The sequence below is a fragment of the Amphiura filiformis genome, chromosome 4, assembly GCF_039555335.1.
Source record: "Amphiura filiformis chromosome 4, Afil_fr2py, whole genome shotgun sequence".
In the NCBI taxonomy this organism is placed as follows: Eukaryota; Metazoa; Echinodermata; class Ophiuroidea; order Amphilepidida; family Amphiuridae; genus Amphiura; species Amphiura filiformis.
This window is the reverse complement of record NC_092631.1, coordinates 31,370,817-31,436,210: the sequence shown is the minus strand read 5'-3', so window position 1 is coordinate 31,436,210 and position 65,394 is coordinate 31,370,817. Positions and strand designations below refer to the sequence as shown.

Here is a 65,394-nt window from a genome sequence, read left to right as displayed (position 1 = left end):
TCATATATTTTAGACTCCTCATACTCAGGGGGCTGGTCATCAGTCGGATTGCGAATATCACTTTCCCCGGCTCCAACGCATTTCTCAGACGTTGCACCTGTAAATGAGCTCTCATATTCTGCCTTATCACCTTTGCGGTTCTCATCATGCACAACTTGTTCATAAACGTTATCTTGGGCTTTAGGGTTTGACTTTCCATGTTTAAGTTCTTCTAAAATGGAAGCCACGTATTCATGAGAGGTCACGTGGTAGACAGTTCCGGTTAGAACAATAAGTGCAAAGAAGGACAAGATAGATCTGTAAGGCAATAAAAACAATTAATCATGACATATAAAAATAGTTTTCTAGTAACAGCTAAGCAAAAAATTATAAATATACAAGCCGACATACGAAAATGGAATGGCATTGACTTACAATGTTGCAATGGCACCGGCACTCCATGGAATGTCTTCGAAACAGTCGTAGGCAATATTGTCGGCGCCTCTTATTGGTCCAAGGTCTGTATAAATATACATGATGAAGAGATCGCAAGTTAGTGTTTATCCTTTATTGGTCAAGTAATTAGACACCATCCCACCAGGATTTGAACCCAGGATCAGGATCATTTTCTTGCATGGTATCTGAAAAGGCGCTTAAAAATCACATCACTGAAAATACCAAGCTGAATGATCAAAAGTGAGCAAATTTCCGAGTAACATGCAGGAATGACACGTTTCTACTATAATTTTACAGTTTTGATGAGTTTCATCCGCTCCACATTTTCTCAGCCGGTGTACGCATATCTGGTCCCAATAAAGTAGGGCGCCGTGTAAAATTGTGTTATTAACATTGTTTTAAGCAAAAACAGGTCATCATTTGTTGAAATGTTGGTCATTGGGGAACCCAGGCATTAAATTGATAATAATGTCTTTTCACACAGATCCACGTAATATGAGAAAACCGTGCTTGAAAGCACCTATTTCTCTATTGAAAACTGTGTTATAGAGAATTAATGGTATTGAACTATTATAATAGCGCTCTTACCAATTGAGCTATCACGCATAGGTTTATCAACATGATCAAGATTTATTTTAGAGGTCCATGGCTATAAGAATAGGCTTTATGAAGAAAAACAACAACATGTTTTCCTCAGGGGGGCGGGGATAAATGTTTTGGTGTGATTCAAAGTCATCTGGCGCCTTATGGAGGAAGAAACGGTGTGATCTTTCTTTCTTCCGAGTCACTGGGATGACTCGGAAGAAATTGGATTTCGAGCTGTTGATTTCTTCCACCCGGCACATCACTGAATCATTCTCCCTCCACCATTTCCTTATACGATAACCAATTGAACCATTTTGCGACCATTATAAAGCACCTCTCTGCGTTTAAACGGATTTTCAATCACTGGAATACGCATATGATGTCACCACAGTGGACACATTTCATGCTATTAATTAACCTAATCTTAATTATTTCGTGCAAAAACACTGTTAATGTGAATTCGACATTTTAACTTACAAGTTTTGTGAGCCGTTGTTAAATCTTCGGCTGAACAACTTGCCGGCCAACAGCTACCAACAACTGAGTACAAGGGAAGCTATAAAGGATGAAAAATATGTATAGATGCATATGAACCATACACAATAACATAATATCTTTAATGATAAATTATGCTCGTATTAATTGTACCAGTACTCACAAATCATCTTCATCATCACCTCAAGTGTTCCCTTCATCCAATCAGATTTTTTTTTATATTGTGAGAGGTGATTTTGGCCTTGAGTCAGTACGACTCGTAACAATATCAAACGAAAGCTAACACTTCCCCAAAAAACACTTTTCGTCACTAGGTCAACAGATAACGCAATTATATGTTATAGCAATTAGGCGAATGTGGAAAATCTGTTGAAAACTACCTATCTAAGCACATTTTTGACCAAATGTAGTTTTTAAAAGTCAAAACCTCAAGTGTTCCTTACAATATTTTTCAATTTTTATGTCATTAAATCATCATCATCGTCATCATCATCAAACCCATTATCATCATTAAAAATAGTCCTAATAATACATACAAAACTGACTGCAGGTGCCTGCATCATACAATATTGGACATCAAATGGGAGTGCATCGTCTTCTTTGGTAAGTCCAGTACAAAGTTCATAGGCTCCTGGGGATTTAGCATTCCCTGTGAACACCGCCTTAAACCAAGCTGTTACGTCACCCCATGAAGCCCACACTATCGTGCGAAAAAAAGGAAGAATGAAACAAAACAATAAAAGCTAGAACACACAATGAATTCATTCATATTTATTTCCATAAAAATCATTACATTACATTACATCAAAAAATATACAAGCACGATACATATGGATGAAATGGCTGGAAGATCAAAAACACTTGAAAGTTAGCCTTTCCCTAAAATCAAACGAAAATTAGCAAAAAAAGAAAACTTCACCAAACATAACCAAAAGACAAGACAAGGGACGGGGACGTGCTCACGGAAAAGATTAATTATATTGAGAAATAAGTTTAAAAAAAAATCATTGCGGAAATGTTTGACAGATTTTGAAGCTTTCAGATTTTTATCTAAAGAATTCCAAAGAATGGGACCTCTTGTACGTATGGCATGATCAGAAAACACTTTCTTATTTTTGGTTAAATTTAGGTCATTTACATATCTTGTCTTGTAGTCATGTATGTCAGAACGTTTAGTAAAATAATTATCAAATGAACAGGGCAGCTCATTTATGGAGTACCTGTACATGAATGTACCTAATCCAGTGTGTACATATCTTCAACCTTAAAATACGTTATAATTAGCAAACAATGGCGTTGTGTGATCTCTATAGTGACCGTTTGCCACAGTTCTTATAGCCCATTTTTGAATATTTACAATTTTATTTTTAAATTAAGCTTTACATGTATTTCCATAAAAGTATTCCATAATTCAAGAAGGCAATATTAATGTACAATAAAGTGTATATAAAATACGATTTGGAACAAAATGTTTCAATTTATTCATGATACCGACATTTCTTGATATAGTTTTAGATACACAATCAATGTGACATTTCCAAGTGAGACATTCGTCTATTAGTACACCAAGGAATTTTGTTTGATGCACTCTTTCTAAAGTCGAATGATCTAGTGTGATTTGCAGGTCTTGATTTACCGATGTCATTTTGGGGGTGCCAAGTATCATGTAATTTGTTTTGGTGGCATTTATTGACAATTCATTAGCTTTAAACCAATTGCTTACTTCCTTTAATTCTTCATTAACAATGTTTATCTGGCGTTCTACGTTTTTATGGGAGTACAAAATAGTGGTATCTGCAAAAAGGACGAATTCCAGTACTTTGGATGCATTAGTTTTATCATTGACATAGAGTAAAAATAGAAGAGGACCCAGGATTGATCCTTGCGGAACACCACATATAATCGCGTGATTCTGATTTATAAGAATTATAATAAACATATTGTTTTCTGTTGCTTAGATAGTTTCTGAACCATTATAACACAATACCACGAAAGCCATAGTGTTCTAATTTATGTAAGAGTATGTTATGGTCGATTGTATCAAAGGCTTTTGACAAGTCCAGAAATATTACATTAGTCGTTTCGTTTCTTTCAACTGCTGCAGTAACTTTGTCTACCATTTGCTCTATAGCCATAGAGGTCGAATGAAGCTTATATTGTCTTCATACATTTAAGGGCGAGCGGATACCAACGTTTTTTTTGTGGGACATGTGAGCACATCAAACATATCGGATTGCATTATGAATACGAGGTATGTTCTTTTGATATCAAATTGGGAGGAAAAGCCGACCATCATTTGAAAATTCTGCCCTTTCGTATTGAAGATACACTTTCTTCTCTCAAAAGACCAAAAATGTGTATGTATTTTTGGGAAAAGATGAGCATCGTCAATACGACTTAAACTGTGTTTGCATTGTTTCTATTTTCTTTGATTTCTATTTTGTTAAAGACGAGTCCATTGCCAAGACACGTTTTGCATAATGCTGCCAAAACATCAGTTTTACAGTGTATAAATGGGAACATGTTAATTCTACGCTATTTAAGGGGATATTTTCGAAAATGGTTAGACCTAGGTCTATGCAATGTTTGTTTTTGATTAAAAAACACATTTTGAGGAAGAAAAGTTACAAATTATCATTTTACATGCCATACAATATCATTTTATACCTTTTCATTATATAGATATGTCTTGGATTTTATAATCTTTCATAAATGTTTACAATTCTTTCAAAGAATGAAATTACATACAAATGGCAGTTTTTTCAGCATGCCACATGCAAATTACCATAATGATTGGGGGTCTTTTTTAATGCATTTTTTTATATTTATATTTGACAGTAGATATGCTAAAAATATGAAAGTGATGACTCCCGGTCCCATTCCAAAGGAGTCTAAAACGCAAACCTGTCGTTTTTGTTCTTAGCACGGGTTTATCCTTGTCCACGATTTTGCTTCACCGATTTTATGTGTTACTATTTTATCTGGCCATCATCATAGTCATGTGCTACACATATTATCTGTTTAATTTCGTTAGATTAATATAAGTTTAAACATTATTACGAAGTAGCCACGTTATCTAGGGCTATTATTTGTTTAATTTCAATAAATCTGAAACACTTATATGCTTTAATCGGTAATCCTCTTATGTGTCCAAACAACGATTTTATTAAAGTTAAAAAGGTAAAAGATAGCGATGATATAAGACTTTTACGCCCAAATGATCTAAGCTAATCGTAGATCCATGTCCATCCTTTGCGCTCATTTTACCCCAGCTCCTAACCGGGGGCCAGGACTAGCTATCAAAGATAACCATAGATTGGGGGGGGGTTGAGGCCCACCATTGGTTTCTACAGTAAAATCTATGATTTTCATTTCGCTCTCGTAAAATAATTCCAAGAGCTACTGACTTTTTACTTGTTAGATATAGGTTGAAATAGTCATTTCCTTATTAGGAGAAAATTCCGGGGAGAAAATTCGGCGAAAATCCCATGTTCCTAGAATTTGTAGCCGAAAAATTTTGTACAAAGCCAGAATTTCCCAAATTTGTATTATGACGTCATAGCGACATTTTGGTATCACTGGATAGAGAAGACCAATACTATACCTTGGTACCAAATATAATGATATAATGACGTTTTAAAAATGAGGGGGTTGCAACAATCCCTGTTTACGAAGCGGAAAGACTCTCTCTCTAAACAAAACCACCGTATACTCGTATGGATATATTTCACCGATAATTTTTTTCTTCTTTCCCCCCGAAATTTTTATTTTGCCACCCCTCCCGACCAAGAAGGATGGGCTGGCTACGCGCCTGGTGTAAGATTAGTCTGATATTTGTTATCCACTGAATGCATCTTCAGCAAAATTTAGAGAGGGGATAATTGCTAGCCGATTCTTGCCTCCATCGAGAGTCGAACCCAGGACCTCATGCACCAAAGTCAAATGCTTTTGTATACCGAATTCATTAATTTTGATACATGAATACATTTCACAAAATAAAACTTACTTTTCAGAGCGTACACTTGAGCCGCTTCAAAATCAGCAAAAAATTTCGTGACGTCATTATAACATTGCAGTGAAATATTCCCCAAAGGTGTTTCGGCCATTCCATCTACCCGTCCATTTACGACTTTGCCTTCTGTGTATTCCCTGGATTTGACGAGCAACCAATCACGGATATCATTTTGCCGTTTGCCGTCTATTTCTGCTTGAATACCTCCCTGATTCACAAGCTCTTTGAGCAATTTGTTATCAATTTTATCAATATCAAAACTAGTCAAAATATCAGCTTGGTTAACATACTGCCCGATTGCAAAGCCTGGCATACGGTGTCGGGGTATTTCTACTTCATGGCCATTATTTTGGTTTTCAGCGCCAACTGCGGCTATCATCACCATGAGTAAAATTTTCAGTGCCATCACGACTGCCTTCTTGATGAAACTAGTCGTGAACTAATTGGAAAAGGAAGCGTATGTTATATATATATATGTACAATTACTTAGTTACTTGGATACCGTATCTATTCAACATTTGCGCAAGTTCTATTTACGTTGATACCTTATCAATCATGGATATTAATGATCTAAGACTGCTTCGTCATATTCATGGACGTTTTTAATATTTCCCAATACAGCTTACACCCTGCGCATGCGGCTTGGTCCAATCACAACACCATACCCACTTTCCTCCACCAAAAGGAACACGCCTAATGGTACCAGTGGAAAGCTTACATTTTTCTCATAATTTTAGGGGTTATAAACCCTAAAAACGGTTTCATTGCAATTTCATAAGCCATCCTTTCTGTGTTCGTGTACAGAATCAGTAGATATGCAAATAGCTTGCAGTCAGTTTCGTATAGACTGGGCCTAATGGTGGGTTTGTTTGGATGTTACCCAATTAATGCCTTTTAAAAATATTATTGCACTGATTTTAGCCGCCAAATGTATATTTTAACACTGTTTTTGACCCCAACCTGTCTGCGTCTCACTGAATTTATAGACAATATTGAGTATGTAATGTGCCCTGAGTAATTTAATTTGATCATTTAACACTTTATGAGAGAGATTACAGATGGAAATCCCCAAGTAATCATACAAGAGTTTGATAATAAAGACATTTTAGGGAAATCTTGTTTTGATCAGAAAAACAAATCCAATCATATCTAGCTTTGGATCATGGAAATCCCATGTGTCTCAATGTGACCATTGTTTTGCTTCATGTAGGGAAAATCATAGCTGGGAATTTCCAGTTTTACCACTTTGGTATATAAGACAGGATGGAAAGGTTCGCTTGGCAGATCTGAGTTAGAAAGTGAAAGTAGGCTTTCTAAGGGGTTTTTATGTGTGCTTTCAAAAGGAGGTACCTGTGAGCCAGTCAATCTTCATAGCCAATAATGTGCTATTATTCCAGCAATAACCATGGATCACAACATCAACAAGCTTCGATAAAGTCAGTGGCTCACGAAACTGTCAGCAAGAAAATTGTAAATTTCCTCTACTGCTTTTGACAAATTTAAAACTTGTTTATTCTGGATATTACCAAACCTGATGAACCTGTTTCAAAGTCATATACAGGGTGTCAGAAAACACCCAGAAAATCACTGATTTTGTACTCGTCATACAGTTTTCAAGAAACTTTGTTGTTCAAACATGCATTAAACTTGAGACTGGAGCACTGACTTTTGTGGATAAAGAGGAATTGGCAAATCGTATTGAAAACGGCCATGAACATGATGAAGTAATCATTTTGATAACCTCCCGATTGATAAGATATCACTGAAAATAGAACTTACGCAAATTGTCTATAGAAGCTTATAGATAATGTAACCAAACATCTGAGTAATAATATATACATGTATCTAATATAGGGCCCATTTTCAATTATTTCTCTTTCGCAACCAGTTTTCATCAATACAATGGCGGCGGCGCTGGCATTTAAAATATTACTCGTGGTGATGTTAGCCACAAATGTGTTCGCTGCGTACCAAAAGCATGGCCATCAAGCATGTCAAGTACCAATACCCCCAAAGCGTACACCAGGCTTTGCGAATGGGAAACATCTTAACCAAGCTGATATTTTCACCAGTTTAGATTATGATATAGTCGGTATAAACAAATTGCTCGAAGATCCTACGAATATTGGAGGTATTCAAGCAGAAATAGATGGGAAACGGCAAAATGATATCCGCGATTGGTTGCTCGTCAAATCCAGGGACTACAAAGAAGGCAAAGTCGTAAATGGACGGGTAGATGGAATGGCCGAAATACCTTTGGGGAATATTTCACTGCAATGTTATAATGACGTCACGAGATTTTTTGCTGATTTTGAAGCGGCTCAAGTGTACGCTCTGAAAAGTAAGTACTATTTTGTGAAATATATTTTGGTATAAAAATTAACGAATTAGTTATGCAAAAGCATTTGACTCTGGTGCATGAGGTGCCTGGTTCGACCCTCGATGGAGGGAAGAATCGGCTAGCAATTATCCACTCTCCGCATTCGGCGGCCCAATCATTACCTGGCGCTGTGAGTTATGATAACTCATCGCTTGCCCTCTCCAGTAACCTGTACTTTATCATGTTTATGTTTGCCCCTATCAGAGCCCTTAGGGTCTTACTTTTACTGTTTTGTTTCACTCTTTTTTTCGAACGATAGTGTGGGCTTCATGGGGTGACACAACAGCTTGGTTTAAGGCCTTGTTTACTGGGAATGCTAAATCACCAGGAGCCTATGAACTTTGTACTGGACTTACCAAAGAAGACGATGCACTCCCATTTGATGTCCAATATTGTATGATGGAGGCACCTGCCATCAATTTTGTATGTATTATTAGCATCGTTTTAATGATGATGATAATGGTAATGATGTTGATGATGACGATGGTGCCGATGACGATGAATGTGATGATGAAGACGATGATGGTGTTGGCAGCACGATGATGCTGATGGTGGAAGCTGATGATGGATGATGATGATGGTGAAGGAGAAAATGATGATGTTGCAAAATTATATCTATGTTGCTGATGATGATGATTTCATTAATATGATCAAACCATATCAATTTGTAAGCGCTCTTTAGCAAAGTCATAGTTCATTAAAGTTATAACCGTATGACAAAACGTTTTTGCATAAGATTTGCAATTTAAAGATAATTGGCCATTGCTTATTGAAATGAGGCTAGTATATGGACAATATAAGTGTGCTCTTTCATTTAATGACGTAAAATTTGAAAAATATTGTAAAGAACACTTGAGATTTTGACTTTTAAAACCTACATTTTGCTTGGATAGGTAGTTTTCAACAGATTTACCACATTCGCCTTGCTATAACATTGAATTGCGTTATCTGTTGACCTAATGGGGGAAAAGTATTTTTAGGGGGAGGTGTTAACGAATTTCTGATTAGATGAAGGGAACACTTGAGGTTTTGACAAAAACAATCACACAATCCTATTTTGCACTAGATCTCACACAACTCTTATGATGCTATGCACTCAACTGTGTAGTATAACACAGACTACGTAACTATGCTAGACTCGCTATGCTGGAAATATCTGTGTGCTCGGGTGTATCGAAGTGGAAACTGTGCGTAGATGCATTTATAAGAGAATCGTTTTTGTAGTCAAACCTTTTCATATGTTGCAGTGCCAAAAAGGGTTTGCATGTACTGGTACAAATACCAACATATCAGTAAAAACATATTGGTTGAGTACTGGTTTACATGAATCTTTTCATATTTTCCATCCTGTACAGATTCCCATAAACGCAGCTGTTGGTAGCTGTTGGCCGGCAAGTTGTTCAGCTGAAGATTTGTCAACAGCTCATAAAACTTGTAAGTTTTAACTTTGTAAATTTCTATCACATTTCTATTCAATTGATTCAAATCAATTGAATAGAATTGTGATAGAAATTTATAGAAAACAATTATTATTCCGACAAAAAATGTCAATCTGTCATCAATATGTTTACAAAAACTAATCATTAATAAACATTATGTGTGCATGTTTGAACCGCTTGCATACTGGACTATAAATTGTGCTTTAAGGCCAAATAAGAAAAACAAGTTTGTTTTCCGTAGCGCGCGCATTTCGTTTTTGATGGTTATTTTGTGCATTAGAATTTTTTTCATTCTTTCAAAGAAAAGAAAAAGAAAAAACCGGAAAAATCGCAATAAATAATGTAAAACACCACTGGGTAAACATTAAATGTTACACAATACAACAAATGAGTGTAGTGAAAAAACAAAACGGATGGTGTTGCTTATATATATGCAAACCCAAGCCCATGCATGTGTGTGAATTGTGCATCATTTCTGTCAGTACTGCATTGATCTGAATCCGCCCAATACTTCTTTGCCGGTTAAAAAACAAAAACAAAAACACACACACAAAGTCTCAAGTTTAGAGATATGTATTTTTATTTGCCAGGCAATGAAGACTTGTTTTTATATACGTTAAACTTTCAAGACTTGGCGCCTTCAACACTGAAGCAAAATATCTAGTTTCAGTGAGCAAATAGATACTAAGAGAAGAAAAGAACAGTACTGTTTCTATGTTTTCTTTACAAATCTATTGTGATTTTTTAAAATACTTTTTTACTCTGCTGGTTGAAAGGGGGTCATAAATATTCTTGAATATGAAGAAACAGTGCCTATGATTTGTGTGGGGGGAGAGGTGTGGGGTGTGTGGGTGGGGTGGGTGGGTAGGGGTGTGTGTGTGTATGTCGGAGAAACCCACTGTAAATTACGATTGCATGATTTTCATTTCAAGACATGGCTAAAAAAATAAAAATAAAAAACCGCATTTCGCATTTGACTTTTTAGACCTGCTACAGGAAACAAACATGTTATTTTTTTGTCTTCAACTCGGAATGTTGCGCCTGACGTCATAGCAGAGCCATGGTTGGTTGCTGACCTCAGGTTGCGCAGCGCTGCATATTTCGTCGGATGGTTTAAACGTCATGTATATCCAACATTCTGAAGCTAGTATAAGTTTGGCTGCGAAGTTCGTTGTGTTGCACAATTAGTGAAGTATTGACTCGTCTGGAGGACAATGCATTATGTAAAGTGGGTTATAAATGCTGGCAATGTAACCTGTTGGTCTTGTATTTATTTATTATCAATTATAGTTTTTCATTATTTGGCCAACTCGATGCATTAGCAAGTTACTGTAAAGTACTAATTCACCCTGGGCATTTTAAACCTCTAGCCCGCCTCTAGTGATATTAAGTAGCCGAATTATTAATTATCATCACCACATTTTCAGGTACTAATACGCAAGAACTAATGTTTTTCTTCATAAAGTCATAAAGTTATAGTCTTGGACGTCTACAATACGCTTGGATCAATCATCATTCTTGATATGCATAATAGCTAATTTGGTAAGAGCGCTAGTTTAGATTACTTACAGGTCCTGGGTTCAAATCACGGGCAAGGATAATATCTAATTATTTGGTCAATAATAAGTAAACACTTACTTGTGATCTGTTCATCCTGCATGTTTATACAGACCTTGGACCAATAAGAGGCGCCGACAATATTTCCTACGACTGTTTCGAGGACATTCCATGGAGTGGCGGTGCCATTGCAACTTTGTAAGTCAATGTGATTTCATGTTTCGTATGTCGGCTATACATGATTATTGTTTTCGCATACCCGTTTGAGGTTTTTTTTTATGTCATGATAATTGATTATTATTTATTGCCTTATAGATGTATCTTGTCCTTCTTTGCACTTATTGTTCTAACCGGAACTGTCTACCACGTGACCTCTCATGACTACGTGACTTCCATTTTAGAAGAACTTAAACATGGAAAGTCAAACCGTAAAACCCAAGAGAACGTTTATGAACAAGTTGTACATGATGAGAACCGCAAAGGTGAGGAGACAGAATACGAGAGCACATTTTCTACAAGTGCCGGAGAAAGTGATATTCGCAATCCCCCTGAGTATAAGGAGCCTAGAACATATGACGATGAGAAAAAGAAGGCGATATCTGCGGTGGAATCTAAGTCTAATGGAACTACCCAACTGGTGATTGAAGAAGAAAGCTACGGAAGCAGGAATTTAGATGGTCTTAAACTAGGTGAGCATCTGTCATGTACGTTCACCCCCACCTCCACACACACCCCACCCACCACCCACCTACCCACCTACCTACCACCTACCCACCCACCCACCTACCCACCCACCCACCTACCTACCTACCCACCTACCTACCTACCTACCTACCTACCTACCTACCTACCTACCTACCTACCTACCTACCTACCTACCTACCTACCTACACCCTCACATACCCACATCCACATACATACATATTTTGATTTGTATAATCACTTTTTACCTAGTGTCTGCTGTTTATGGTGGATATCAGAATCAGTTTAATTCCTCCGCTAATTGGAAGGCTCAGGCAAGGATAACGGCGTACTTTCATGTCTACTTAGATCGTTAATATCCAAACAGCACCAGAACGGTATGGGTCAGTCAGGGATTTTCACCCTACTCTTTTCGAAACTGACTGCGAGATACATGTAAAGACATGGCTCTCTGTACACGAGACCGACGACTTAACGTCCCCTCCGGAGGACGGAGTACTCTCAAGGCTCATTTATCCAATTCCAAATACACAATGGGAAGAAACCACGGGATGTCCGATTTTAATCTACAGATGTTGCCAATTAAATTTAGTCTTTTTCCAAGGCAATGCCCCAGCATATCTCCACCACCGGGAGTTAAACCCGGGACTTCATGCGTCAACGGCAAGTGCCCTAACTATTAGGCCACTCTCTTCCACATATCGATGGACGTAGAGCATCACATCGTTATGACTTTAATGCATGCAGAAAAATATTATTTTATAATTTTGATTTTGTATTAACATTGGAATTGGATACTACCTTGATAAGCACTACCAGAATGGCTTCAACTAGCGGGTAAGGGTGGTCTTAACCCTGGAATTATGGATATATTTGGGCCTCATAAATGCTAATTAATTGTTTGTCTAAAGTATATAAAAGTTACATAATTTAGAATGGCAAAGACTTGATGAATTCATCTGTGAGGTCAAATTTTGTTGGCCCAAATGTTTTTCGGACACCATAACAAAAACAAAAAATCCTTTATATATTATTTTTGCAAAGTTGATCAAAATTAGAAAGAAGAAGAAAAAAAAAAAAAAAAAAAAAAGAAAAAAAAAAGAAGAAATAAATAGAAAAATATATTTACACCTAGTTTTTAAAAATTAATGAAAATAATTTTTTTTATTTATTAACTGATTTTGGGGATTTTTTTCGAAAAATGAGCAGTTTTGCCCAAATTTAAGCTGACAAATGAATGCATTAAGTCTTTGCCATTCTGAATATGTGTACTTTTATATACTTTAAACCAAGAGTGTACTTCGGTTATATCTATAAATGCGCTTTTATAAATTCACACGTGACCACCTCCGCGCTGCCATAACAGCTTATGGGCGCATTACACCAAATCACTGTGCGAAAGGTGCAATGGTGATGAGTTCCGGTTAAAAGTGTATGGCTACTGGAGACAATGTGGTGTCCTTAGCGACCATGTTCTTCATGAGGCTGGCATGTTCTGATTTAAAAGGTTAACATGCTGCTTAAAATTAATTGTATTTCAGTGCTTCTAAAATTTTATGGTTGCCAAAAACCCCAAATATTTTGGTAGATTAAGGACCACTACTTCCATGTACCTTAAAAACGCGATAGTTAGCATATGTGGTTTATCATAAAACTATAGTTTTATAATTATTGCTTATGGCTATTTGTCAGCCGTAGTATGCGAATTCGACATCCTCCCATGCGCAAGAATAGAAGCGTATGAGAATTAAAAAAAACACCAGAACTTTCATCAAACGGGTGTAAGTTTTTCAAAGCTTTCGTCGTCCTTGATTTTATCCTCATTCATAATACGTATCGATTTTTCCCGTATAAGATAACTTATTTCACATCAACACTACATGGCCTTATTAATACACAGTATTCTAAAAATACCAAAATGACAATTTTGATTTAGAGTGGTATGGTCCTCTTTCTGGTTAATGGAATTACCGATTGTTCCTTTAGGGGCTGTGCAATAATTATGAGCCCCCCTCTCGGCCCGCCAAAAAATCTTTGCCACCCCCTTTACACATGCCAAATTTTTGGGATCCCAATTTTCAAACCTTAAATGGTCTAGATATATGTTGCGAGCGCAGCGAGCAGGAAAATTTGCATATTAAAGCGTTTCCGTACTGTTTTCCTAAGCCTTTTTAGAGCGTTTTATTTAAAAGGCGCCTCATGAACGTGTGCCAAAAATCGCTTGCCCCCCTCCTCTCGGCTGGCCAAAAATTGCTTTCCCCCCCTTTCCTCGCCAAAAATTTCTTACCCCCCAATTTTACCCTCCCCCAGGGCTCATAATTATTGCACAGCCCCTTTGTAACTATGTAAAGCGTGACTTTATTTTATGAGAATGATTTTGTACGCACTCTTTATTACTTTCAAGTTAATGTTTCATTATTTAATTCTCACAGCTATCACGGACCGACTTTTAATGTCATTCTCCATCTTTCACAACACCGAAAAGATATTCTCCACGGGATCGCCATCTTCGATGTTAGGTTCTCTAAATGGTATCAGAGTGCTTAGTATGTGGTGGGTGATACTGGGTCATTCCATGTATTTTCCGTATGGACTACGTTATGGTAAGAAATTAAGTACATGTAGGCCTATATCGAGTGGTTTTGATTATTATATATAAACACAGCCACATTAAAAAGTCTCCACTAGTTCCATCCCCATTTAATCAGAGTCTGATGAGTTTATGGCAACACAATTTATATAATAACTTTCTACACATTTTCCTTCGAAGGTTGATACCAAATTTGATATCAAAAGTTTAATCATCGTTAGCATCCCAGCAAACACAAAACGTTTTCGACGTCATTCGGAAAAGGTTATAAAATGTTGTCAGAAAACGTTTAAATGTCGGGTTATATAAAGGGTATATTAAGGGTATAAAACGTTTTCATAACATTGAAAAACATTGTTTGATAATCTACTGCCCAACAAACACAAAATGTTTTACAGAAAACGTTTAAATGTCGGGTTATATAAAGGGTATAAAAACGTTTTAATAACATTCCAAAAACATTTTTGAAAACATGATACAAAACATTCTAAACAGAATGTTATTTTGGGGTTGAAAAAAATATTTTGCGAAAAATGTTTGCCCAAAATATTTGCAATAACGTTTTAAAAACGTTTTTATGACCTTTATATAACCCGACATTTAAATGTTATTAAAACGTTTGGAAGAAAACATTTTAAGAACATTTCTGTGTTTGCTGGGAGCAAATATTTTAACATAATATTATTTACGTGTTGGCAAAATATTTGGCAAAAATGTTTGCAAAAATAGTTTACAATAACATTTTTGAAAACATTTTAGAAATATTGCTGTAGTGTGTTTACATACAAAACGTTTTAAAACGTTTTCATGACCTTTATATAACCCGACATTTTAATGTTATTAAAACGTTTTTACCTAAACCAAAAGCCAAAATATAACTTATTTAAAACGTTTTAAAAACGTTTTTGTGTTTGCTGGGATAGGAGCCGTTGTTTGGCAATTTTAAAAATGACAAAAGCCAATGCATGGTATCAGCTTATTATGTGGCGGGGTATTTGATTTGCAATTTGACATGCATGGGTAAACCTTGAACCTGCCGGCCTATTCAGGCGACGTAATTCTTGGCACTCACGCTAGCTCCGCTACGTGATACAATTCCCTATGTCATTTTTAAAATTGGACGAATTTCAAAACAATGGTTCCTATGCTCACGATGATTAAACTTTTGATATCAAATTTGGTATCAACCTTCGAAGGAAAGAGTATAGAAAATTATTATATGAATTAGTTTGCCATAAACTCATCAGAAAATGGGGATGGAACTAGTGGAGACTAGTTTTAATTTGGCTGTGTTTGGCTTTAGTTGATGGGCTCTTGGCCGTGGATCAATGCTTTAAAAAAAAATTTTGGTTCAAGTTTTTGTTCTCTTAGAATTTTCATGATTGTGAGGTAAATCTGTGTACACATTGTGAAATCGCAACATGTGTCGTGACACGGTAAAATTGGACGTGACTGGATGAATGGGTAGATGACATTATGCTTTCATATCAAAACTGAAAGCGGCACTTACAATTTGCATGTGACCTATTCTTAATTAAAATTAGACATGTTTGTGCTGAGTTGAAGTTCAATTGATTAAGTTTCTAGTTTTTGTGTGTGCGCACATTTTTTAACCCCTTTTTTCAGATAATCCGGTATATATTGTTGATCAGTTCGATAAGACGGCACTTTTTCCGGTACTCAATGGCACCTTCTCTGTGGATACTTTCTTCGTATTGAGGTTCGTACATGACGTATGTGAATGTCTGCGTGTCTCCTGCTCTTTTCTTCCCCCCTCTCTCTCTCTCTAACCGCTAAAACCCACTAACCGCTCCACCCGAAACTGGGGAATTAGCAGTCAGGGGTTTAACAGTTCTCTAGATATAGCCAGGTTTTATGATATAGCAAAGTTTTGGATCACCACAGTCAAAAGGCCCTATACTAGTAGGGCTAACACGTTGTGCATGTGCTTTTTTACCAGATACCCCGGTACGCTATCTATCACTTGCAAAATAAAAACAAAAACAAAAACAAAAAACAGAAACAAACGAAGGAATTCAAAAATTACGTTATTATGATGTCACCGGGTGTGTGTGTGTGTGTGTGTGTGTGTGTGGGGGGGGGGGTGTGGTGGGGGTGCAGGGGGGGGGCTGGGCGATTGGTAGTGGTCGTTCGCAGTCCATATGTTGTGGAGCGGGGTCCACCTTAGTCCTCAAACTGACAAACCAAAAAACAAAAACAAAAAGTTACAGATATTTCATAATACAATAGTTACTTGATTATTAACTAGCATAGAGGTGCGAGGCAAAAACGACAAAAATTTCATCAAATATTGACAGATTTAGTGTTGTGACATTTCAGTGGTTTTCTGGTGACATATCTGACGCTTAAAGAACTAAGGAAGACGTCTGGACGTATTAACTGGTTTCAGTTCTATTTCCATCGATTCTGGCGCATAACGCCCTTGTATATGGTATGCCTGGCAATATGGGCTACGTTGACTCCGTATCTCGGCAATGGAACAGGAAAAGACGCTTTTTTAAAATATACAAGTGATGCGTGTCAAAAATACTGGTGGACAAATCTTCTGTATATCAGCAATCTCTATCCATTCCCAGGAAATCTGGGTGATCATGTAAGTTGTATAATTATAGATCTAGGTTAATAGTACTAAATTATGAGAGGGGCACGGTGACGTAGCGGTACGGGCTCTACATCGGAGCGTTGCGAGTTCGAGCCACGGAGGTACCATCGTGTTATACACTCGAAGGATGAAATGGGGATGAGCTGTTAAGAATATTGTCCATTGAGCGCCTCACAAAGGTATGGGTATGTCTAGGCATTGTATGGCAACTAACAGCGGAATAAGTGTAAAGTGCTTTGATGCACTTGAAAGGCGCCGTATAAATGACAACATTAATGTGATCAAGCAAAATCAGTCGGAACTCGGAAATATTGATTTTGAGATACAGCCAAACAAAGGAAATATTTCCTTTTGTTTCCTCTTGTTTTGGAAACTCTTTAATTGCTCATATCTTTGTGGTTGTTCAATTTTAATGGGGTTCTGCAAAATCCAGCTTTGTAAATGTTATTTACTATTCTATAAGAAACTGAAAATTTAATATTTCCGAGTTCCGACTGATTTTGCTTGATCGCATCACATTTATTTTTATGTGTAAAAGCTGTTCTTGTGTAAGAGCAGAACAGTGTTAGACCTGGACCTTGTGTAAGAGCTGGACAGTGCTAGAGCTTGACCTTATATGCTAATGAGCCATGCATGCGGTAAATAAAGTAGATGACATTGATATTGAAAATACTTTCTTACCTCTAGCCAATATAATTATGTTTCTGCCTTCTGCCCAATTCAACAAGTTTGAGCCGCATTTATTTGAATATTAAACTTGTATCTGTATATCATTTATTTTCTATTTTACCACGAAAAAAAGTGTAATTTACTTTAACCCTAAAATATTCCTCAATTTTCAAATTGTTGTATAATTTTGCGCCAAAACTTCATCGCTGAAATAAAAATTGGGGGGTAGTTTTCAGACTATTTCTTTAGAGACCTGTCGCTTCTCATTGTACATTTAACGCATGTCCTGACCGGTGTGCGATTTACTGACCGGTCATTTTGAGACACGGTATTTTGTACAGAGAGTGCCGTGAGCCTGGTCTAGGGTGGGTGCGGCATTAGAGTAAGGATCTCCAACTCGTTTTCAAACGTTACAATACCTAGTAAAATTTTTACTAGTGACTAGAAATTTCATGATACCAGAAATAAATAAATCATTTATGATATGAAAATTATTCTACTTAGTTCTCTGGGTTAAGGGATCTAAAATGAGCGTTTATTGCGTTTCGACAGTATTTTTTGTGGGACATGAGAGCACCTCAGACCTATCGAATTGCATTCTGAATACGAAGCATGTCTTTCTGATATCAAATAATTTTCATATTTTGAAAATCACAATATAATACAAATTTTATGACAAATTATAAAAATTTGATATTTTTCAAATTTTGATATATAACAGTCCTCGAAGTAAATTATATAAATCTAATGATATATTCTTAAAGTGTATGTAGCAGGAGGAAAAGCCGACGGTCAATTGAAAATTTTGACCTTTCATATTGAAGATATGGATTTTTTCATAAAAAGACCTAATTTTTGTTTGGTGTTTTGGGAAAAAAAATCCATATCTTCAATACGAAAGGTCAAAATTTTCAATTGATCGTCGGCTTTTCATCCCACCTACATACACTTTAAGTATAAATCATCAGATTTATAAAGTTTACTTCAAGTACTGTTAAATATCAAAAATATCAATTTTAATGATTTGCCATAAAATGTGTATTAAATTGCGAATTTCAAAAATCAAAATTATTTGATATCAGAATGACATTCTTCGTATTCAGAATGCAATTCACTGGCCTACTCTGGGGAAAGATAAAAATTTGTTCAATCATTTATGATGTTAATAATAATGATACCATAGTAGACGCATGTCAAAAGGTCTGCTACAAAATGTTCAGCTATCAAAGAAGAAGTATAATTATGATATTGTAATCAAAAAATACTCATAAAAATTAGTAAAATGAGTAAAATACTTATAAAACCGATGTCAGTAGTGTACATCTTTAAAGGAATTGATAATAAATAATTAAATGATGCTGACTAATGAAAAATGAAATCTGACCTCATCACATAACGTCTAATAAGAAACGGTGAATCAATTTCCATTGACCTCAAGTTCAGTTCTGTTCTAGTCACAAAGAATTGTCTATTTTCTTTTGCAGTGCATGACATGGAATTGGTACCTTTCAAACGACATGCAGTTTTATATCATCAGTCCTTTAATTATCTATTGCTTGTACAAGTAAGTAGCGGCCGCCTTATATGGTTTTATTCTGAATGTAATAAAATTATATTTTCGGCTTGTATTCAAAAGAATAGGATATCCTCTCAAAATCAATTCTCGTCCTACTGAACCATATTTTGGAACACGGATTACGAGAGGGGTTGTTAGGCACCCCCTTATTTTCTATTGTTAGGGCCATATACTGTTATATTGGGTACCAATGTATATCTACGCACATTCCCCATATAATGTCCCTATGACGACATAAAGTGAGTGCGCCCTCGCAAAATGGAAACGATGTGGCTATGTACAAAAGGACGGAGGTGAAACCACTCATCAAAGAATTTTGCACTGATCAAGAATATTGCATTTGTGAACATTGAATGAACATTTTGAAATACTATTTAAATTGTGCATTTTCGCGGGTTTTATATATATTTTTTAAGTGTCGATTACCTCGGGCGATAGATGACGTACTTCAGTGTACATGAAATAAACGTACGTTATACGTTGTTGTTTAATTGTACTTTAGTTTGTGATGCATTGTAGTGTAAGTTTTTCTCTGGTTGGCCTCACACTTGTCAAAGGGTCCAACCCGAAACGTCGTGTTTATCTATACCTCTTGGTATATATATATTTTGCACTGTTTCTTACTTTAATCTCTACGACCATATATTAAAGTATATACATTGTACACGGAGATCGCAGATATAGGAAAGTGGTACATGTACCTACTAAGCTACTTGGGAACTTGGGTTACATGTAAACAAACTCACAACGGGGAATTCCCCATGTAAACAAACAAGATGGCAGCCCGCAGCGGCGGTGTCGTAATTTCAGCTATTCTAACATTTACAATTCACAATTCAAAATGACTGAAATAGATCTAATGTTGAAATGTAGAATATTGGAGATATTCCTGCTAGATGAAGTTTGATCAAGGGTTTGATTATATTTTTATTTTATTTTTTTTTTAAATTTGTTTTTTTGTTAGTATTTTTTTTAAATCTAAACGGCGCCGCGCGCCACCCGGGAAGCCACGGCACGCGAGCCGCTATTTGCGGAGCGCTGTTCTAAACAATGGCAACCGGACGGAACCGCCAGTCAACGGCCGGTCGAGTTTTGATTTCATCCCTAAGTCAAATGTACGTTTCTTGATGTATGTTTTTAAATGGCAGTGCCGACGCAATTTCTCCAGTTGCTAAGTAAAAAATAACACACCCTCTGACCCTGGTTTTAAGCAGGGGTGTTACTAGATGATATTTTACGGTATTTCATTGAGCCGTTGCTCACATCTCATTATGGAACCCAAAGTTTGAGTATTAAAGCATGATTTTCCACCTGTCGTGCTATGTAAACTGGATATAGTGTTTGTTTTCTTTTCACATTTAGATCCAGGAAATGGGGAGTTAGTTTACTTGCCTTGTTGTGTGGCGTATCATTTGGTTCTACGGCTTACATATGCTGGTATTGGGGACTTCCAGCTTATGGAGGTGACACCCCGTAAGACGTTTAATACAGATTTTTTTCCAACCACATTTCGTGTTTCCGTTCGTGGTGTTATTTGAAATTTTTAATTTGTTTAGAAAAAAACCCAATATTTTTATAATCATTTATAATTATCATAAATTATAATTATGATTTTATTTTAGAAATTGATAATTTATTATATTCTAGTTAATATAGTTGGCCTTCCTTCTTCCCACCATATACTCACTCACTCACTCACTCACTCACTCACTCACTCACTCACTCACTCACTCACTCACTCACTCACTCACTCACTCACTCACTCACTCACTCACTCACTCACTCACTCACTCACTCACTCACTCACTCACTCACTCACTCACTCACTCACTCACTCACTCACTCACTTACTAACTTACTTACTTACTTGTTTGCTTACTTACCAGGTATTACAACAATCGTACAACTACTACTCCCGGAATTGAGCAAATCGATGACTTCATTTACGGCAAACCGTATGTCCGTATTCAGACGTATCTTGTTGGTATGATGCTGGGGTATATTACATACAGGATGAATGGCAAACCCTATAGGCTGAACATGGTAAAGATTAGATTAGGTTTTGAAAATTTAAGCCACCCGAGTGAGTTTTTCTTGGAATGTTATTATGAAATCTTTCAAATCTGATTTGTGCAATCTTGATAAATCTCTTTAATAAGTTAATCCACCCCTTTTGAATAACAACCTAAAATAAGTTCCGTTTAATATACCTGAAAAGAAAAGAAATGATCATGGTGTAAAGAAGAAGACGGGCGTCTTATTTAAAAGTCATAGTCAGAAGATCTCCCCATCTGTGCTGACCCCGCTACTCGTAAAGAGACCGTTAAGACAATTGCCGCCATGAAAGCCAACAAAGCATCAGCTTTAGATTGTGCCATTACAGCCGAGGCCCTTCATGGAGGTGTTGATCAAATGGTTGATGTCATTCATGCTTTCTGTTCAAATGTTTACACTACACTATCTCCACCACGCCAATGTATTACCAATGTTATTATACCATTGCCAAAGAAAGGTGACTTTTCTACACAGAGGCATATCACTCATGTCCATAGCTGCTAAAGTCTTCAACAACATCCTTTTAAACCGAATCCGACCTCATGTAGACCCCTTGCTGAGAAGCAACCAGGCTGGTTTCAGACCAGGATGCGGCTGAGAAGAATTATGGAAGGCTTTAAGGAATACCAGCTCCCCTTGACAGTAATCTTCATTGACTTCAAGAAGGCCTTCGATTCCATCAACAGAACAGTAATGTTCTCAATATTGCGTCACAACGGCATTCCAAGTACTTTGGTCAGTGCCATAAAGATACTTTACAGTAACTCCAGCAGTGCAGTTATGGTTGACGGAGGCATATCTGAACCCTTCGATGTAGCAACTGGATTCCTGCAAGGCGATGTATTTGTTTCCTTTCTCTTTATTATCCTTGTTGACTACGGTACCTTTTGGGAAAGGCTTCTGGAGTTGTGACCTGTCCTCGTCGATCAAGAAGATACCCGGCCAAATTGCTAAATGACCATGACTTTGCCGATGATATCGCTCTCCGTGAGTCTTCCACCCCACGGGCCCAGTCTCAGCTCTCCAGGACCGCTAATGCCGCAGCAGACCTTGGACTTATAATCAGCGCACCCAAAACAGAGTATATGACCATCAACTGTCAACCCCAGCCTCCTCTCCAAGTGTACGGAAGCACCATTAAGCACATAACCGACTTCAGATACCTAGGCTCTATGATTGGGTCCAGTGCTAGTGACCTGAAGAGACGGGAAGCTCTTGCTTAGACAACCTTCTGGAAATTAGAGCAACTGTGGAAAAGTCCTTCCATCCCAATTTCCACCAATTTTAAACTGTTTCACGCAACCTGCGTCACAGTTTTACTATACGGTGGGTTATCTCTAAGGATATGGAAAATAAAATCAACTTATTTGGCACATCCTGCTACCGTATTATGCTGAACATCAAGAGAGTAGACAGAGTACCAAATACGACCATCTACAATCTGACAGAGACAACGCCACTGGTTGAGAAAACCAGGATTCTTCAACTGAAACAAATTGAAACAAATTTGTAGGGCATATTCTCCGCTTGCCTGACGATGAGCCAGTAAAAGAGTATGCATTGTATGTCCCAACTCATGGCAAGAGGAAACCCGGACGGCAACGAACCTTGTTCTGGAAATACATCCAGTGTCTTTTGGGGGATATCATGGATATGAACAGCATGCTGAGTCAAGGTCAACTATCAGCAATGGCTCAAGACCGATGTAGCTGGAGGAAACTCCGCAGCCGAAGGATGATGCTGATGAGCTATTCGAGGTAGAGGTTGCTCAGACCTCACTCTGTTCAACACTGCACCAGCCTATCACTCAAATTAGACCTTATTGGGGGGGGGGGGGGGTCACTCATTTGTCAAGATGTGCCCTAAAATTTGATGGGTAATCATGGGTTTGAGAATATTAAGTATCAAATTTGGCCTAGAAATAATCATTGGAAACATGAAAGTTATAATGTATAATGTATAACATGTATAAGGGGATAATTTACAAATTTTTCCATTGCTAATTTTATATTCTTAATCAGCTTCTTACTGTATGAATTGGGTCATCGATTTTGGTATTTGCCATTTTTTTGGAACATTGATTTCATAGATTTGCTTCAGGCCGATTTCTGTACCAGATTATAGGCATGTTATAAACATCCCAAAATTGCATTCTTGCTATTCAATTTTAATATCTGTACCTCCAAAATATAAGTTACAAGTCCTAATAAACGTACATTTTTGACTGAAATTGCACGTTCCAAAAAATATTCTTAAATTGTCTTTATTGTTTGTTTTATTATTTTGAATCAAAATGTTTACTTTGTAAGACATTCTGACATTGCATTACATGCACATATAACCTTTAAAGCAACATAATGGACCAATATTTACGAAATGATCTTTTTATTAACCTCGGCGCTCCAAATTCGGCACATTTGTAGTAACTCCGTAATTTTGATACAATTGTTATTTTTTTAAGTTGTTTAACAAGGTTAAAAATTCATTTGAATGTTACTTGTGTTTCCCCAGTTTGTTAACATCTTGGGCTGGACTGTATCAGCGGCTTTAGCATGTACCATAATCTATGGACTTCAAGCTACCGGACCAGATACGCAGCAGTGGCTTTCTATCGCTTACAACTGTCTAAGTAGATTTACTTTTGCTGTTGCCGTATCGTGGGTTATGTTTGCGTGTGTAACAGGCAACGGTGGTACGTTGATGATAAAATTATAACATTCCGTATAGAGTGGGAATAAACTTGTTAAAATACAGTGGCGTAACTAGGGTTGGTAGCGCCCGGGGCAAGAAACAAAATTGGCGTCCCTACCCCCACCCGAGAATATCTTAGACGCCCCCAATTCTTGAAACAATTGCGCCAGGGGCATGTTGCCACCCTGTCCCCTAGTTACGCCACTGTTAAAATATTTATTAAGTATCTCCAAGCATGTACGTATTTCGCTCAAGCAACGTAATTCTGATCATCATTTATAAGGGTCATATTTTTATCGTGTTCAATTATACTTTTTTAGTTCAGATATAGAAATAAAGCGTGCTTTTATTAACTACAGACTTAAATGGTCAAATATTTGAAAATTGCCCACGCACAAACACCCTCTCACAATACACTGCCCTCACAACATACACACAAACCTACATTTTTCAAAATTAGGCTTGGCATTCCTTTGTAGAGGAAAAACAAAATTAATACGTTACGCAGGTAACTTTCTGGTCGGGCGGTCACTAAACCATGATATCTTTTTTCATCGCCAACGGAATGATAATTTATATATCAAATTTTGTACGGTATGTTTTCTAATAATATGTAATTTTAACGCTTTTCAGGTTATGTCAACATGTTCTTATCGTGGACTTTGTGGACTCCATTAGCCAAACTATCGTTTGGTGCGTACTTGGTACACCCAATAATCATCTACCTGGTTATCTTGACGAAGAAAGCCCTATTGCATTTCACTTACGTGGAAATGGTCAGTATTGTTTTTAAGAGATTCAGTATAACTATGTAAGCCAGTCAATATAGGAAGTACCATTATAGGTATTATATCATAATACAGTGATTTTAGCCGTGTGATAGTTTTTATTATATCACTCATACATAAATTCTAGACAGTTCATTGGTTGATTACCATTTATCATTTTTACCATCACCCTCTCCGTGTGATAGTCTTTATTATATCACTCATACATAAATTCTAGACAGTTCATTGGTTGATTACCATTTATCATTTTTACCATCACCCTCTCCGTGTGATAGTCTTTACCATCATAGTGCTCTGCCGTAGTGCGCCTGCGCCAAGCCGTGCGCTGACTCGTAGACTCGCCGATTTAGTTATGGGGTGGACAGCAAATTGTGAATTATGTCACGGCAAAAAATAGTATTATGTGGATGAAAAAATGTATTCCCTATCTTAAATAGTATTTTTGAGTAATAGAATTTATGTATGAGTGATATAAAACAAATATTAACTGTCTTAAATTCGTGTAATGGTCGAAATATAATCACTCGGTGAAAGATGTATTGTTCCATTCCACTCGCCGTTCCGGCTCGTGGAATGGAACAATCCATCTTTCACCTTGTGATTATATTTCGACCATTACACTCATAGACAGTTAATATTTGTATACTATCACATGGCATGAAAAGAAACCATGTGATATCATGATATAAAACAAATATTACATGCCAATATTCGTGTAATAGTAAATATATATCATTTGGTCAAATTTTGACTGATCTATTTCACTCGGCTACGCATCGTGAAATTGAAAAGTCAAAATTTGACCTCATGATATATTTTGTACTATCACACTCATAGGCATGTAATATTTGTATACTATCCAATGAATGTACCTCATTGGTAATGCATCAATAAACATGGGATGCTAGGTGTTCTTTCCGACGGAATACAACATTTCAAGTTAACAATTATACTGTAGATCAGACGTACCTCTTTCAAATTACAATGGATTATTTTAGAAAAATCACGTGATTATACCATTACATAGATAGGCTGATTTTACTGAATGCCGGACCCCCCCCCAACAATTTGTATTGTTAAAAACTTCTGAAGAAAGACAGGAAAGTTATCAGTTAAAACAATGGTTTCATTTTTGCGATGTTTAGAAGTAAGTTTTTTTTAATTGAATGAATAGTGTATGTTTTTGCTTTTATTTGTGAAATATCCGGTCAAGATGTACAGGGTGTCCCAGAATGATTTATACCGTGTTTGAACAAAATATCAAAAATATATAGTCAACAGTGTATCTAATTTTAATTAGTGCAATACAATGACACACATGTCTCCTACCTATTCTGTGACTTTCATGGAAAAAGCTTGATTCGTTTTGGCGTGATATTGCTATTACTGAAAATGGACCAAAACTGTATGTGTGTAATTTACAGCGCAACATGCTTCATTAACACATGGATCCTTTATCATCATTGTCCAGCCGCACTGTGCAATGTATTTTTTAAAAATATGAAATACACCAAATTTGGCACAGATGTAGAGCTTACAACGCTGAATAATTCTTGGTATGGGATTAAGTGAAACATTTCAACATGAATTCAGATATTTAGGGTGAATAACGTAATTTTTATGTGATTTTTACCACAATTTTACCCAAAAAATGTCATTATTACAAAGGATATAACTTCCACAAGGATCCTCCGCTTTAAATTTAAATTTTCTCCGTTACGTATAGCTGTGGGTTTACCTTCTCTATACGATCCATCTCTGCTGGCATTTCAAATGATGAAACTCACACACCTCAATAATTGTCTTCAAACTCAAGCGTAACAAACCCTTTATTCATACAAGGATTGCTTCGTAACATCATAAATAATCGATAGGTATGGACTATTTAGTAGATAGAACAGGACAAACAAATATAATGCATAACATTTTCCAAATAACTTTGAGCTGAACGGTAGTTTTGTCAAAACTTGGAATTCACCATTTTTACGCAATATCCTGTAACTTCTATTAGAAACGTCCAATTTCTAAATTCTAAAATTCCCAAGAAAGCTAAATATATGTACATTTTAGAATTTAAAACAAAACTACCAATAGTAATGCCCTTCAACTTTCCCGGTATAAATCATTCTGGGACACCCTGTATTAGTTATTTAATTAATTTGTGCTTGAATTAATTTCTGATAATATTTTAAGTTTTGTTTTTGATTGTATTAAATTGGTAGGTTACTGCCAATAAACTTTTCTTTTTTCCAAACAAACTGACGATGAATTTTATTTCATTTTACCGCAGAGCTACTGGTTTATCGCAAATATGGTTGCATCCTACGCATGCGCATACGTTTTATCACTATTGGTAGAAGGACCTACAGTTGGTTTAGAGAAAGCTTTGCTCGGGAGACTGTCACGTGACTCACGTGATACGAAAGAAAAAAATGCTTGTGCAAAAGACTAAATTGAATGTAGAGGAGAAAGTTAATAATAAAGACACTGAAAATTATTTGTTCCCTGTTATTTGTTTTGCATCGTGATGATTTCAATAACATTGTCTTAGTTTTGTCGGCAGAAACTGTTTGTTAATCAAACATGTTATGGGTCCTATTATGGGTATGGGTATAAACAAATTAATTAAACAAGTACAAAAAGAAATTAAATATTGGTGGTCATAGTGAATCTAGCCTAAGGGTAGCATATTTTGGGATGCAAGTGAAAAACTATGTCTATGTATGGACACCCAGACTTCAATACTAATTTTGACATATATTTAGCAGTGATTTGTCTGGACTCGGACTCAAGTCCACTTTTTGCTGGACTCGGACTCGGCTCCGAATCAAACATTTTATGGCTCAAATCGGCTCTACATGTGTGCAGTGGAGTGTATTTTGATGAAGATGATGAATATCAAAATGATTAATAAAAGCTATAATAATGGTATTTTAACATGATAACAAAAGCTGGGTTTTGTTCTGTATTGATCAGTCATTGTAGATCTACATGTCTGCAGCATTCATGTACATTTTGTGTAGCCAGGGCTGGATTTACCTTTTCAGGGCCCTGGACCAGGCTAAAATAAAATTAAGGGCACTTGCTATAGCTCTTTCTATCCATGCGTTGCTCCCCATCCAAACCCCATCCATGATGTAATCTATTTGTTTTGATTATGATCAGAGGACTCGTGCGGGGATTCATGAGTGGAGTTAACATGCATCTGGGAAGTGAGAGTATTCTATTGTCACTTTCCTGCATTTGTGTAGCCATGTACTGTATGGTACCCGTACCCAATGGGTACGGGTACAGGTCCCGGACCATGAGTACAGGTACGGGTCCCAGGCCATGAGTACGGGTACAGGTACGGGTCCCAGTCCATGAATACGGGTACGGGTACTTGAACGGGTCCGAAGTCAAAATAGGGCATGAGTGCGGGTACGGGTACGGGTCCGAAGCCACGGGTACGGAAATTTGGGCTCGAGTACGGGTATGGGTACAAGTACGGGTACGGGTACTACAAGTCTGCCCGTTTCGCAAGATACAAATGTGCGAAACTGAGAAACGTATTATAGTATTCCGTATGACACCCTCAACGATGATAATTCTTCAATGTGTGAATTACTTACTTCGACTAATTAATCGCATTTTTGTTATTCGTATGGGGTAGGGCCTAGGGTACTCTTTACTGCAGTCAGGAAAATAAACAAGGCTGCAGTTAATGAATCATAATCTTATAACCAAAGTGTTTGTTGATGTCTAAAATCAAAGTGACCATTATGACAGCAAGGATGTTTTCGTTAATTTGAGATATCAGCGACGGCAAATGACGCAGAAATTACCAATTTATGAAACTAAAATCGATAGAAGGTACAGATTCAAAACTTCGCCTATGTCATGATTCATGAAATGCTACCTTATTAGCCCTATTACAACCCGGGGGGGTTGTCCAGCATGGTTCATCCAGCATAAAATAGGCAACTTAAAGCCATAATATACGATCTTATAATATTAAGAAAAGAAATTTCAACCCTGATATTTTGTTTCATTTCTTATGTTTACACATGTTCCAAACTACGCCTGACTGAAAACTGAAATTTTGACATAATGTCATAATTCAAACATTAAGTCCCCCAATAGAACTCTATGTTGAACACCCATAATGGTCAGTGTGGTTTCTTTCACGTTATCTTGTCATTTCGGCTTAAAGCCATATTGTAACATTTGCTGAGGAGGACGCCCTCAATATTGTTCAAAATTCTGTTTTTTTACACGATTGTCATTTGAACTTTTCCCCTATAACTCGAGAAATGTACATCGGAAATAGGCCAAACTACTCTTTCTGTATCCTTATGTTGAGAGCAATACATTGGTATGGTTTTTGAAAGCAAGATTTGACCCCCTGCATAAGCGGTCAATTTGGATTTATGCAAATTAGGCACTATTCCACTACTTGGATTTTTGGGGACTTTTGATATGTTGATATGTTTTTGGCTGAGCTTTTGGGAGATGGACGCATGCGAAATGGATTTTGTTGCAATTAGTGGTGGGTGATTTTTTAGTTTGACTAACCTAAATGTTTTGTGCAAGTTGCCCGGAAAATAGACAACCAATAAAATTATCATTTGGAGTAAAAAAAAAAGAAGATATTTCAACAATACAATGTGACCACATTCTCTCTTTGGAGTGTTTAATTTGGAACATGTATAGCATCAACAATATAGTTAAAAAAGAGTATGGAAGGGTTTGAATGTACTTTAAATTTGTAAAATTGATATAAAAGGTTTGTTTTAAGATGGATCACAAAAATATGTTTTTTTCATCATTGGTTAAAATTACGTCATCCATTCATTATACTGAAATGTTTAATCAAAGACGTCTTTGATTTCTTTAAATAGTTTTTTTTACCATGACAAGGTGTACCCTCTTGCCCTCTATAGCTGTACGCAAAAGAATGCGCAGGGTGTAAGACTTATTGGTAAATCTTATTGGCTAAGTTCAATTGATGCCTTGATAACCATGATTGACAAGATATCACTTAAAATAGAATTTACGCAATTGTCTATAGATAATGTAACCAAACATCTGAGTAATTATACATACATATAACATCGGGGATTTTTTTTCAATTAGTTCTCATTCGCAACTAGTTTTTTTTTATCAATATGGCGGCGACGATGGCTCTTAAAATGTTACTCATGGTGATGTTAGCCACAGGTGTGTTCGCCACGCACCAAAATCATGGTCACCAAGTAGAAATACCTCGAAAGCGTATACCAGGCTTTGCGAATGGGGAATATGTTATCCAAGCTGATATTTTCACCATCGATATAAACAAGTTGCTCGAAGATCCTACGAATCTGGAAGGTATTCAAGCAGAAATAAATGGGAAACGTCAAAATGATATCCGTGATTGGTTGCTCGTCAAATCCAGGGAATACAAAGAAGGCAAAGTCGTAAATGAACGGTTAGATGGAATGACCGAAACACCTTTGGGGAATATTTCACTGCAATGTTATAATGACGTCACGAGATTTTTTGTTGATTTTGAAGCGGCTCAAGTGTACGCTCTGAAAAGTAAGTATTATTTTGTATCAAAATTAGTAAACTGGGTATAATTTACAAACGCATTTGGATCTGGTGCATGAGGTGCAGGGTTCGACTCTCGATGAAAGCAAGAATCGACAAGCAGTCATCCGCTCTCCATTTTTATACTGCATCATGCTGCATGTGCATTCAGAGAATAACAAAGATCTGACTGGGCATTATGAAAGAACAGTATGATTCACTTATGTTGTTGAAAACAAAATATGTGCGGCAAATTACACGAGGTCTGTGTTATGCATGTTTTATTGCAATATGTTAGCATGGCTTACCCATGCATTTGTTTAAAGCTATAACCTTAATGAATAAAAATCTATGAATTCTGATTGACAAGGTACAAGCAGTGTCTCCAGGCTAGTCGGGGTGCCAGATAGCGAACACGAAAGAGATGTTCCCGCCTAGTCTCCAAGCAGCCACATGCCCTCGACCGGACAGATGAAGGCCCATGGCCCAATCCCCATTGCTCAAAAATCTGTCTGGAGGCACTTCTACTTTATTCTGTGGCCATCCATCAAAATATTTACATTGAATTGATCATACTGCAGTTACTGTTCATTTTCCTATACACAATACACAGTGCTCTCACCATATACGCTGGCGAAGTTACGTAATAATCGGATTAACTACCATAGCAATAGGTGAAAACAATTTTTGAATATACCGCGCTGCACTGATACGTTACGCGGTACCTCTTCATTGAACCATATCAGGCTAATTTCTTGCACCTGTAAGATTAGTATCTTTGAAAAGACCAGTATTGTATTCAATCTGTGATTGCAGACATACACAGGTGATGAGTGTAACCTGCTTGTAGTACAGCGCGATATGTTCAAAATTGTTTTCACCTATTGCTATGGTAATTAATCCGATTAATTACGTAATTTTCGCCAGCGTATTGAGGTGTGACCTCTACAAATAATGTACAGGGTGTCTCAATAAAAATAGGCCCTATGGAAAGTGGTGCATAACTTGAAATATCGGCAGTAAAATAAAAAAATTCTTAAAGATTCAAAAACCATGCAGTAAAATAGATCAGTCAAAATTTGACCAAATGATATATATTTACTATTACACGAATATTGGCATGTAATATTTGTTTTATATCATGATATTACATGGTTTCTTTTCATGCCATGCGATAGTATACAAATATTAACTGTCTATGAGTGTGATGGTCGAAATATAAGCACTCGGTGAAAGATGGATTCGGAACGGCGAGTGGAAGTGGAATGGAACAATACATCTTTCACCGAGTGATTATATTTCGACCATTACACGAATTGAAGACAGTTCATATTTGTTTTATATCACTCATGCATAAATTCTATTACTAAAATACTATTTAAGGTAGGAAATACATTTTTTCATCAACATAACACCTGTTTTGCCGTGATATACTTCACATTTTTGGGGAGTCTAAGAGTCAGCGCACGGCTTGGCGCAGGCGCACTACGGCAGAGCACTATGATGGTAAAGACTATCACACGGAGAGGGTGATGGTAAAAATGATAAATGGTAATCAACCAATGAACTGTCTAGAATTTATGTATGAGTGATATAATAAAAACTATCACACGGCTAAAATCACTGTATTCATGATATAATACCTATAATGCTACTTCCTATATTAGCTGGCTTACATATATAGTTATACTCTTAAAAACAATACTGACCATTTCCACGTAAGTGAAATGCAATAGGGCTTTCTTGGTCAAGATAACCAGGTAGATGATTATTGGATGTACCAAGTACGCACCAAACGATAGTTTGGCTAATGGAGTCCAGAAAGTCCACGATAAGAACATGTTGACATAACCTGAAAAGCGTTAAAAATTACATAATTATTAGAAAAAATACCGTACAAAATTTGATATATAAATTATCATTCCGTTGGCGATGATAAAAGATATCATTGTTTAGTGACCGCCCGACCAAAAAGTTACCTGCGTAACGTATTTGTTTTTCTTCTACAAAGGAATGCCAAGCCTATTGAAAATGGTAGGTTTGTGTGTATGTGGTGAGGGCAGTGTAGTGTAGGGTGAGAGGGTGTTTGTGCGTGGGCAAATTTCAAATATCAGATCATTTAAGTCTGTAGTTAATAAAAGCACGCTTTATTTCTATATCTGAACTAACTAAAGTATAATTGAACGCGATAAAAATATGACCCTTATATAATGATGATCAGAATTACGTTGCTTGAGCGAAATACATGTACATACAGGTTCATTACACAAGAAGCCTGTCATCACGCTGTACGATCTTTGGTCCTGTCCCGAATAGACTATGCCAATTCGTTACTTTTTGGCGCCAAGGAAGTCGACCTCAAGGGTATTCAGCGCCTGCAGAATAAGGCTGCGCGGTTGGTATTTGCTTGTGGACGGGACCAAAGTTCGTCACAGCTTTTGTGTACTCTTCACTGGCTTCCGGTTAAGGACAGAATTAAGTACAAGATACTGTTATATATCTATAAATGTCTTCATGATCTAGCTCCTTGCTATCTTACCAATGATCTTGTTTTGTACAATATTACAGATGGCAATGATGACTCTAGGCGTCGACTCCGTTCTTCCTCTGATGTTACCAGGCTTGTTGTTCCACGCTCGAGGCGTACGGCTGGTGACAAAGCATTTCACGTGGTTGGCCCATATCTTTGGAATCAGCTTCCTGTTGGCATCAGAGAGACGGCGTCCGTCCAAATCTTCAAACGCCATCTGAAAACCCATTTATTCCCTAAAGTTTAGGGATTTGTTTATTATGTGCTTCTTTTTGATTTTTGCTTCTTGGTTTGTTTGTAATTTTGTATTATATTGTAAGGCGCTGTGATCTCTGTAGAGCGCCATATAAGTATTCGTTAATAATAATAATAATAATAATAATGTACATTAATGCTTGGAGATACTTAATAAATATTTTAACAGTGGCGTAACTAGGGGACAGGGGGGCAACATGCCCCTGGCGCAATTGTTTCAAGAATTGGGGGCGTCTAAGATATTCTCGGGTGGGGGTAGGGACGCCAATTTTGTTTCTTGCCCCGGGCGCTACCAACCCTAGTTACGCCACTGTATTTTAACAAGTTTATTCCCACTCTATACGGAATGTTATAATTTTATCATCAACGTACCACCGTTGCCTGTTATACACGCAAACATAACCCACGATACGGCAACAGCAAAAGTAAATCTACTTAGACAGTTGTAAACAATGGAAAGCCACTGCTCCGTATCTGGTCCGGTAGCTTGAAGTCCATAGATTATGGTACATGCTAAAGCCGCTGATACAGTCCAGCCCAAGATGTTAACAAACTGGGGAAACACAAGTAACATTCAAATGAATTTTTGACCTTGTTAAACAACTTAAAAAAATAACAATAATATTGTATCAAAATTACGGAGTTACTACAAATGTGCCGAATTTGGAGCGCCGAGGTTAATAAAAAGATCATTTCGTAAATATTGGTCCATTATGTTGCTTTAAAGGTTATATGTGCATGTAATGCAATGTCAGAATGTCTTACAAAGTAAACATTTTGATTCAAAATAATAAAACAAACAATAAAGACAATTTAAGAATATTTTTTGGAACGTGCAATTTCAGTCAAAAATGTACGTTTATTAGGACTTGTAACTTATATTTCGGAGGTACAGATATCAAAATTGAATAGCAAGAATGTAATTTTGGGATGTTTATGACATGCCTATAATCTGGTACAGAAATCGGCCTGAAGCAAATCTATGAAATCAATGTAAAAAAAAAAAAAAGGCAACTAGAGATAATTTGCGCTCACAGAGCACAGACAATCGCAAGGCATGTAACCCTTTAATGGCCGTTTGACCTGATCTTTGACCTTTATGTTTCCCGGGTCACGAGGTTTGTTGTCACCGAAATTAAGCCCCCATACCCCTTACAGACAATGAAAGTACGGTATAAGATTTGACCCCAGATAACCTTTGACCTGACCCTGTAAAGTGTTCCAACATATTCCCCCTGGTCATTAAGTTTGTTGTCACCGAGTTTGAGCCTCGTACCCCTTACAGATGTCCAAAAAATGCATTTCTAAAATTTGACCTTTGACCTGAGCCCTACAAAATGTTCCCCTGGTCATGAGATCTGTTGTCACTGAGTTTGAGCCCCATATCCCTTACAGATGTCCAGAAAAGGAAATTGTAAGATTTGACCCAAGATAACCTTTGACCTGACCCCTGCAAAGTGTTCCAAAATATTCCCCTGGTCATTAAGTTTGTTGTCACAGAGTTTGAGTCCCGTACCCATTACAGATGTACAGCAAATGCATTTCTTAAATTTGACCTCTGCATGACCTTTGATCTGACCCCTGTAAAATGTTTCCCTGGTCATGAGATTTGTTGTCACTGAGTTTGAGCCCCATACCCCTTACGAATGTTGAGATAATGCAATTGTAAGATTTTACCCCCTTAATGACCTTTGACCCCAATTCTTTGTACAACTTTTAGACACTGGCTAAAGGCGATGCAGGTATGCAAGTGACGACATTGTGTTATGTAATTTGTGGAAGAAGAAGCATTTTTAGTGAAAATCACATTTTGGTCATAATGACCTTTGGATGACCTTTGACCCCGAGTTGGTCATGTAACATTTGTGCCCCCACCCAATGGTCCTTGTGACCAAATATGGTCACATTGGCTTAAAGCATATGGCTACGATGGCTCGTTAAAAGTTTGACAGAAGAAAGAAAGAAAGAAGAAGAACTGACCAAAAACAGAACACTCGCAAATTGGAAATTTGCGATTGTAAATACCAAAATCGATGACCCAACTCATACAGTAAGAAACTGATTAAGAATAGAAAATTAGCAATGGAAAAATTTGTAAATTATCCCCTTATACACTATAAGTTTCATTTTCCGATGATTATTTCTAGGCCAAATTTGATACTTATGGCAAACCCATGATTACCCATCAAATTTTAGGGCACATTTTGACAAATGAGTGACCCCCCCCCCCAATAAGGTCTAATTTGGGTGATAGGCTGGTGCAGTGTTGACCAGAGTGAAGTCTGAGCAACCTTTACCTCCAATAGCTCATCAGCATCATCCTTCGGCTGCGGAGTTTCCTCCAGCTACATCGGTCTTGAGCCATTGCTGATAGTTGACCTTGACTCAGCATGCTGTCCATATCCACAATGTACAGTTCTTTAGTATAAATGTCAAAATTTGGACTCCAAATTGATCCGCTTGCAAAAACATTTAAAAAAAAGACTAGAGATGACTTCAATTATTTCAAATTGCTATTAAAATGCCATTCTATGGAATTCTGGCGGCCATTTTGAAAAACAAAGTGCCCTCATCGCTTAACTCAGGGTCGAAAGTTTTGCAGACCTGATTTCAATTCCCATATGGGTAAGGTTTCCAAAAAAAGTTGTCTCCAAAAATCCCAGAGGGGGAGGGTTCGGTTCCTAGACCTGGGCCTAATAATATGTGACCAGCTCCAACAAAACCCGGAACAAGTCGCCAGACATGCTTTTGAGTTATAGGCCTTTACAGATGATATTCCCATAAAATAATCAAATTTTGGAATTATTAATTTCATGGTATTTGACTGTGGGAATAAGTGGACTTTCAAATCCTATAAAATAACAATTAGGCAAAAATATCAAGGTATCATTTACAAAATTATCCATATCTTGGAAAGTATTGATGCTGTTTATATGTTATATAATTTTTGTATCATTTTAAAACTTATTGTCTAGTGCTTACATTTTTATTAAAATCATGAAATATCAAAAATGTGACTTGTTTCTGGTTTTGTCAGAGCGGGTCACATATGAGCTATGAAACATATCATGTATTTTCAGTCTCATATACAATTCACAGGAATTTTATCTTCGTAACATCAAGTGTCCCAACGAGTTTCGCATATGATTGACGGTGTTTATTTATTTTATGAAGAAGAACTTCGTGAGACGTCTTGATGTGTTCCGTATGATCGTCATATTTGAATGAGAATCACTGTGCCTTCAATTCACCTCTTGCTGAATGTTACTTATTTCCCCCAGTTAGTTAATATCTTGGGTTGGACTGTATCAGCGGCTTTAGCATGTAGCGCAATCTATGGACTTAAAGCTACCGGACCAGATACGCAGCAGTGGCTTTCCATTGCCTACAACAGTCTAAGTAGATTTACTTTTGCTGTTGCCGTATCATGGGTTATATTTGCGTGTATAACAGGCAATGGTGGTAAGTTGGTAATAAAATTATAACATTGGAATAATTTTGTAGTAGGATTAGCTATAACCTTATTTTGGATAAGGTTAACCTTATGAAAAACATATTCAGTATAATTATCCAGGAATACATAATGTAAAAAAAAAAATCAATTTTGGGAGGCAGGGTGTCCTAATGGTTAGGGCGCGAGCTTCATAATTGAAAGGTTGCGGGTTCGAGCCCCACCACGGCCACTGTGTTGCGTCCCAGGGCAAGATGGCTTAATTCGCAATTGATTCACTCCATTCAGGTGTTGCTGGGGTTAATCACAATCTAAGTCGGCTGAGAGTACCTGCGCATCAGTTGCGGACTTGGTGAAGTGGAAATCATTCTGATATAACCTAAAAGCAGCGGAATAATTGTTGAAGTGTTCTGGTACTCAGGTGTAGCGCACGTTAAGGGCTGGGGTATGAACGTTTGGACAGTATTTATTTTGGGACATTAGAGCACATCAGACATATCGAATTGAATTCTGAATACGAAGAATGTCATTCTGATATCAAATAATTTTGATTTTTGAAATTCGCAATTTAATACACATTTTATGGCAAATCATTAAAATTGATATTTTTGATATTTAACAGTACTTGAAGTAAACTTTATAAATCTGATGATTTATACTTAAAGTGTATGTATGTATGTTGAAAATTTTGACCTTTCGTATTGAAGATATGGATTTTTCCCCAAAACACCAAACAAAAATAAGGTCTTTTTGGGAAAAAATCCATATCTTCAATATGAAAGGTCAACATTTTCAATTGACCGTCGGCTTTTCCTCCCTGCTACATACACTTTAAGAATATATCATTAGATTTATATAATTTACTTCGAGGACTGTTATATATCAAAATTTGAAAAATATCAAATTTTTATAATTTGTCATAAAATTTGTATTATATTGTGATTTTCAAAAATGAAAATTATTTGATATCAGAAAGACATTCTTTGTATTCAGAATGCAATTCGATAGGTCTGAGGTGCTCTCATGTCCCACAAAAAATACTGTCGAAACGCAATAAACGCTCATTTTAGATCCCTTAAATCACCAATAAATTTTTTATATAGGGAGTTCTGCGAACAGGCAGACAGACTTTTGAAGTCTAATCGGTCGGTTGTTACAATTTATCAATAAAATAAAATTTAAAAGTAAAGCTGATCATTATATTAGTGTCATATCTTTCATTTATACTTGTATTGGGTCAGAGAAATAAAACACTTTAACACTAATCAGAATCAGATATTAGACAAATACCCGCATACCAGAACCTTTACACCCTATACCCATTCACAACCCCCCCACACATACAAGTATAGAATTTCTATAATGGTTCATCCTTTGTAGAGGAAAAACAAATATATACGTTACCCGGTTTACAAATGTATGGGTCGGTCGGTCGGTCACCAACGGAATCATATTTTATTTCTCCAAATTTACAGATAATGTGTTCTAATAAATAATTATGTTGTTTTTCAAATCCTTTTTTTAAGGTTATATCAACAGTTTCTTGTCGTGGAATATCTGGATTCCTTTAGCCAAACTGAATTTTGCTGCGTATTTGGTACATGAAATAATCATCCTCCTGGTTATCTTGACCAAGAAAGCCCTGTTGCATTTCACCTACGTGGAAATGGTCAGTATTGTTTTAAAGAGTTATAGGTAGTAGTGTATTTTGGTAATCCATAAATCCAGATGTGATGCTGGTTGTTGTCCGATGAAATACAGCATCCCAAGTTAACAATTATTGGTTATTAGAATGGGAAAACTTACCTATTTTAATATGGATTGTTGTAAAACAAAAACGAAACAAAAACACAGAAAAACAAACAAAAACAAACACATACAAGATTATTCCACTACCTAGATTGACGAATCTTATTAACGCTGGAGACACCCGACGTGACAATTTGTTTAACTGTAAAAACTTGGCTTCTGAAGAAAGACAGCTTGATGTGCCAACAGGTAAAACAATGCATTGTAATGTTTTAGTTTCAAATACTAACCAGAATAGACTAAAAAGTATTAAAAAGATTTAAAAAAGATGACGAATGTAGATTTTGGTCCAAAATTTGTTTTGATTGTATTAAATGTGTAGGTCACTGCAAACAGTATCCTTCTTTTTCCAAACAACCTGACACTGATTTGTCTGTTTCTTTTTACCACAGAGCTACCGGTTTATTGCAAATATGGTTGCATCCTACGCATGCGCATATGTTTTATCACTATTGGTAGAAGGACCTACAGTTGGTGTAGAAAAGGCTTTTCTCGGAAGACCGAAACGTGATTAGAAAGAAAGAGATGTCAGTGCAAAAGATCGAAGACTAAATAAAGCCCTTAGTAAAATTGAATGAGGTGGAGAATATAGAACTGAACCTCAATATATTTTGCACACTATTTGTGCTTTGGGACATTTTCACATTTTTTTTGACTCTGGCAACCAGTGGAGTGGTGTTGGTCAGATTGTAGATGGTTTCATTTGGGATCCGATCCACACGCTTGATGTTTAACATGACTCTGTAGCAAGATGTTGCAAAGGCATTGATCTTGTTTTCCATGTCCTTGGTGATTACCAATGACTCGCACCCGTACAGGAGGATAGTGACACAAGTTGTCTCAAACAGCTTGATTTTTGTTTCGATTGGCAGGGATGGGCTTCTCCAAAGGCGTTCCAGTTTCCAGAAAGCGGCCCAGGCTAGTGCTTTTCTTCTTTTAGGTCTCCAACGCTAGAGCCCATCTTGGAACCCAAGTACTTGAAGTCTGTGACATGGTTGATGGTACTACCATAGACTTCAAGTGCTGGCTGAGTGTTACAGTTTGCAGTCATATATTCTGTCTTAGGTGCGCTGATGACAAGGCCTAGATCTGCTGCTGCTGTTGCAGTCCTAGTAAGTTGTGACTGGGCCCGGGCTATAGAAAATTCCAACAAGGTAATATCATCAGCAAAGTCCAGGTCATTCAGCATCCTAGCAGGATACCTGCTTGACCGACGTAGGTAGGTAACAATTCCAGCATCAATTCCAGAAGTTGATTTCTTCAGGAGGTAGTCTACCAGGATAATGAACAGGAATGGTGCCAACACATCACCCTGAAGCACTCCAGTTGTTACTTGGAAAGGCTCTGAGATACTTCCATCTACCATAACGGCACTATTGGAGTCCTTGTAGAGCACCTGGATGGCATTGACCACAACCTTTGGTATTCCATAATGCCGCAGCACTGAGAACATGACGGACCTGTTGATGGAGTCGAAGGCTTTTTTGAAGTCCACAAAAGTGACTGTCAAGGGAAGTTGGTACTCCTTGAAGCCTTCCATGATCCTCCTCAAAATGTGTATTTGCTGAGCACAGCTTCGACCTGATCTAAAGCCAGCCTGGTTGCTTCTCAGTAAGGGGTCAATGTGAGGTCGAATCCTGTTCAGAAGGATCCTGTTGTACACTTTTGCGGCAATGGACATAAGCGAGATACCACGGTAGTTTGTCATGAGAGAGAGGTCGCCTTTCTTTGGTAGAGGAATGATGACATTTGTGACCCATTGACGTGGCGGTGTCAGCGTTGAGAATACTTCCATACAGAATTTGAGAATCATATCAATCATGCTATCCCCTCCTCCCTGAAGTGCTTCAGCAGTTATAGCACAGTCCAATGCTGCTGCCTTGTTGGTCTTCATGGGTGCTATTGCTTCGACTACTTCTTCAAGAGTTGGGGGCTCAGTGATAATAGGAAGATCTTCAACAGCTGGTGCAGGAAGTTCTGAAGCTGCTGTGCCACTGTCATTGTTGAGGAGAGAGCTGAAATATTCCTTCCATTCCTCAAGCAGTTCATGGTCACTGGTTGGGGCTGATCCATCTCTCTTTGTGACTTTTACCCCTTTCCTTGAGTCCAGAAAGCGAGTGTATGATTTTCCAGGTGGTGGTGTAATTCCCCATTTCATTGGCCAGCTTCAGGTCTTCCATCTGCTTATTGAGTGTAGCAAGCTCATCAGATTTATAGGAGTTGTTAAGGCTGGTGTTCAAGTTCCTCCATCTTTCTCTAGATTGACGAGACTTTGAAATAGAGTACCGCTTTTTGGCCTCATCCCTTTCAAGTTTAAGTCTGATGGTTGCATCTGATACCCAACTTGGCAGTCCGCATGGCTTTTGCTTTCCAATAACTTTCTCAGCAACTTCACGAACTGCTGTCTCAAAGGTCTCATACCTATCAGAGATGGGTGTGGCATCATTCATGCTCAAGACCTGGAATCTGTTTGTTAGTTCCAGCTGAAATTCCTCTTTTGTATCAGGGTCTTGCAACTTCTTCCAATTGAATTTTGGTCTCTTGCAAGGTTTTCCTTTGCTTGTTCGCAAACTGGCAGCTAGACGATGATCGGAGTCCACTTCTACAGAATTGTATGCTCGACAGTTGCGGAGAGAATTTACCCACTTGCTGTTTATTAGAATGTGGTCTAACTGTGCATGGGTTGATCCAGCTGGATGGGTCCAAGTCCAGAGACGACTTCTGGGTTGGAGGAATCTCATTTGGGCCGGTCTGAGGTTGTACTCCTGGCAAATGTTGACCAGATGCTCACCATTGTCATTGGTTGAATCATGGTAGCACCCATGGATGGGAAAGATGACTATCTGTTCCTATTCTGGCATTAAAATCACCGAGGATGAGATGGATGTCGTGCCTTTTCATACAATCCAAGTGGTCAGATAGAGATGAATAGAAATCCTCCTTGTCAGAAGATGTTGAGCACTCAGTGGGAGCATATACAACAGTGATGCTAAGCTGAGGGTTACTATGGAATGTTACAAATAGTATCCTCTCGGAAACAGCTTCAACACTCTTAAGACATCTGTGAACATGCTTGGACAAGATCAGACCCACTCTTCCATGCCTTTGCTTGGTAGCAGAACTGTATACTATAACCCAGTTCCTATCGTCTGACCAAAGTTCATCAGTTGGGCTTGGTGTAATTAGACGATGTTCTTGAATTCCGGCAATGTCAATACCTGCATCAGCACAGCCCATGAATAGCTGATGGATTTTCCCTTGTTGATTAATAGTACGGACATTATAAGTAGATATTACAAGAGGTTTGAAGGTAGACAGGCGACAATAATTAGGGCCAACAGTTCGTGATGGTGTGCCGAGTTCCCGCTGGTCCGTCATGGAGTCAACAGTAGACTGCCGCTCATCTACCCTCGGAGTTTTTGCAGATTTGCTTATAGTTTTCGTAATCATTGAGTTGCAGGGAATTATTTTAGTCCAGTCCCAGCAGCTTTAAGGGTGATCAGCCCTGTTTCAGCCTATTTCTGGACACACAGCAGCCGAGATCTACCAATATGCAGTAGTTCGCCTCTGATCTGGAACATGTTGGCCAGTGTTGGAAGGTTGACCAATGATGACATGTTCAACACCAGCCTATTGACCGTTGGGAAGTAAAACTTCCTTTTCCGCTCTTTGGCCCATGATGAAAAATTTTGGAGCCATTGAGATAGGCTACTCCAATATGAAGAGAATCACTACCGTCCTTGTCCCCTTAGAATACTCAAGAAAACGAAGATGGAGCTTGATGTTCATGGCAAGAAACCTTGGAACTAAACTAATCAACCAATCACGTAACAGAAGCTCACTGAGTAAAACATACCGAATTTGCCGCCAATCTCCCCTTTACATTTATAAGATCCCAATCCGATACCTAGGCAAGCGCTTACCCTCACGGGAGAAAACCGGCTTAAACTTTCAATATTACAAGGTTTTTTTTAAAACCAATCACGCAACAGAAGCTCACTGAGTAAAAGATTCCGAATTTGCCGTCAATCTCCTCTAACCCCGGGATCTGAACACAAGCACGCACAAAACATAGCTAGCTCTTACATACAAACTTTTCATTACATTTGATCTTTTTAAAATCTTTTTTCATTTTTACTTTTTCTATTAAAAACTACTTCATGTTCTTCATTAAATCGGATATAATTATACTTACTTTGTTCGACAATCATGCACGTATACTTATAGATCTATATTACATACTAAACCTATCTTCCACCAACTCCTCTATTTAAATAAAACGAAAAGCTTCATTATTTATCTGCTTAATTTGGCTCGTCAAAATCATCTAATGATTAATACTCCAATTCCACACAAAAACAGCCTTAACTTACTCTTATTTTAGTGTATAAGGTACAGGGTGTCCCAGAATGATTTATACCGGGAAAGATGGGATTTTTTATTTTATTTGGAAAATGTTATGCAATATATTTGTTGTGTCTTGTTCTTACTTCTACTAAATAGTCGATATCTATCGTTCATTTATGATGTTACGAAGCAATCCTTGATGTTATGAAGCTTGAGTGACCTTAAACTATTCTTTCTTTGGCGGCAGTTTTGAAGCCAATTATTAAGGTGTGTCATTTGAAATGCCGGCAGAGATGGATTTTTCATAAAAGTATAGAGAAGGTTCGTCCTTAGTATCACAACATGTATTTATGTCCACAGTATATTGGCAAACCCACAACTACGTGACGAATAATATTAAAATTTATGCTTGAGGAAGTTATTATCCTCTATTATAATAATGAATTTTTGGGGTAAAAATTGGGGTAAAATTCATATAAAAAGTATGTATTTCAACCTAAATATCTAAAATCATATTGAAGTGTTTCACTTAATCCCATATCAAGAATTATTTAGCATTGCAAGCTCTACATCTGTGCCAAATTTGGTGCATTTCCTATAAAAGAATGTAGGATTTCTCCAATATATTGCACAGTGCGGCTGGGCGATGGTGATAAAGGATCCATGTGTTATGATGCCTTTACACTGTAAATTACACACATGCCGTTTTCGTCCTTTTTCAATAATAGCAATGTATGCCAAAACGAATCAAGCTATTTCCATGAAAGTCACAAAATAAGTAAGAGACATGTGTGGCATTGTATTGCACTTATGAAGGTTAGATACACTGTTGACTATATATTTTTGATATTTTGTTCAAACACGGTATAAATCATTCTGGGACACCTTGTACCAGCCAACAGTCGCACAATTGAAATAAGAAACATCTGTGAACCAAAACAATTTAGTAAAAAATTCACACACGTCCGGTATATTCGTGTGGCGATAAAATACAACCAACCAATCATAGAACCCTAGCCATTTTGGTGGAAAATTCATCTGCTCAACAGGAGGTAATCGCTTTGCGTTAAAAAGGATAACACATTGCAAACTTCCATTCATTTTGTATTTGGGGATTCAATCATGTTTCACCGTTGTTCATCACCGATTAACAACGATGCGTCCGCGTCGTCTGCGCGGTTTACTTCGCTCGGGCAGCTTTACCCTTTCAACAACGTAAAAAAGCTAAAGATCGTGCAATTCACAGGATTATTTCATGAGGAATGTCCAGTTTAGTCATTGCCATTTATGCATTTTCTGTTCATACAGCAAAAGAACTACCGAATAAACGGGCGATGTTTAGCCGCTTCCTCCAAAATAATGAAAACAACATGTAACGCACACAAGTTCCAGGCATGACAAATTTTACGCGCTCTCGCGTAACGCGTAGTCTCGCTCGCATTACACTACAGTAAAAGTGTGGATTCATCACGGATTAACAACGGTTGCCTCCTGTACAAAGGTATAGGAGGAGTTGTTGAATTAGGGATTCAATCATGTTTCACCGTTGTTCATCACCGACTAACAACGATGCGTCCGCGTCGTCTGCGCGGTTTACTTCGCTCGGGCAGCTTTACCCTTTCAACAACGTAAAAAAGCTAAAGATCGTGCAATTCACAGGATTATTTCATGAGGAATGTCCAGTTTAGTCATTGCCATTTATACATTTTCTGTTCATACAGCAAAAGAACTACCGAATAAAAGAGCAATGTTTAGCCGCTTCCTCCAAAATAATGAAAACAACATGTAGCGCACACAAGTTCCAGGCATGACGAATTTTACGCGCTCTCGCGTAACGCGTAGTCTCGCTCGCATTACACTACAGTAAAAGTGTGGATTCATCACGGATTAACAACGGTTGCCTCCTGTACAAAGGTATAGGAGGAGTTGTTGAATTAGGGATTCAATCATGTTTCACCGTTGTTCATCACCGATTAACAACGATGCGTCCGCGTCGTCTGCGCGGTTTACTTCGCTCGGGCAGCTTTACCCTTTCAACAACGTAAAAAAGCTAAAGATCGTGCAATTCACAGGATTATTTCATGAGGAATGTCCAGTTTAGTCATTGCCATTTATACATTTTCTGTTCATACAGCAAAAGAACTACCGAATAAAAGAGCAATGTTTAGCCGCTTCCTCCAAAATAATGAAAACAACATGTAGCGCACACAAGTTCCAGGCATGACGAATTTTACGCGCTCTCGCGTAACGCGTAGTCTCGCTCGCATTACACTACAGTAAAAGTGTGGATTCATCACGGATTAACAACGGTTGCCTCCTGTACAAAGGTATAGGAGGAGTTGTTGAATCGTACATCAAACACCCAACATGAATCCAGAAGAGAATGAACTATCCAGCAAACACAAAACGTTTTCGACATCATTCGCAAAAGGTTATAAAATGTTTTACAGAAAACGTTTAAATGTCGGCTTATATAAAGGGTATAAAAACGTTTTAATAACATTCCAAAAACATTCTTGAAAACTTGATACAAAACATTCTAAACAGAATGTTATTTTGGGGTTGAAAAAATATTTTGCGAAAAATGTTTGCCCAAAATATTTTCAATAACGTTTTAAAAACGTTTTCATGACCTTTAAATAACCCGACATTTAAATGTTATTAAAAGGTTTTGAAAAACACATTTTAAGAACATTTCTGTGTTTGCTGGGTCCAAATATTTTAACATAATGTTATATAACTATTGACACAATATTTGGCAAAAATGTTTGCAAAAATAGTTTACAATAACATTTTTTGAAAACATATTGTTGTTGTGTGTTTTTCATACAAAACGTTTTAAAACGTTATCATGACCTTTATATAACCCGACATTTTAATGTTATTAAAACGTTTTTTACCTAAACCAAAAGCCAAAATATAACTTATTTAAAACGTTTTTAAAACGTTTTTGTGTTTGCTGGGATATAGTTGATCATCTACTAAACGCCGACGGAGATCTGCCAAAACCAACACCTCGACGGAGTGATGAACCGGGTGAATAATCTTACAGGAATACTGCACGCTTGACAACAGATAACTGGCTTGTCTCTCTAACAAATCAGAGAACGTACCAGACAGCTCATACGTGGAACCCATCTGTAACTAGACCATTCTCTTAAAAACCGATTTGGCTATCCAGACAAGAAAACCCGCCAATGCCATGAATGCTACCAGGGACGATTTCTTTCCTAAAAGCGTTCCACGAGGAGTGGACAAAAGCTACAGCCAAATACGAAAATAGACTGATTAAAAAAGTTGTGAAATACAACAATGTCGTCTCGAGTTTAGATCTCCGCCTGGAAGAACATAGACATAGAAAAACTCCAAGAACTACAATCAAATGGGTGATAGCCGATGTAAACAACAAGAACGAACTATCTGCCTCTTTCTCAGCCTGACCAGTAATGCAGAACAAGAAGCCCCACCGTTCAAAGAACCACAACAAACTCAACAGGCGAGAAGAAATTAGATAAATACTTACAACCCAACTGCTCTTTTCAGAGCCACCTCAATTTTTTTAAAGAGATGGTCTCTAGTGTCACCTATACTACCGAACCAATCTCCTTTCATTTTCCACTCATTATGAGACAATATAGTTTAATCAATATCTAGATCCCCTCAGCTATGATATCACAATTTACCTATAGTGACCGTACACCACGAATGAGCCGTAAATGTCCTAAATTGTTACAGTTACAGTTAGAGTGTAAAATGTGTATGAAGGTCATATTCATCGCATCGGTACCTCAAGTTGGCGCGACACGTATCTCATTTTAATAGTCGAACAGCTCTTAAACCAATCAATATTTCTATTGTTGAAGAAGATAATAAGCTTCTACCTTAGATGTCTATATAGAATTCGTAATAGCACTGGTCTTTGTTTGCTTGAATTAAATCCTGTTCAAGTGGTGGGTTACAAAGCAGTGTATTTTGTCTAGGTATGTATAACCAACAATTGAACCTCGCCAATTATGACTGTTTGAAGTTATTAACAGCAATGTGGAAAAAGAGACACATGTAGAAACGAAAAAAGCTACCATTTTGTTGAAGGAGCAAAGGAGGATAACCCCGCTTCTGGATATCGTTTGAAGTGAAATGATATACCATTTTAAAGCTTATGATATATATAATTTTTAAACACGAAATAAAACAAAATTGACAAGGGGAATTTACGGCTCATTTGTCGTGTACGGTCACATATGTACCTTTTGCTTAAGATCCATAAACCACCACCATGCAACCTACCCTTCCATACAATACCTATTATCAGTGGGACTAATGGACCTACATCGAAAATCTCAACATTTTGCGACTATATATTTCTTAAAACCCATAGCCCTACTGGATAGAGGATATATATTTCTATAATATAATGGTATATGTCACCCCGGTCATCCGGGTACTGATTTTACATGACGCTACAGTCGGCTACACTTACGCTTTTCAACCCACAATAGATTGTGCAGCTTAGCGACTACTTGAAGACTTGTAGCAGAGCTCATTAAGTTGTTTACGTTCTGTTTTGACCTTGAATCGAGCAAATTTCTCGGCCGATTTCAGTAAAATCAAGGTTAAATACTTGGCGAAAATTGCATTTTATGTGAAGCTGAACACATGAACATGTAGAGGAGAGTCTTTATTTTTGTTGTTGGCTGGAGGCCCCATGTCGAGAAGTTATAGAAATTGTAGTATTTTGGCCGATTTGAAAAGGGACAAACCACAGAATACTACAAACTTGACTTCTGAATCGGATTTGTTGTCAACGGAGGTCAACGGCTTGTGACGTCACTCCGGGGTCACCTATATGACGTTTATAATTAGTGGGGTTGCAACAATCCACTCTTCATAGTTTGTGTTACAAAAAGTAGCTCAGCAGGACGAGGGTTAATAAGGGACCGTTTACAAACACTTGAAAGGGGGGCCTGATAAGTCATCGCGAAAATTGTACGGGGCCCCCTTTTCAGATCTCAAAAATTTCAGGGCCCCCCATTTTTGACATGAAAATTATGGGTCAACCCCATAGAAAAGCATATAAACTCAATTTTCCCTGGAAAAGTTTTGGTCAATTTTTAGGAGGGTCAAAACATTAAAGGGCCCCCCATTTTGCATCAGGCCTCCTAACAATTGTTTGTGAACGGTCCCTTACATATGTCTCAAGGAACTTGCTATTTTGGGTGTGTAATTTGCTTTTTGGGTGTATATATTTGCATTAAGTTAGGCTATGTGTTAAATTTGTATTCCAGATTCAGAGAAAACATGTAATTACAACCATATAAAGTGTCTCGGGGAAAACATGTGACTACGACCCTATAAAGGCTGTTGTAACCAATAGTGCAAATACATTCCCATTTTCAAAATTCTACGTCATTTGTTTGGTAGATTTAAATCGCTCAATGATTACAAACTGCTCACTATTCCAGAAAAATACAACACTAATTTGTTTGGAGTTATTATCCTGTTTTGCCAAATGAAAGCTTTGGCTAATTCCTAATCCTTTAGTTAGTTCTAACTGGCAATGAATGTCAATCTTTATTATTTGGTCAATTTGGGGAAATAAGGACCAAATAAGGGCTATAAATTGGTCCTGATGTGTATAACAAATAAGGCTACACAAACTTTTTACATTTTTACATTTCATAAGATATTTGTATGATTCATTTCAAAATGCGTTAGGGGGAACTTATGTGGATTCTATATCTTGATAACCATTATTGATAAGATATCCATGAAAATAGAACTTACGTAAACTGTCTATAGATAAGGTAACCAAGCTAATGAGTAATTATATACACATGTATTTAACATAGGGCCTATTTTTCCAGTTCTCATTTTATCAGTTCTCATTCGCAACCAGTTTTGATCAAGATGGCGGCGGCGCTGGCTCTTAAAATTTTACTCGTGGTGATGTTAGCCACATTTGCGTTCGCCGAGCACCAAAATCATGGTCATCAAGTAGAAATACCACGAAAGCGTATACCAGGCTTTGCGAATGTGAAATATGTTAACCAAGCTGATATTTTGACTAGTTTTGATATTGATAAAATTGATAACAAGTTGCTCAAAGAGCTTGTGAATCAGGGAGGTATTCAAGCAGAAATAGACGGGAAACGGCAAAATGATATCCGTGATTGGTTGCTCGTCAAATCCAGGGAATACACAGAAGGCGAAGTCGTAAATGGACGGGTAGATGGAATGGCTGAAACACCTTTGGGGAATATTTCACTGCAATGTTATAATGATGTCACGAGATTTTTTCTTGATTTTGAAGCTGCTCAAGTGTACGCTCTGAAAAGTAAGTATTATTTTGTTTTTGCATCACAATTAACGAATTTCGTGTACAAAAGCACTGACTCTGGTGCATGATGTGCCTCATTCGACTAGCAATTATCTGCTTTCTTAATACTGCATTATGCTGCATATGCATTCAGTGGAAACAAAGATCTGACTGTTCTTACACCCTGCATGCCCTGGGCATCATGGCAGAACAATATGATTAACCCCTGTTGAATACAAAATAAATGTTCGGCAGTGACGTGGCCAGGGGGTGACTAGTCCACCCTGGAAATATCTTGGGGAACAATTTGGAGGGACAAGGGGAAAAAGGAGACAGGAAAAAGGAAAGAAAACAGAAAAGAAAAAGAAGGAAAATGGAAAGTCAAGCAACATTTCAACACACTGTCGCCTGTGGATTATTGTAAATGCATTTTTGTTTCTTTTCAGATATTCTAAAATCAGAACTTTATATTTTTACTTTAGCTTTAAACGTTACAACTGTATGCAACTCTTCATGGTGTAAAATGTCTGTATCTGCTTTCTTTTTTTCAAGTATTTAGGTTAATTTATATTAAGATGTGACAGCTTACTGTTACTTCATTGAAGTGACAATCTGCTGCCATGTCAAATGATGAATTAACCAAATAATCCTTGGCCTTTCCTGCGATTCCTTCACTCTCACTTTTGCTTGTATTATGATTTTGTATGTATTCTAGCTTTTTGCTATTTGATGAGTGAAATAATAAATGAATGAATGAATGAATGAATGAATGAATGAATGAATAAATGAATGAATGTATTGTGATATTGTGCATGTTTTATTGCAATATGTTAACAATGATTAAATGTAGAGCTTGAAGGTCTTTAACCCGATCGACAGCATCATCCTCCCAATTTGGTATTATTAAGATTATATTTTTCTAATCACCATCCTGAAATTTGACATATATAACTACACACTGGTAAAAAAAGTTATGTAAATTATAGGGGCAAGAAATCCAATTACTTCACTGACATTTCAGTGCTTCAAGACAAGTTGTTCATTATATATGTTACGAAATGAGGTACATTCTATCGGTACCTCTTTTCTTATCATAAATAACGCACCGCTTGTCTTGAGTCACTGAAATTCCAGTGTAGTAACTGGATTCCTTGCCCCAATAATATACATAACTTTTGTTACCAGTGTTTTATTATTTTTTGAGAAAAATGCAAAAATAGTCACAAATTATCAAAGGGTGTAGTACCACCTTAAACGTATATGAGTGTTTCAGATTTTTGAAATTAAACAAACAATAGCCCTAAAATCACGTAGCTACTTCATGATGTTTAAGCTTAAAATCAAATAGATACTATTGGTAGCACATGACTATTCAGGACAGCAAGATTGTGGACAAGGACAATAAAAACGACAGCTCATAAAAATCGAATATCATGACGGATCCATAATACAGGGATACGTTCCATCTCTAACTCGGTTTCCTTGTCATTTCCTTGGGATCTTGTGCCTCATCTAGTACATTGTTTGGTGTATCTTCTGTTAATAAATAAATAAATAAATAAATAATTACTTAATTAAATAATTCATTCATTCATTCATTCATGCATTCATTCATTCATTCATTCATTCATTCATTCATTCATTCATTCATTCATTCATTCATTCATTCATTCATTCATTCAATCATTCAATCATTCATTCATTCATTCATTCATTCATTCATTCATTCATTCATTCATTCATTCATTCATTCATTCCCATGTGTCACGAAGTCAACATTGAAATAAATAAATAAATAAATAATTACTTAATTAAATAATTCATTCATTCATTCATTCATGCATTCATTCATTCATTCATTCATTCATTCATTCATTCATTCATTCATTCATTCATTCATTCATTCATTCATTCATTCATCAATCATTCAATCATTCATTCAATCATTCATTCATTCATTCATTCATTCATTCATTCATTCATTCATTCATTCATTCCCATGTGTCACGAAGTCAACATTGAAATAAATAAATAAATAAATAAATAAATAATTACTTAATTAAATAATTCATTCATTCATTCATTCATGCATTCATTCATTCATTCATTCATTCATTCATTCATTCATTCATTCATTCATTCATTCATTCATTCATTCATTCATTCATTCAATCATTCAATCATTCATTCATTCATTCATTCATTCATTCATTCATTCATTCCCATGTGTCACGAAGTCAACATTGAAACACATTATATTGGAAACAATAAATTTTAAACACGATATAAAATTGAGTAAGATTTTTAAATATTAAAATCTTTGCCTAGAGAAGTCCTTTTCAGAGGGTTGAGATTTCGGAAGTGATTGACGTAAGGAGTCAAGACGGGGATGTCCAAATGTGACTGGACACCGCGAATCAGCCGTAAAGTCGGCCCCGGTCAATTTTGTATTATTTCGTGTTTAGAAAATATACAGGGTGACCCAGAAAAAATTACCGAGTGAATAAAATTGAACGTAAGTTGAGAAATAGACATCAGAATCAACAAATTTAAAATGCCGCGCATAGCCTATTGTATTGTGCAACACATACGAAAATTTTATTTCATTCGGTTGACTGGTTGCGAAGAAATTAACGATTACATAATGCGCGTAACAATGCAGTTCATTCCAAGTTTGATCAACAGGCGCTTTTTTCATAATCGCTCACCGCTTCCTAAAGTTTGTGTATCTCATTAAATTTAGTCCACATTATCTATTTTATAATACGATCGTGTTGTTTTATTCATGTTTTCACTGAAGATGAATCACAGTTTGTCCGGGAAAACTTTGATTTCTGCAATTGGACGCTTTCTAACTTTAATTCTTTAAGTTGTGCAAATATGTTATATTTTAACTTTCCGAAAACATTTGAGCCAGGTATGACAATAATCAATTGCTTACAGCTTTACTTGTGATTTTCGATACCATGCAACATTTATGTTGAAGTTTTAAAAGATTTAAAACTTTGCATTACAATTTCTTGGAAATATTCCAAGAATATAATTTTTTAAGCCAACTGTAATTCTTTTTGCAATAATTCTTTATGCAACATTTATATCAACATTAACGAAAAAAGAATTTTACAAGTACCGAGCATCATCTTACATGCAAACTTTAATTTTCAATATCGTGCAGGGTTTCAAATTTGAACAAAACCTAATTAATTGTTTTGCACGAAACAGATTGTTTAAAAAGAAGAAAAGGATTTCACAGAACAAAATATGAAGCCCATTGACAGTTAACCACTAGTGCGCATTGTGTTGAATGATCTTCTTGGAATGAAGTGATTTGACGCATGCGTTGTGTAATCGCTTATTTCTTCGCAATCAGTCATTCGATTCCAGTAACATTGACGTATGCAGAATAAGATGGGCTACACGGTAATGTTCTGATTTTTGGATTCTGATGTCTATTTCTCGACTTACGTCCAAACTCATTCGCCCGGTAATTTTTTCTGGGACACCCTGTATATCATAAGCTTTAAAATGGTATATCATTTGACTTCAAACGATATCCAGAAGCGGGGTTATGGTTTGTTGAACTCTGTTCCTTCAACAAAATTGTATCTTTTATCGGTTCTACATGTGTCTCTATTTCCACATTTCTGGTAATAAATATCAAACAGTCATAATTGGCGGTCATTTCAAATCATCCCCAAGTCAACGAGGTTCAGAAATGTCCTCTCGTTGTTAAATGTTGATTATACATACCTAGACAAAATACAATTCTTTGTTATCTACCACTTGAACAGGATTTAGCCAGAGCAAAGAAAGACAAGAACTATTCTATCCTCTTCAGCAATAGTATTATTGATTGATTTAAACAGTGTTTGATGAGATACTTGTCGCACTGAATTGTGATAGCTATGAATACGACCTTCACACACATTTTACACTGTAACTCGGAATACAATTTGCCGAGTTTACGGCTCAATCGTAGTGTTTGACACTGGGGGTTGACAGGAAGTGTCAATGAGTCAAAAAGGAGAACGATATAAAATTACAAATATAAAAAGAGCACAGAATAAAAAATAAATTTTGAATACAAAAGGTGAAAATAATATACTTAAGGGAACTGGAATGAGCGTTTTGAGCGTTTCGACATCATTTTTGTGGGACATGAGAGCACATCAGACCTATCGAATTGCATTCTGAATACGAAGAATGTCTTTCTGATATCAAATAATTTTCATTTTATGAAATTCACGATATAATACAAATTTTATGACAAATTATTAAAATTTGATATTTTTCACATTTTGGAGATATAACAGTCCTCGAAGTAAATTTTATAAATTTAATGATATAGTCTTAAAGTGTATGTAGCTGGGAGGAAAAGCCGACGATCAATTGAAAATTTTGACCTTTCATATTGAAGATTTTTTTTTCTTTCTTTCTTTCTTTCTTTCTTTCTTTCTTTCTTTCTTTCTTTCTTTCTTTCTTTCTTTCTTTCTTTCTTTCTTTCTTTCTTTCTTTCTTTCTTTCTTTCTTTCTTTCTTTCTTTCTTTCTTTCTTTCTTTCTTTCTTTCTTTCTTTCTTTCTTTCTTTCTTTCTTTCTTTCTTTCTTTCTTTCTGGCTGTCCTTTTCACCTGGATCAACCTGTGCAGAATGGAGTTACAAACCTGCGAGTGGCACCAATTAAAGTAATTAAATGTACTCTGCACTAAACGGTTGCATAGTTTGAATTCGTTTTATAAAATGTATGAAGACAATACAGCTTCATTTTGTGTTTTGCTGTTTTGTTTCACTCTTTTTTTTCGAACGATAGTGTGGGCTTCATGGGGTGACGTAACAGCTTGGTTTAAGGCGTTGTTTACTGGGAATGCTAAATCACCAGGAGCCTATGAACTTTGTACTGGACTTACCAAAGAAGACGATGCACTCCCATTTGATGTCCAATATTGTATGATGCAAGCACCTGCAGTGAATCTTGTATGTATTATTATAATAATCATTTTCAATGATGATGATGATGATGATGATGATGATGATGATGATGATGATGATGATGATGATGGTGATGATGATGATGATGACGAAGAAGGTGATGATGGTGATGATGATGACGATGACGAAGAAGGCGATGATGGTAATGATGATGATGAAGATGATGATGATGATTGATGACGATGACGATGATTATGATGACGATGATTATGATGATGATTATGACATTACATTGTTGTCTTCTGGTTTACATGAATCTTCATATTTCCCATCCTGTATAGATTCCCATATACGCAGCTGTAGGTAGCTGTTGGCCGGCAAGTTGTTCAGCTGAAGATTTGGCAACAGCTCATAAAACTTGTAAGTTAATCAATTGGATAGAAATGTGACCAGTGGTGACAGAAAATAACAAAAATAAAAACGAAAATTGACCACCTGCTCCTAATCTTTCATCAGTATGTTAATAATATCGGCATTATTCGTATGCTTTTGTGCACATGTTCAAGCCGATTGCACACCGGGCCCGGAGGGGGGGGCACTTCAATTTGAAATGGATATAGGTCCCGGATATAGGTGTAGGGCTCGCACAAAAAGGTATGTGGAAATGAGCTGTATCAACAGTAACAGGGTATGTGTTCATTGAAGGTTTGTCTTTGGAATGTCGCTTTCTTAAAATATCACCAAAATATCAAATGTGGGAAAAATGCCCCAAAATTTATAACAAACGCCTTCCAAAATAAAACCACATTTGCACTCGCTGGCCCGGCTATTACCCAGCATTGTGATTTGGAGGTAACGCGCGTGGCTTCACCTCTCAAATTACTTTTAAGTTTGCTCCTCCCTGAGCCCTTAAGGCGGTTGTTATAGTGATGGGCCTCGACAATACAGTCGTGTAAAAGGAGGGCCCTGAATACTTTTATCCTCTGAAAGTGTGTGTGTGTGTGTGTGTGTGTGGGGGGGGGGGGGGGTGTGTGTGTGTGGGGGTCTGGCTATAAAAATATCACCTTAATTTTTCTCGAAGAACATGAGTTTACACTACTATTATCAATGGGGTTTATGTTCATTTTTCATGGCCAAATGGAAGGGGCCGGAAATGATTTTAGGATCCGAAAGGGGGGCCCTGAAAAAAACATGTGAATTTTTCTTTTTGCGTCAGGTCCCCCTGTTACAAGTGTTTGTAAACGGTCCCTTAATACGCTAGGATTTAGAGTCTAGATGCCTATTGATTCTGTGTGTCCCAAAAAAGGTTTAACATTAACTTGTGATCTGTGTACGTTAACAGACCTTGGACCAATAAGAGGCGCCGACAATATTTACTACGACTGTTTTGAGGACATTCCATGGAGTGGCGGCGCCATTGCAACTTTGTAAGTCAATCTGATATCCATGTTTAATATCGGCTTGTACATGTAAAGAGCTTGTTTCAAAAGGCGCTAAATCCACTTTTGGAAAAAATTGAGTTATTGGTACCAATGTATAGTGTTACATCATAAGTTTCATGGAATCAAACTATTTTTTCCAAAAGGAGCTCAATCCCATTACAGGGTGGGCCAGAAATTTGCCTTTTTTTTCCAAAAGGCGCTAAATCCATTTCAGTTTATTTCCAAAAGGCGCTAAATCCTTCCGACCAATCACCGTGCTCAGTAGGGAATTAAAGACTAAAATTGCAACAAAATTGATCAAAACTATTGATCAAAATTTAAATCACAAAATTTTAGAATTTCAACTTGTACACACACTAGTACACCCCAGCAAGCACAGACGACACTTTACGTGCAAAATTGAATGATTTGACAGAATTTTCGTTGTAAATTTGTTGAAAACAATTTGCACAATTTTTTCACATTTTCAAGCTTTTAGTGAATAAATATCATTACATTGTTGAAATAAAGTGCAGTTTGCTTTAAAAAAATTGTTTGTGTGTATTTTGTTTAATATTGCAAATTATTTTGAATATCATTGAATATTTTGTTTCCAAAAGGCGCTAAATCCTCGGTTATTGGATATTTTGTTTCCAAAAGGCGCTAAATCCACTTCAAGCTGTTTAATAAAAGAATACTTACAATTAAACATTATAATCAGGATCTCAAAAATAGGTGTTTTTGTAGTTACTGACATGAGAACTAACATTTAAAACCAAAAAATAAATGAATACATACCAATAAGGCTTTTAATTTAAAAAACGATGATTTTCTCCTATTTCACTAATATGGATTTAGCGCCTTATGTTTTCGCATATCTTTGTAGCTTTGTTAAACAAAGTTTTATGTCATGATTTTTTTTATTGCCTTATAGATGTATTTTGTCCTTCTTTGCACTTATTGTTCTAACCGGAACTGTCTACCACGTGACCTCTCATGACTACGTGACTTCCGTTTTAGAAGAACTTAAACATGGAAAGTCAAACCCTAAAGCCCAAGAAAACGTTTATGAACAAATTGTGCACGATGATAACCGCAAAGGTGACAAAGGAGAATACGAGAGCTCATTTTCTTCCGGTGCAACGTCTGAGAAATGCGTTGGAACCGGGGAAAGTGATACTCGCAATTCGACTGATGACCAACCCCCTGGGTATGAGGAGCCTAGAACATATGACGATGAGAAGAATAATGCGTTATCGGCAGTGGATTCTAAGTCTAATGGAACTACCCAACTAGTGATTGAAGACGAAACCTACGGAAGCAGGAATGTAGATAGTCATAAACTAGGTGAGCATCTAAAAATGAACCCGTACATTTAAAACAAAAGTAATATCTTAATGACACTAAACGTAATATAACCTCCATTGATTATGCCAACTCTCGCAAAGTAGACCTGAAACGCTTGCAGCAATTTCAAAATAAGGCTGCACGGCTAGTCTATACCTTTGGGCGGGATCAATCCTCTGATGGCCTCTTGCCGTTTCCCCATTGGTTACCGGTAAAACAAAGAATTATTTCTAAAATCATTCTGTATGCATGAGGAAATGCCCAAATTTGTCACTTTTGAAATGCTCTATTGTGCACAGTATAATTTCGATTTGTACAGCACTTTTGATCTATAATAGTCTCAAAGCGCCGCTGTTTATGGTGGATATCAGAATCAGTTTACTTCTTCCGCCAATTGGCAGACTAAGGCAAGGCAAACGGTGTACTTTCATGTGTGACTTAGATTGTAAATGTCCAAACAGCACCATGACGGATTTGGACAGTCAAGAGTTATCACCCTTCTCTATTCGAAACTTACTGTGAAAAAGACCTTAAAACTTGAGGTCTTTTGGGAAAAAATGTCTATCTTCAATACGAAAGATCAACAATGGACGGCTTTTCCTCCCAGCTATATACCAGTATACACTTTAAGTACATATCATTAGATTGATGAAATTTACTTCGAGGACTGTTAATTATCAAAAATAAAAAAAAAATTATATCGCGAATTTAAAAAAAAATCCAAATTATTTGATATCAGAAGGACATTCCTCGTATTCAAAATGCAATTCGATATGTCTGATGTGCTCTTATGTTCCACAAAAAATACCGTACAAACGTTGCTATCCGATCCCAAAAGGGCTTTAAGGGGGTACTACACCCCTGTGGTAAATTTGTGACTATTTGTGCATTTTCTCAAAAAATAATAACACACTGGTAACAAAAGTTATGTATATTATTGGGGCAAGGGATCCAATTACTACACTGAAATTTCAGTAACTCAAGACAAGCGGTTCAGCATATATGATAGGAAATGAGGTACATCCTAGCGGTACCTTATTTCTTATCATAAATAACGAACCGCTTGTCTTGGGTCACTGAAATTCCAGTGTAGTAATTGATTCCTTGCCCCTATAATACACATAACTTTTGTTACCAGTGTGTTATTAGTTTTTGAGAAAAATGCAAAAATATACACAAATTTATTGAGGGGTGTAGTACCCACTTAAAGGCAAAGTAAAAGTATTTCAAGGACAATCAGAAATTTGTCAAAAAATAGATTACGATATGAATGAATGAATGAATCTTTTATTTCCATAATAAAAAACAACAAAATACAAAGAAATCAACGTCATAAAAATAAAACAGACAATTATGGAGGAGATGATCGAAAGGCCAATAAGGCCAGCATTGAACATCCCCTTACAAAACTAAATTAATACAACAACAAACAAACAGAGTATATTAAGCCTATCACACAAGAACAAAAACGGGGCTCCAAGAACTAGTTGTAAAATGAGATTAGCTGTGTTTTATATTTGTTTCGAAAATGTTTGATTGAGTTTGTTCGATACCGCTCCACGAAGTTATAACAACCTAATAGGTCAATTTGACCATACAACAGCTCATGTGTATGATAAAACTCGTTTTGTACTGTGCTTATTGCTATAATGGAAGACAGAATTAAAAACACTAGTTTGTGTATGATATCCTGTCAACCAGACCAAAAATGTCGTACTGCGTAGGTCAGCAACCAATCACAACGCGCCTTTGTCCTGACGTCAGACGCAAACTAGTCTTTAATTCGGTCTTCAATTATACCCCGTCCTCTTGGTGTTCGGTAGCCGTAGTATGCGAATTCAACAACCTTCCTTGCGCAAGAATAAGCATATGGCAATTAAAAATGAAAACGGAACTTTCGTCAAACTGAAATACTTCTTTTGGAAATGTTTGTCGTCCTTGATTTTATTCCCATTTATAATATATACATATCGGGGCTAGTCTGTATGAAATTATTTTATTTACATGTTTACACTGACATTGAATGTCGATTTTGATTATGAGAATCGTTTCATACAAAGTCCTTATTTCAAGTTGATGCATTATTCTTTCTGACAGCTATTACTGACCGACTGTTGATGTCATTCTCAATTTTTCACAACACCGAAAAGATATTCTCCACGGGATCGTCCTCTTCGATGTTAGGTGCTCTTAACGGTATCAGAGTGCTTAGCATGTGGTGGGTGATACTGGGTCATGCCACTTCATTTCCGTTTGGACTACGTTATGGTAAGAAACACAAATCAGTGGTCAAATGTGTTTTTTTTACTGAGCTCGTTTGTGAGAGGTGGGAGCCCTGCAATGAACCAGCAAAGGTTTGCTAATTTTTCACAGGTTTTATTGCCTACCATAATCATTGATAACAACGGATCAATGTGAATTATTCATAACTGGTCGACAGCTTGCCGGAATTTCTTGCTCGCAAACCAAAGGAATTTGTCACAGATTTCCTTTCGTTATAGAAAATAGAATAATTAATTAATCAAGATTAGTATAATCAAGTGTATTCTGAAATGAAGATGTTTTACAGGTATATAATTATAAGTATTTCATTACTTTTTTTACAAACTATATTGACGAATTTCAAATAATGTTTGTCTTAGAATGGTTGAATTTGATATTTGAAGAATTTGATGTTAATTTCTATTTTGCACATTTTTAAAACAGATAATCCTGCACATCTTTTTGCCCAGCTCGACAAGACGGCATTTTTTGCGGTACTTAATGGCACATTCTCTGTCGATACGTTCTTCTTATTGAGGTACGTTCTCGTACATGATGTACGAGGGTCAGTTAGTATGTAATGAAAGTTGACGAGTTGACTTTTGATAATCTACTGCTCAGCAAACAAAAATGTTTTACAGAAAACGTTTAAATGTCGGATTATATAAAGGGTATAAAAACGTTTTAATAACATTCCAAAAACATTCTTGAAAACTTGATACAAAACATTCTAAACAGAATGTTATTTTGGGAGTTGAAAAAATATTTTGCGAAAAATGTTTGCCCAAAATATTTTCAATAACGTTTTAGAAACGTTTTTATGACCTTTATATAACCCGACATTTAAATGTTATTAAAAGGTTTTGAAAAGAACATTTTAAGGACATTTCTGTGTTTGCTGGGTTCAAATATTTGAACATAATGTTATTTAAGTATTGACACAATATTTGGCAAATATGTTTGCAAAAATAGTTTACAATAACATTTTTTGAAAACATTTAAAAATATTATTGTAATGTGTTTTCATACAAAACGTTTTAAAACGTTATCATGCCCTTTATATAACCCGACATTTTAATGTTATTAAAACGCTTTTACCTAAACCAAAAGCCAAAATATAACTTATTTAAAACGTTTTTAAAACGTTCTTGTGTTTGCTGGGACGCATAAAATCAATGGTCTACAGTCAGTGGCTGAAAATGAGGCGTTTGATTAAGGGAAATAAGGGACTGAAATGAGGTATCCATATACTATTTTGGAGCACTTTCTCAGTTGTCCAAATTTCGATGACCATAGCTCTGGTAAAGCATCAATGAGTCCAAGGCCTTATGTCACAAAAACGCCTCCCGTAGGACTCGCATGTTAATGTTGGCTATTGAACTGAAATACACAATATTAATGTCATTTGTAATAACTACTTTTTAATTTTCGACTTTTTTATGCACAATAATGTTGCTTCCCTTTAAGTCCTAAAGTCTTTGATATTCAAAGATGTTCCATTTCCACCCAATTTTAATGGCAAGTCTCATATTTGTTTACTCTAGACTTCACCATGAAAAATACACGTGCCTTCACTGCACTGATGTTGTAAATGCATTATGCAGTTGAGTGTATTAAATAAAATATTGACAAAATCAGTTTTGTGACATTTCAGTGGTTTTCTGGTGACATATCTGACGCTTAAAGAACTAAGGAAGACGTCTGGACGTATCAACTGGTTTCTATTTTATTTCCATCGTTTCTGGCGCATAACGCCCTTGTACATGGTAACACTGGCAATATTTGCTACGTTGACTCCGTATCTTGGTAAAGGAGGAGGAAAAGACGACAGTTTAAAACTATCGAGTGAGGCATGTCAGAAATACTGGTGGACGAATCTTCTTTATATCAGCAATCTCTATCCATTCCCAGGAAATCTGAATGAGCAGGTAAGTTGTATAGGTCTCGTCTGAGAGTAATGAATATTATAAGAGACAGTGTAAGAGCTTGCCTTTGTGTAAGAGCTGGACAGTGTAAGAACATGATAATACAATAAAACATGTGGTAGATATGAATAATTGTGAAATCGATCTAGAGACATAGAGATATTCCTGGAGAGGGCTTTAAAAATTAGCTTTAAGCGCATTGATATGTAAATAGCGTATTTTAATTAAATTTTGCGCCCTGACATATAGAGGGAGGTAGTCATATTATGCAGACGGAGAATGGTTCGATGCGCCGGGCATGTCAAATTGCTGAGCGTATGCGTATTATTAATCACCTTTATGTTAATTAACAAAGATGAATTATCGAGATACAAATGACAATTAACTAACCAGCCTTGAATCTTAAAAAATTGCCCATGTAATTTTCCAGGATCTCCAAATCAAAATCAAGCGCCATAATGCCTAATAAAACAACCAATAAATAAATGATAAATAAATAACAATAATAATAACAATAAATATAGTAAAAAATGTAGTAAAAGCCGATACCACATATCAATTTTCATTGGCCTTACACATGCCAGTTCTGTTCTAGCCCCAGACAAACAAGTGGTATGTCTATGGTTCTAGCGACGTAAAATAAATCCATTTTCTATTTTCTTTTGCAGTGCATGGGATGGGGTTGGTACCTTTCCAACGACATGCAGTTTTTTATCATTAGTCCGTTTATTATCTATTGCTTGTACAAGTGAGTAAGAGCTACTCTATCATGATATTAATATGCCAATTCCAATACAAAGACAGGCGCGTATACAGAACTTCAGCAAGGGGGAGGGGATTTCTTGTTGAGCTAAGAAAGGAAATATGTAAATATAACATTTTGAAGCTTAAAATGGTCAAATTTGGTTTTAATTGGAATAGATTCGTGCGAAGCGGGCCTAAATTAAATTATTTCCTAAACGTGCGAATGATTCTAAATTATTTAGCAATAAAGAGCATTTTGGATGGCGCGCATCATTATAACGGTTTGCCCTGGTTTGGGGTGGAGGTGGACATTATGGTTTTGTTATTTATCCCCTCATACATCCTCTAAATGTCCGTCAAAATCGGCCGATTAATATCTTTTATTTTATTTTACAACGACAAAGAACTTTGCACATGTGACAGAAAATGTGACAAAAAGGCATTTTGAATTTTGCGTTTTCGAGGGCATTTGGGTATTTTTATATTTAAAAAAGCCGTTGATTACCACGGGGCGATCGATGACGTACCTTTTAGTGTACCGTTGCCATTGAAAATAAAGGTAAAGATTGCACCAGATGTAGTCAAAAATTCACATCGCCGGTACCAGGATTATTATAATAGGAAACGGCATTTGTTTTATTAATATATACTTCAAACATACGTGTAAGTTTTTTTATGTTCATTTTTACCGGCAGTGCCGACTAGACACAATTTCCCAAGTTGGCCAGCTAAGTAAATGGCCTCCACTGGCGCTGGTTTTGTCCAAAGGACTCATCATCTACAAGTAGATGTTCTTCTAGATTTACGTTTTACGGTATTTCATTTGGCCATTGCATTGTTTATAAGGGATGATGTCCCACATGTACTTTACTGGAATGTTTTTTTTTTTCTTACAAGGGTTTTCTCCTCCATATTTAGATCCAGGAAATGGGGAGTAAGTTTAGTTGCCTTGCTGTGTGGCGTATCATTTGGTTCTACGGCTTACGTTTGCTGGTATTGGGGACTTCCAGCATATGGATCCGACGCTCCGTAAGTCGCTGATTAGAGAGTTTATGAACCACATTTTTCATACTTCGTTTCATTCAATTTGTTTCTAATTTTATATCGTATTGTGTTTTACCCATTGGTAAGTACAGGGTGAGTCAAATAATTGACTTTTGCGTTTTTTCAGTTCCTTTTTCACCCGACTCCAACTCCAATTTTTCTATACCCTGTAACATGTCCAACTTACAGGATATTTTGTAAAAATGTTCATGCATTTCCTTTCGATATTTGAATTACCCGCTCACAAATATATGGTTTTTTAAATAGAGAATGAGCATTTTTAATGTAAAGGAAAATGTGAAAATAACTACAAGGTAATATTTCTTCTACTTTAAAGGCCCATTTGCTCATCAAAATTAATAATTTGGTACCTTTGTCATTGATGTGCTCACATAGCCTGCTAGTAATTCAGCCGAAATCCGTGTATTTAAAACAAAATATGGCATTTACATGAATCTGTAATTTATATAGGCCTATTGTATGTTTTTGAATGGGGCTTCAACTTCGTCAATACTGCTATTTGCTTCGTTTATTTGTCAAATATTTCATTTCAAAAATACCAAATGACAATTTGAATGACTTATCACTTTTAAGCAATTTATAAACAATTTTACTTTTATTACATTTGCGCTGGGATCACTGAATGGGACTTTAAAGAAGACCAAGGGCAATACAACTTTGGGTACTCCATTCTACTTCAGTACCAATGAGGTTAAGAAAATGACAGTTGTTCCAAATATACCTTACATAGAGTGTGCTGACTTTTGTAATGTCTCGTGGACAAACATTAAAATAATGACGTTTTTTTTTCACACAAGGTCACTAATGAATATATCATGCACATAACGTTTTACTTACTTACTTACTTACTTACTTACTTACTTACTTATCTACCTACCTACCTACCTACCTACCTACCTACCTACCTACCTACTTACTTACTTACTTACATGATGCAGTCATGTCTACAGTAGAATTCATCTCGACCTTTGCAGGACTTAAACCCCATTAAAAGCTATTAAACCAAGATAACACTCATTGAAGCAGCTCAACTGATTAAATCAGATCTTCTCTGGTTGTGCACAAGTGTCTGTTTTCAATGTGCGACATCGCAATAAAGCTGGTATTATAGCTTCAGTTGGGTAACCGATTATAAAGGAAACGAAAGGAAACAATGGTATGTGTACCTTTGTTCACGAAATGAGACAAAGACCTGCTTTTTGTTAACCAGCATTCTTCAAAATGAGCAACATAATGATTGTTGACTTAACACGGTTTGGAAATAATTTCTTCATATTTTTGGTGTTATCTGTCGTTTACATATCCTTCCTAAAACACAAAAGTGCGACCCTCTCCAAACATCTAAATTAGCTAAAAATTTAGGACATGTTACAAAACTATATTTTCTAGAACCTATTTTGAATAGTTTAAATGTAGCTTGTACCGTTTTTTTGTGGCATCCTTCAGAACGGAGCGGTCCGTTACCAATATAGCTCAGTATTTTCGGTCAAATCTCCATTCAATTAACACGGGGAGTTGGCTAGCTATGAGCTAGCTATGCTTTGCCCTCACTCATATTTTACAAAAGTGCGACCATTTCTGAACATCTAACCTAGCTGTAATTTTAGGTCATGTTAGAGAAACATATTTGCTAGAAGTTTTGGAGAATAAATAAAATATTGGCTGGTTATTTTTCACACAGTAATGTTAACTAGGCAAGTGTCCATTCTTCCAACATACATCATTTGTAGAGGTCACGCGTCAATGGTGAGAGCACTGTGTATTGTGTATAGGAAAACGGACAGTAACTGCAGTATGACTTACTTACTTACTTACTTACTTACTTACTTACTTACTTACTTACTTACTTACTTACTTACTTACTTACTTACTTACTTACTTACCTACTTACTTACTTTACTTACTTACTAGGTATTACAACAATCGTACAACTACTACTCCCGGAATTGACCAAACCGATGACTTCATTTACGGCAAACCGTATGTCCGTATTCAAGTGTATCTTGTTGGTATGATGCTGGGATATATTATATACAAGATGAATGGCAAACCGTATGAGCTGAACAAGGTAACGATTATGTTAGGATTTAGTGATTGAATATTAATCCAAACTTTGAAGTTTGTAAATAACCTTTTAGCATCTAAAGTGCCGACATCTGGTGGTGAAAAGTTCTGCTGCATCACCTCTGCATGATAGAATGACAATTAACTATAAATGTCAACAAAAAGTAATTTTTCTCACCCGGTATATCTAGCAAGCAGAACCCACGTGGCAAAATGGCAGGTCCAGAACTCCATCGCGCATGCGTATGACTCTTGAAAAGGGTCTCGAGTGATGAAAATAGTTCATTCATAAAATTAGTCTCGAGCCAGACTGTATGCGGCTATCACGTGTTTGTTAGGATGAACGAGCGTTTGATTGACATAAACTGGCTGTGTAGGAGACTATCATAAAATACATTGTGACGTCCACGTTGGAACCATTGGAGTTCGGAAGAAATATTCATTAACGGGATTGAAGCAATGTGGCCATTTCTATGTTTGTACGACGGCATTTTTCGACACGGAGACTTCTACAAATTCGTCCAAAGGTAAGCAAAGGGTTGGGGATCGCATTTTTAACTATCACTAAAATGTTTCGGAGTTGAGGTCCGCTAAAAGTAGACCATTTCGGGGGCTGTATTGGTGTACATCCCAGCAAACACAAAAACGTTATAAAAACGTTTTAAATAAGTTATATTTTGGCTTTTGGTTTAGGTAAAAACGTTTTAATAACATTAAAATGTCGGGTTATATAAAGGTCATGATAACGTTTTAAAACGTTTTGTATGAAAACACACTACAACAAT

At 36.6% G+C, this 65,394-nt stretch overlaps 2 protein-coding genes across 2 annotated transcripts; both read left to right on the top strand.

Moving 5' to 3' along the window:
* The first annotated feature begins 10,560 nt into the window (after nucleotides 1-10,560).
* On the top strand, nucleotides 10,561-27,049 carry LOC140150111 (nose resistant to fluoxetine protein 6-like). Its single transcript, XM_072172115.1, has 11 exons — nucleotides 10,561-10,574; nucleotides 11,219-11,592; nucleotides 14,038-14,208; nucleotides 15,822-15,915; nucleotides 16,536-16,809; nucleotides 18,972-19,051; nucleotides 20,426-20,536; nucleotides 20,950-21,106; nucleotides 23,630-23,810; nucleotides 24,443-24,585; nucleotides 26,888-27,049. The coding sequence occupies exons 1-11, from the start codon at nucleotides 10,561-10,563 to the stop codon at nucleotides 27,047-27,049; spliced, it is 1,761 nt and encodes a 586-aa protein (XP_072028216.1).
* A 21,397-nt stretch (nucleotides 27,050-48,446) lies between these two features.
* LOC140150110 (O-acyltransferase like protein-like) lies at nucleotides 48,447-64,643 on the top strand. Its single transcript, XM_072172114.1, has 9 exons — nucleotides 48,447-48,873; nucleotides 53,663-53,826; nucleotides 54,123-54,201; nucleotides 55,124-55,208; nucleotides 56,137-56,549; nucleotides 59,256-59,349; nucleotides 60,466-60,739; nucleotides 61,405-61,484; nucleotides 64,457-64,643. Exons 1-9 carry the CDS (start codon nucleotides 48,447-48,449, stop codon nucleotides 64,641-64,643), a joined length of 1,803 nt encoding a protein of 600 aa, XP_072028215.1.
* Nucleotides 64,644-65,394: the final 751 nt, after the last annotated feature.

Coding starts and splice junctions, on each gene's coding strand:
- LOC140150111 (XM_072172115.1), top strand. Junction 14,209..15,821: donor TCCGTATGGACTACGTTATG/GTAAGAAATTAA, acceptor CCCTTTTTTCAG/ATAATCCGGTATATATTGTT. Junction 15,916..16,535: donor GATACTTTCTTCGTATTGAG/GTTCGTACATGA, acceptor GTGACATTTCAG/TGGTTTTCTGGTGACATATC.
- LOC140150110 (XM_072172114.1), top strand. CDS start 48,447: ATGGCGGCGGCGCTGGCTCTTAAAATTTTACTCGTGGTGATGTTAGCC. Junction 53,827..54,122: donor AAGCACCTGCAGTGAATCTT/GTATGTATTATT, acceptor CATCCTGTATAG/ATTCCCATATACGCAGCTGT. Junction 61,485..64,456: donor ATTATCTATTGCTTGTACAA/GTGAGTAAGAGC, acceptor CTTACTTACTAG/GTATTACAACAATCGTACAA.